General features: G+C 38.9%; 4 protein-coding genes across 6 annotated transcripts in view; 2 read left to right on the forward strand and 2 right to left on the reverse strand.

The window, feature by feature from the left end:
* The window catches only part of nsun3 (NOP2/Sun RNA methyltransferase 3), a 6,737-nt gene extending 5,488 nt beyond the window's left edge, over positions 1–1,249 (reverse strand). Inside the window, exon 1 of the mRNA XM_037760406.1 lies at positions 938–1,249. Coding sequence (XP_037616334.1) covers positions 938–1,105 — 168 coding nt within the window. The 5' untranslated portion in view covers positions 1,106–1,249. The remainder of the gene's footprint in view (positions 1–937) is intronic.
* Positions 1,250–4,502: 3,253 nt separating this feature from the next.
* On the reverse strand, positions 4,503–8,794 carry LOC119476727 (ATP synthase F(0) complex subunit C3, mitochondrial-like). Of its 3 annotated transcripts, none has more exons than XM_037750201.1 (5): positions 8,676–8,794; positions 8,288–8,385; positions 6,602–6,673; positions 5,333–5,532; positions 4,503–4,890 (listed from the first exon to the last, which is right to left on the reverse strand). In XM_037750201.1, the coding sequence occupies exons 2-5, from the start codon at positions 8,324–8,326 to the stop codon at positions 4,776–4,778; spliced, it is 426 nt and encodes a 141-aa protein (XP_037606129.1). In that variant the 5' UTR covers positions 8,327–8,385; positions 8,676–8,794; the 3' UTR covers positions 4,503–4,775. The 3 variants fall into 3 exon arrangements, with proteins under 3 accessions (XP_037606129.1, XP_037606138.1, XP_037606146.1); XM_037750210.1 differs by having other exon boundaries at positions 8,643–8,697; XM_037750218.1 differs by lacking the exon at positions 8,676–8,794 and adding an exon at positions 8,486–8,509.
* Positions 8,795–12,892: 4,098 nt separating this feature from the next.
* Positions 12,893–18,044, forward strand: rrad (Ras-related associated with diabetes). Its single transcript, XM_037750187.1, has 5 exons — positions 12,893–13,130; positions 14,280–14,671; positions 16,341–16,414; positions 16,536–16,740; positions 17,069–18,044. The coding sequence occupies exons 1-5, from the start codon at positions 13,033–13,035 to the stop codon at positions 17,344–17,346; spliced, it is 1,047 nt and encodes a 348-aa protein (XP_037606115.1). The 5' UTR covers positions 12,893–13,032; the 3' UTR covers positions 17,347–18,044.
* A 21-nt stretch (positions 18,045–18,065) lies between these two features.
* cdh16 (cadherin 16, KSP-cadherin) lies at positions 18,066–53,191 on the forward strand. Its single transcript, XM_037750172.1, has 18 exons — positions 18,066–18,328; positions 18,877–18,927; positions 19,019–19,117; positions 22,211–22,345; positions 22,688–22,817; positions 24,466–24,624; positions 25,764–25,960; positions 32,133–32,258; positions 33,685–33,835; positions 34,592–34,804; positions 36,339–36,415; positions 40,724–40,915; positions 45,563–45,804; positions 45,887–46,017; positions 46,667–46,906; positions 49,903–50,019; positions 50,659–50,775; positions 52,163–53,191. The coding sequence occupies exons 1-18, from the start codon at positions 18,083–18,085 to the stop codon at positions 52,261–52,263; spliced, it is 2,724 nt and encodes a 907-aa protein (XP_037606100.1). The 5' UTR covers positions 18,066–18,082; the 3' UTR covers positions 52,264–53,191.
* Positions 53,192–60,948: the final 7,757 nt, after the last annotated feature.

The raw sequence follows: 60,948 nt of genomic DNA on the forward strand, positions 1-60,948 counted from the left end.
TTTTCTTAACTTTAGCTGAGAGAGTAATACAGTATAGAGCTGCTGAAGAGAGGAGGACTAGAGGAGGACTAGTGGAGGACTAGAGGAGGACTAGAGGAGGACTAGAGGAGGACTAGTGGAGGACTAGTGGAGGACTAGTGGAGGACTAGAGGAGGACTAGAGGAGGACTAGTGGAGGACTAGAGGAGGACTAGTGGAGGACTAGAGGAGGACTAGAGGAGGACTAGTGGAGGACTAGAGGAGGACTAGTGGAGGACTAGAGGAGGACTAGTGGAGGACTAGTGGAGGACTAGAGGAGGACTAGTGGAGGACTAGTGGAGGACTAGAGGAGGACTAGAGGAGGACTAGTGGAGGACTAGTGGAGGACTAGTGGAGGACTAGAGGAGGACTAGTGGAGGACTAGAGGAGGACTAGTGGAGGACTAGTGGAGGACTAGAGGAGGACTAGTGGAGGACTAGAGGAGGACTAGTGGAGGACTAGTGGAGGACTAGTGGAGGACTAGAGGAGGACTAGAGGAGGACTAGAGGAGGACTAGTGGAGGACTAGAGGAGGACTAGAGGAGGACTAGTGGAGGACTAGAGAAGGACTAGAGGAGGACTAGTGGAGGACTAGTGGAGGACTAGAGGAGGACTAGAGGAGGACTAGTGGAGGACTAGAGGAGGACTAGTGGAGGACTAGTGGAGGACTAGAGGAGAACTAGAGGAGGACTAGAGGAGGACTAGTGGAGGACTAGTGGAGGACTAGAGGAGGACTAGAGGAGGACTAGTGGAGGACTAGTAGAGGACTAGTGGAGGACTAGAGGAGGACTAGTGGAGGACTAGAGTGCAGTTTTACAGGAGCTGTGACAGAACATGGCTGAGATAATAAAGCTAACAGCTAAGACAGGAGACAATATAACCACACTACTTCAGTCATAATCCCTCCCCCTGCTTGTTTACCTGGTTGTTGTGGTCTCCTTGTTGCTGGTTCAGCTGTAGAACAACATGTGGACCGGTGTGACAGTTCACCGACCTGCACCTCCTCACAGGAGTCGCTGTTATCCTCTGAGTCTTTGAGCAGCTTCTCCTCCATGAAGACAGATGTACTGAACACGTGTGTCTAGACATGAGGTCATCTATTTGTCCTGCTATATATATATATATCAGAGGACATCTTCATAACTGTTGTGTGCTGTTGTTTTCTTCTTTATCAGACAGTTCAACATACAGTACGTGCGTCTTTCAATTGCGTCCTCCCTCAACTCTGCCTGTCTTTCTTTAGTTCCGGATGATTTTTCTTCCGTTGCAGCGTCAGTATTTATTATTTAGGTAGTGCTTAGTGGTTAGTGGTTAGGTCAGGGGTCTCTCAGAAACCTGCGTCTCTTCAGCTCCCTGTGGATTTATAAACATGGAAATGAATAACTGTTCTTTTGTTCACATTTTCATTTTTATGTATCATTGTTGTAGGTCTATGGTAGGACGCAGTATTAGGGCCACACTGAGGGAAAATAAATACATCTGAGATTTCAAGAATAAAGTAATAATATTATAAAGTAGTAATTGTACGTGTTATTTTCTTTTTTTTCTCGTAAAGGTATGACTTTATTTTGGTAATTTTATGAATTTTATTCTCGTAAAGTTATGACTATTCTCGTAATATTACGACTCTTTTTCTCGTAAACCTATGACTTTATCCTCGTAATATTACGACTTTTTTTCTTGTAAACCTATGACTTTATCCTCGTAATATTACGACTCTTTTTCTCGTAAACCTATGACTTTATTCTCGTAATATTACGACTTTTTTTCTCGTAAACCTATGACTTTATTCTCGATATATTATGACTTTTTTCTCGTAAACCTATGACTTTATCCTCGTAATATTACGACTTTTTTTCTTGTAAACCTATGACTTTATCCTCGTAATATTACGACTCTTTTTCTCGTAACGTTATGACTTTATTCTCGTAATATTACGACATTTTTCTCGTAAAGTTATGACTTCATTCTCGTAATATTACCACTTTTTTTCTCGTAACGTTATGACTTTATTCTCGTAATATTACGACTTTTTTCTCGTAAACCTATGACTTTATTCTCGTAAAGTTTCGATTTTTTTTCTCGTAAAGTCATGACTTTATCCTGTAATATTACGACTTTTTTTCTCGTAACGTTATGACTTTATTCTCGTAATATTTTTTTCTAGTAAAGTTATGACTTTATTCTCAATATAATATGACTTTTTTCTCGTAAACCTATGACTTTAACCTATGACTTTATCCTCGTTTATTTCTCGTTCACACCACTGACAGTTAAGAGGTGCTCACTGGAAAAAAAACAAAAACGTAAAGTCACTTTGTGATAGAAATGTTTTTCGCAATTTGTGACCTCCTTACTCGGTTTGGATTCCCCAAACGTTAATCTCTCACCCGATATTCAGCATCTTCAACCCAAAGGTTTTATTTCAGACATGGAGACAATTTGTGTCTGACCTCTGTGTCCTTCCATTTTTCTAGTTTTTGCCCCACCACTCTCCATTATAATCATGTATTTCTTTGCCTAAATTGCATTTTTGTCCCAATAAAGATGCAATTTCCTGCCAGTTGCCTCAGCCATGGCCCCACACCCAGAACCAGAACCAGAACCAGACTCAGCTTGGAGCACCAGTTAGGCGGCTGGAGGCTCCACCTGTCATGCTTCCAGGTGTAACGGTACGTAGCTACAGCTTGTTAATGACTTAACAACCTTTGCTGTATGTTATATAAAGTTACATGAATGTCATTCGTTGGACCTAATTTGCGAAATCAAGTAAGTGCTTCTATTCTGACTGACAAAAGAAGAAGAAGACAGAATTACACTAATTATGTGGCAAGCTAGCATGCTAACGAACATGCTAATCATAAGCTAGCATCTGGCTTGTCTTCATTTAGCCAAAGAGGATGTTTAAAGACATTTCACTCACTAAACATGTTTAATTTAGCACTAAATTTAAGATATGAATATACACTTGCGATGTGGTATGTTATAGTGTGTGGTTATGTGCATAACCTGCTGGGAATGCTATAATGTGACTGACTTGTGTAACTTAAAGGCCCCATGTCATGCTCATTTTCAGGTTTATACTTGTATTTTGTGTTTCTACTAGAACATGTTTACATGCTGTAATGTTAAAAAAAAAACTTTATTTTCCTCATACTGTCTGCCTGAATATACCTGTATTTACCCTCTGTCTGAAATGCTCCGTTTTAGTGCATTTCAACGGAATTGCGTTGCTAGGCAACGGCTTGGGTCAATGTTTATTTCCTGTCAGTTGATGTTATTTACATACACTGCAACCAGGAAATAAACTTGGACACATTTAGAAGGTTTACGTTTAAAACCGTGTAATGACCTATATATATATATATATATTGTATATTTGTGACATCACAAATGGACAGAAATCCTAACGGCTTGTTTCAAACGCGCAATTTCTGAATACGGGCTGCGTGTATTTATCCGTATATTGAGTGTGTTGATACTTTCACAGTATTTATAAAGCACTTAAACCTGCTTTATAATGTAAAAGACATGAAAATCTCACTTTTTACAATATGGGACCTTTAACATAATGTGCTCAGTGCTGAGGTCACAGAAGGGGCTAGTTAATTTAGCTAACTGGCTAGCTAGCTGGGAGTTTGAAATAGTTAGATTAACTCAATTTTTGACCATGATGTTGGGTCTACTTGAGCTTTAAACAGTAATAGAGACAGACCACAGATGATCTTAAAACTTCAGCTATGAAGTAAATTAACTGGGACTGTTGGAGGGACACATATTCTGTAAAGCTGCATTACAGCTGAGAAACTATGAGGGTTTGATCTATTCCACATTTAGTATAACTGTTAGCCTAAACATTAATTTATGAGAAACACAATGCCCCTGTCACTTTGAATCTAAATCAACTTACAGAAATAACCCCACTACTATTTACCAGTGGTGGAAGAAGTACTCACATATTTTACTTAAGTAAAAGTAGTAAAACCACAGTGTAGAAATACTATTACAAGTAAAAGTCCTGCAATCAAAATGTTACTGGAGTAAAAGTACAAAAGTATTAGCATCAAAATAGTAAAGGACTCATTATGCAGAATGATCCATTCCAGAATAATATATTTTATATTACTGGATTATATTTATTTATACATTAATGTGTTCCTCACTTTAATGTTGCAGCTGGTAAAGGTGGAGCTGATTTCAACAAATGTATACACTTCCGGGTAGCTTAATCTATAATAATACATCATAATTAATTTGTCAATTCTATTTTGTATTGCTAACCTGAATCTGCAAAGTAACTAATAACTAAAGCTATCAGATAAATGTAGTGGAGTAAAAAGTACAATATTTACCTCTGAGATGTAGTGGAGTAGAAATATGAAGTAGCATAGAATAGAAATACTCAAGTGAAGTACAACTACCGCAAAATTGTACTTAAGTACTTTTGTTACTTTCCAGCACATTTAAAAGTGCACAAACACACACATGATGAATGAAACATTTTTAATTCTGTTATTGATTCCATGTTTAACAAAAACATTTGACTAAATATACAATATAATGACGAAACCATCATTCAAAATGATTTGGGTTTGCCGGAGTTTCTTACACCAGTGGGTCCACAATCTTTTAAGAAACACCAATGAACATGAATGAGCAACATGATGAGTTGACGACATTGTTCCATTCAAGGGCATCTCAAACTGCTAATTCTCATTAACATTGTGTTGTATACCTTTACAGCAAATGCCTAACTGGTTTACATGGCAAACAGAATGAGGAATGCAACCATCAGACAGAAAAGACCCATAGCTTCAGACAGAGCGAAGCCCAAGATGGCGTACGAGAACAGCTGCTGCTTCAGAGAGGGGTTCCTGTTGAGAAAGAGAGAGAGAGGGGCAGCTCAGACAAACTGGAGGTAAAAATACAACTGCCATGACATTTCAGTGAGCAGACAACCCCAGTGTTTACCAAGGCTAATTCCATCAATAACCCTTGACAATGTTGGATAATTTATTTTTACACTCAAATACAACTTTCTTTTCACTTAAAACTTTAATTAAATTCATTTCTTGACCATTTAAACATTCGGAATCAAGTATGCCTCAGTTATTATATTATATATTATTACTATTAAAAGAAACAACCATCTAATGGTAGAAATCACAGATGTGAATAATTACTAAAAGCTAATTATCTGTCCAACTAAAGAAATAGAAAGGAACTGATAGGTTTTTACGACAGTGCTGTTAGACGCATGCAACATTCCCCCACTGGTGGAGGTGTCCTAAAATGACAGATGATGTGTTAATTTACCTGGCGTATCCGATAATAAGGCTACCGAACACTGTTCCAATTCCAGCTCCAGATCCAGCCACTCCCACCGTGGCAGCTCCGGCTCCGATGAACTTTGCAGCGGTGTCGATGTCACGGCTCACAGCGCTAGTCTGGAACGCCCGCACTGCCACCTGCAGCTGGGAGGCTGCAATGCTCTGTGGTGCCAGGAGAGAAGCAGTCTGAAATACAAAAGATACGTGAGGTTAGTACAAAACAAAAACAGTACAAGATCATGAAGCGACACTAAACACTTTTCTGCTTTATGTAGAAAGATCACTGATATTTTCCTGGCTCCTCTTTGCACTAAATAACCATAAATTATCAGCAGGGGTTTGCAAGTGTTGCTGCTCACTGTCAGTCACTTTTGTTACCTCATTGCTGCTAAGGTTTTACCATCAAACATTCAGGTCGGATCCACTCATCCGCATTTATCCGGAATACTTAACATACCTAAAGTTCATGATACAGCCAAACTCGTCTGTCAATCTGTCTCTACTATGTATAAACGAACTACATCACAGTCGCATGAGCCCAGAGTATACACAACGAGACTGTAAAGGCGGACAAGTTGGCGTGATGATGTCTTGTAGTCTCATTTAGTCACTTGTTAGCAACCGCCTTTTTTAAGACACGTAAAAGCTTCAAAATTCACAAGTGGGATATTTATGGAAGTATTTTATATCATAGAACAAAACATTAAAATCTCTTCAGCTTGTGTTAACCACAGACCTTATTTCAGGCATCTAACTAAAAACCCATTCAAAAAAAACCATTGACTTCCAGACGAGGGAACCACAAGTGCTAAAATGCTAACTCATTTACGGGTTTTAGGACTCATTCCAGCACCACTCTATCGCTTTTGCTGACAACAAACATATTCAAAGGCACTCCTGAATAGGAAACTGTGCATGCTACATTTAGCTTCTAATCCTATCACCTTACCAGTCTGTTGTTGTACTTGTTGGAGACATGAAAACCTGCCTGGGTAAAAGTTAGCTACATTAAACAATGTTATAATATGCAGCATTGGGCCTTGCATTTTAAGTACTGTATTATCTATGGGTAAGTTAAAAAAAAAATAGGTGTTTTTTTTTTTTTTTTTTTCTTGTCACTCTTTGTATGTGAGAAACAAGGTAATGGAAATAGCAAAGCAGATTAATGGAGCTGTGATAGCTGAGATCGCCCCCCCACTGTGAACACTCACAGTCAATAAATCAGTTATAATTCCCAGTACAGAGAGCTGCCTACCTCTGCTTTCCTGGCATCTGAGACTACTGCTGCTGACAGTGGTCTGTACAGCACCCGAGATCCAGCACGGACCTATATCAAGAAAAAAGAAAAAAAGAGACACCTTTAGTTCAGACAGTCATGCTCTGATAAGATGCTCTACCAGCATGTTATATTTACAAGGTGGAAGAAGTATGCAAATCATTTACTTTAGTAATATTAGCAATACCACAGTATAAAAATACTCCATTACAAGTAAAAGCCCTGTATTCAACCCAGAACGCAGAGTGGCTACTGTATACCATTATATTATTGAATCATTATTATTGATGTATTAATATGTAAGCAGTACATTCATGGAGAGCTTTCTGATTATTTGATTAGTTGTCAACTTTTAAAATAACCGCCAACTATTTTGATAATTGATTTATCGGTTTGAGTCATCTCTTTAAAAAAAAAAAAATTCTCTGATTCCAGCTTCTTAAATGTGAATATTTTCTGGTTTCTTTACTCCTCTATGACAGTAAACTGAATGTCTTTGAGTTGTGGACAAATCAAGACATTTGAGGACGTCATCTTGGGCTATGGGAAACACTGATCCACATTTTTCACCATTTTCTGACATTTTATAGACCAAACAACTAATTGATTAATCAAGGAAATAATTGATAGATTAATCGACAATGAAAATAATCGTCTGTTGTATCCCTACTTTAATGTTGTTGTTGCTCGAGGTGGAGTTCATCTTAACTACTTTATTTTGGTAGTTTAATCTGCAATAATGGATGATATTTTGTAAACTGATAATATATTTTGTATGTAAAATCTTGAATTTGAAAAGTAACTACAGCTCTTAAGTACAATATTTCTCTCTGAAATATAGTGAAGTAGAAGAAAAAAGTAGTCTAAATCTGCCGCCCCCTCCCTCTGGAACTCACTCCCAAAATACATCAGAGACTTCACCAACCTGTCCACATTCAAATCACAAATCAAAACTCACCTTTTTAAAACTGCTTTTAATGTGTAATGAATATTGTGTGTTTTATATTTTTATGATGTCCTTGTTTTATGATCTTTTTATCTGTGTAAAGTGTCTTTGAGTTTTTAGAAAAGCGCTATATAAATAAAACATATTATTATGATTGTTATCATAATTATTATTATTAAATGGCAATAATCAAGAAAAGTGCAAGTACCTCAAAATTGTATTTTAATACAGTACTTGAGTAATAGTACTTAGTTACTTTCCACCACTGAAAAATATAGTAAATTATAGCTGAGATCCAGAATAGACAAGGCCAACAGTGACCCATTATAGTGCTGCTTTGGATTAATTCTGCTCAAACAGCTCAGTTTTCAACAAGACTATGGCTGCTTCTCATTTAACTACATAATACTAGTGTTACTTTACTGATTCATATAGCTTCAAGAGGTGTAAAGCTGTTTCACACAGAGATACAATGACTACCATCAGGCTGAGCTTTGCCTTGATGTCTAAAACAAGGACGTCCTTGCAGGTGTGTGAACACCAGCTGACTTTAGCAGAGGGTCAAACACGGCTACATAGCTGCAGTGCTAGTGTTAGCAAGCTAAAATAAAACTGTTTGTGCTGAACACAGACTGACAGCTTTTTTGCACACTGTCACGATGAAGCACACTTACATGTATGTGTTATATATGTCCATTCATTGAAGCAGACTGACTCACCAGAGAGGGCGTGGAGACGAACTTAGCACAGGCATACATGACGACTGGACGTGTAGTGGTGGTCAGGTCAACCAAAGGAGCTGGTGTTGATTCACTGTCTGCAGAAAACAATACACACAAAACAAGCAGCAATGAATAGATTCAGTCGGTTGACTCTGTTACTAGTTTGCTAAGAAAGTACAAAGTGTGCAAACACACAGGTAAGGTCAAGATTAGCTGCAAACCCGAGCAATGTCGCTAATAAAACAGGCTATAGTTGTTAAAAACAGAGGAGCTGAGCAGAGCTGTGGTTTAACAGAGCTACAACAAGTAATGAGTTACAAAGAAGCGTCACAATATAATGTTAAAGTCTCACACAGATCGTGACAGAGGAGGTTATAGCTCTCACCGGTTTGTAGTAGTAGAGGTCGAAGACACGAGAGACTTGCACATGCGCAGTGTCGCGTTAAAGGGTTGGCTTCCGGTGTTACACTCAAATCTGTGACCGCAGAGGAGCCAGCAATTTATGACGTCACCATTTCTGAAAGTGACCCCACTGTACCTATATTTTGCTTTTATTTTTTAGAGTTTTGTGGATATATCTTTAAAGTAGAAATATGGAAAAACAAATAGCCCTCCTGCAGCTGTCAGACTCCACAACCAGCACTGCTCCCAGTAGACCAGTTACACTTACACACCAAAAACTGACAATAACCTGATATTTTCAGGTGGAATTTCATTTCATTTTCCACTTGTGCACTTTTCTTAATAGTCTGTTTATTGTCAATACTGTACACTGCTCTTATTTTTATACTTCCTTCTATGCCCATATATGGTTCATATTTTGTTACACTTTGTTTAGCTCTTTTTTATTGTGTTAGCTTATGCATCTCGTTTTTTGCACTATCCCCTTTGCTGCTGTACACTGCAAATTCCCCCACTGTGGGACTAATAAAGGAATATCTTATCTTATCTTAAAAGACTAAAAATGTAATTTTGTGGTCACGTATGACGGCTGTCATACGTGACCACAAAATTAAATTTTTTTACACATGTAACAGTGGGGTCACATTGTCTGACGACAGCCGTCAGAAATGGTGACCTCATATGTTGCTGGCTCCTCTGTGGTCACATATTTTGATGGTAACAGATTTCGGTGTAACACCTGTTTCATGACCAGGAGCTACTATCCAGTCCTTGGTGGGTGTATTATGGTCCAGATGGACCATTAAGCCAGTACAGTCCCTTTAAATGTCTTTTCAATAAAGTTAACCGGGACAGTCCACAGTATACAGACATCAACATTGACTGGCATTCCCTGCAAAGAGAATGTAGCCTTTTATTCACCTGCAGATGTTACTTGTTATTTACTACCCACTAGAGACCATTTGAACAAGTGATTATAATGTATATGCATATAATTGAATCCAGTACAACACAACTAGAAATTACAGCCTCCAAAATTACTCAAATGTTGAATCAACATGTTTGGTAAAGTCCCAACAGAAAATGTGTATACGCTTAACAGTTGCTTTACATTTGTCATGCAGAAAGGCTCATAAGTACTTTGGAATGTTTAATTATGAATATAGGCTATACTGAAAATGACCAAATGTAAAGAACTTTTATCTCAGTCTAAGCATGTTCAATCATCAATATTAGAGGCTGATACCTGTATATCAGCCAATATTAACCTGTCGCAGATATATCGGTGTATATGTTGGCCGATAAGTAACAATAAATGACAGTACAGAAATGCCAAACTAGGTTTGAGGTAATTTAAAAACACTGTCACCTTTAGATACTTTTTTTTCTATCAGAGAACACTGTTGATTTTCAACTGTAAAAAAAAACTTCCCACATAACAATACAAGTATCTACCTCAAATATCCAGTAATGGTTGGCTTGTAATGTATATTAATTTCATTGTATTTATCATGACCATTAGGTGGTGACATAATTTCCTTTTTAAGAATAATTTATAGCAGCAGAGGCAGTCTTATATACTCAAGCTGAATGTGAATATGATTAGCTGTAATAGGTCTTAGCTGTCACATCCAAGATATTTCAAATAAGATGGATGTGCTGGATATATGTACCACTCACATGTTTTATTTTATTGTACAAATGAAACACTAAAGATGATAATGGCAACACAGATTTTGTGGTGGATTTAGGGGGAAAATGTTTCCACCTCCTCTGACGTTGCGTGACAGCTCACATCGAAGGATGCTCACATTAGCAGCGGTCAGTTGACTGCAACCACACTGGCTTTCTTCATGTCGTCACATGTTACCTTCCTTTAATACAACCATTTATGATCTGTGGGGAAATTAAGTGATGTTTTACCTGATGTTTGCCTGGAAGTGTGTGGTCACAATCGTCACATACTGTGTGTAATATTTACAAAAGCATCTCTACAAGCTGTCAGCTCGAATATTTTAAGAAATCAGAGACAATCCATAAATTTGCTTTTTTATGTGGATACAGATTTGAATCAATATGTGGACCTCAGGAAGAACAGTAGGTGGAAGCAATCCACATACAGAACAGTCAGAGATAATCATGGGATACATGTGTTTTACTTTGCTTTAATTCAATGAAGTCAAAGACATTATATAGCAAAAATGCCTCATTTCTAAAAGCTGAGAAATTTGCACTTGATTTGCAACAAAAACTAGAGCAAGGGAAATAGTAAGTGAACTGTGTGAGGCTGATTTGGGTGGGAAGAAAGTAAGAGCTTCCGAGACAAATATTAACAGATAGATAGATAGATAGATAGATAGATAGATAGATAGATAGATGGATAACTTTATTGATCCCCAAAGGGAATTTGAGGTGCAGCAGCAATTTACATAGATCACAAAAAATGTGCATCACTCAAGCAAAAGACATGAGGTAGGTACGAAAAACACTGTATTTACAAATCTCCATATAAATGTACATACCAACTACTTTACGCTAGATAGAGGAATAATAAAATACAATAAAATAGAGTTAAAGATATATCTCTGCTGTGCAAATTGAATGTAAAATATATGTTGTGCTGAAGTAGAAAAGTGATAAGTAGAAAAAATGCAATAGCATGAATGCCTATATATCAGGATTATCTGTTTGTTTGTTTATTGTTTTATTATTTACCTATCACATTTCTCACAAGGACAAAGCAGGAAATACATAATAATGTTGAATACACCCACGCAATGAGTTTAAAAGGTCCAACTGTAATGTAAGACTTGAAGCCACAAGGGGGCCCCAACACACCATGCAGAGTCTGATAGGAACTGGAAAATTATCATTCATCGTGTGCGAGAAAATGTAGGAAAAAGATGCTGGATGCAAAACACATGCAGAGGTAGAACTGACCTGAAGTCATTGGAGCTTAATGTGTTACACAGCCTTGACATTTTAAATTGGAAGGGTTTTGAATTATTCAGCTATGGATCAGCAAAACCAAACATTATTGGTATAGGTCAGGCCTGTCAGCTGTGAAGAATTACTAATGCAAATGTAAGGAATTATGGTTTTGTGGCTGCAGGTGGTGGTGGGTAGAGAAAGATAAGGATGAATGATACATGCATGCCACTGTGTAAAATGTGTATGTGTTTATTGCATTTTTATTGCCAAATAAGTAATATTTTTTCTGCAAATATGCACAAAAAATTATTCAAATATGATTTTAGCCTTTTTGTCATTTTTGGGAAACCCACTACAGTAATCTCTGAGTAGCCAGTAGTAGTATCTTCTTTTTCCTTTTTTTAAATGTATTTTATTTATTTATTCATTATTATCATTATTATTTTTATTATTATTTTGTTTTTTTTCTTCTATTTTTATGCATATGTATGTGTGTACGTGTATATATGTGTATGTCTGTGTGTATGTCGGTATATATATATATATATATATATATATATTTTAAATGTTTTTTATTTTTTATTTTTCTCTTCTTCTTATTATTATTTCATGACTTATTTGTTGATACTCTCTCTGTGTTGCACTCTACAATTTTTATTTTATGCATCCATGATTGAGAATCAGTTAGGTCCTTTGTGGCCAGCTGTGGCTGTTTGTGTGTATGTTGTTGTCGGGTATGATTGATGACGTGTTGTGTTCAGAAAAACAAAAATTATCTTTCCTTGTATAGTGATTGTTCTATTGATTATTGACAATTAATAAAAAGACCTTTAAAAGAAAGAGAAATATGATGTTAGCCTATAGGGCTGCCACGGACTAAGGAATCAATAGCAAATATTTCACATGTTATGCATTTATAATGTGTGCAACTCCCTCACATGATATAATTGTGGCATTGTCCTCCACCTTTGCAGCGACCACGAAGCTCTGAAACTGACTATCAATTTTAAGCAAGATCATATTTCCATAAAAGCCCTCTCCATCTGGTCTATATGCATTGCACCCTAATACACATTAATATATTTCATCATCTCCTTCCAGCGTCTCTAAATATATATCTCCTAAATGAACATTAAATATTCACATCCCTCTGGCTTTAAGTGGGCTTTCCCTCTTCGAGGATTCATCTTCATGGCCGCCCACTCAGAGGTATAAGCTCTCCATTTGGAGATGCGGAAGGGAGATTCCTCAGCTCTTCCAGTCATACACCCCCTCCTCTCCTCTCCTCTCCTCTCTGTGTGATGGCACCGTTACGCACCACTAGAATAAACGGAGACGTGATTATTCTAGGGCGAATCCCTGCTGACGTCACTCCTGGTCCTGTATAAATATACTGGAGCAGCGACTCTATGATCAGACTCAAACACAAAGCGCGTTTTCAGCTACAACAACTCTTCAAACCAAGGATTATTGGATCTCCTTCGTTGGATTTAATCTCCAGCACCGAGTAAGTGTCTTTTTAATACTGGTGATGCATTTTTAAGCTTTACTTTTTAGGCTGTTTTATGTTGAGTAGAGTTGAATAAACATGTGGTAAAGTCAGTATTTTGCTTAATTATACTGCAGCCTATGATAGATGTTCTTATACAATGTTGAAGACAGTGGGCTTTGCATTAAATCTAATTAAATATTGAAAGATCACTATTATAATTATAGGATTTTAGACCTTTCCAACAGTTATTGATGCTTGTTTGCCATCGAGGCTTAGAGTTCAACCTGCATCTTAAATGACTATATTCATGAATATGACATACAGTAAGAGAATAAAAACACAGATTTTTTTTGTATATGTATATGCTCTAATCCCCATAGTTATATTTGGAAAAAAAAGGTTAAGATTGTAAGATGAAGGAATTTATAAGCTTTACACATCTCTTATTAGACTAGATGAGTGCAAGAGGAAATCTTTTGGTGAATTCAAGTAAATTGAAATGCCTTACCTTGGCCAGATACCATGGGGAAAATGCCATCGTAGTTTTCAGTTCAGGGACACCAATTTCATTTCACTTGACTTACAATGATAAACATGGTGGTAGTCTATTATCATTCACTACATCTCTCTCTCTCTATATATATATGTATTAGGCTGTTTTATGTTGAGTAGAGTTGAGTAAACGTGGTAAAGTCAGTATTTGCTTTATTATACTCAGCCTATAATAGATGTTTTAATTTTGCAATTTGACTTACAATGATAAACATGTCTATTATCATTCACTACATCTCTATATATAGACCTTTGCACGTCTCCTTTAGGGCTATCTAAATGTAGTTAAACATATTTATTTATTTATTTTATTATTTTATTTAAAAGGGACCATGTACAGTTTAAAACATAAATGTCACCATTTGATGCACCAGATTACCAGATTATAGCTTTAAACTAATTCACATATGTAGACCCTTGGCAGGTCAAAAACAAAGAAACATACTTCAGTCATACAAGAAAGATATACATACAAAATGCACAATACACAGCTACACACAATGGCACATCACAAAGTATGCTTGTCAAGTAAAACCAAGTCATGAAGGCAATAGAATAAAGATCAGTGAGTACATAAGAGTGTGTATTTACGCATGTCCCATCTATCCACAGATCCTCGGTACAAGCAACAATGACTCTGAACAAGGGTGACAAATTGCGGAACATGGACAAGAGGAGAGGAAGCATGCCGTTCCCCATGAACCTCCCAAACCTCCACCGGAGGAGCATGCCCGTGGACGACCGGGACCTGCGCGCCACGATGCCACAGACTGGTCAAACCGATGAGTTGTCCAACCTGCTGCGCTGCACCTCCTACTCACCGAGCGAGCAGCACCGAGGCAGCTGCGCGTCCGACTCCTCCGACTCTGTGATCTCCTCCGGCAGCGACACGGAGTCCCAGCTCTACAAGGTGGTCCTCCTCGGAGAGCACGGTGTCGGAAAGTCCAGCCTGGCGCGTGTCTTTGGAGGGGTCGAGGATGTCGGTCACGACTGCGATGAAGCAGGTAAATGATGGTGATGATGAGAATGAGTCATCAACCCTATAGCAACCCACATCAACCCTATATCAACCAACCCTATAGCAACCCACATCAACCCTATAGCAACCAACCCTATAGCAACCCACATCAACCCTATAGCAACCAACCCTATAGCAACCCACATCAACCCTATAACAACCCACATCAACCCTATAGCAACCCATAGCAACCCACATCAACCCTATAGCAACCCACATACATATAGACACTCCAGATGTATATTGTCTATGAAGATACATGTGATAATTAGAGGAGTGTCAAAGGTTCATTTAGTCTACTGAACAATACCCAGTGCAATTACCAATTCTGGGATACGATACGATACGATACGATACGATACGGTACAACTTTATAGTCAGTTTGCATTGAAATTCATTTTGCATCCATAGGCAGCTCAGTTTGAGAAAAAGTACACATACGATAGACATACTGTTACCATAGACAGACAGACAAGTAAGACCCATCAGACAAAAAAACAAAACACATCACAATTATTCATACATAACCCATTACAAAATTACCATCTGTCCTGATATTAAGCATCACATCTCTGGAGGACACTTTCAGTTTAAATCTTAATCTTTCAGCTTAACTCTTAAATTTAATTTAATTCAGAATGATGTATGAGGACAGTCATAACGTTAAGATGATGGATTAGTCATCAACCCTAGAGCAACCCACACATATATCCTCCTGGGAACCGAGTTAAAAAAAGTGTCTTCCAATTACTTTTTTTGTGATTTCCTTCCTATTTAGGGTTAAAAGAAAATCTTAACAATTTAGGCTTGTTAAACTTTATTTTTATTGTCCACTGTATAGTGGACTACAGGACTATTTCAGTGTGAAAAGACAAAAAAAGATGAACAGATTATGGCTGTAGAGTGATATTAAACCAAGAATACATTCAAATTGATTAAAAAAACAACCCATGGAAAGCCCAGGATGTCCCAGGATGTCCTCTTTACAATACACCAGGGGTTGATAGAGTAGGTCAAAAGAGTAAGAGGATATGCATGTGGACAAAATGTCCACTAAAGAGGACACATGTCAATGGGCTGGGTCTCAGGAGGATATAGACACTCCAGATGTCTATTGTCTATGAAGATACATGTGATAATTAAAGAGTGTCAAAGGTTAATTTAGTCTACTGAACAATACCCAGTGCAATTACCAATTCTGGGATATTAAGCATTAAAATCTCTGGAGGACACTTTCAGTTTTTAAATCTTAATCTTTCAGCTTAAATCTTAAATATAATTTGAATTCAGAATGATGTATGAGGACAGTCATAGAGTTAAGATGATGGATTAGGAAAAAAAATCTGATCTTATTTTCTGCATGCTAGAGTGTACATGCATTGATTATTGCTATTTCCATCTCCAGCGAGGCACCAGCCCTGCACTCAGTAGTGCAGGTGTCAGAAACACATCCAATAGCATAACGTGAAGGGAAAATATAAAAGGCCAGTGATGGCTGGATCACAGGCTGCGATCAACTTTTTGATCACAAAAGAAAAAAACATGCTAAAATCAGTGTTAAGAAAAGCAGCAACAAACACAACTATTCATATCAGAGATGCTTTGCTCCCCTCTGTCAGTGTGTAACATATTATTTCTTTTTTTTTCTTCCTCAGGAAACACTTATGACAGATCTATCTTGGTGGATGAAGAAGAGTCCTCCATCGTGTTGTATGACATCTGGGAACAGGTGAGTTATATATTATTGATGCAATATGTTTGCTCCGTTTATATATTGCTTCATGGATATCACATTAGGAAATCAGCTATGTGAGATGCAGCTAAATTTGGTATCTGTTTCTCTCCTGAAGGATAACAGCCAGTGGCTAAAGGAGCAGTGCATGAAGATGGGAGACGCCTACATCATTGTGTATTCGGTGACAGACAAATCAAGCTTTGAGAAGGCGTCGGAGCTGCGTATTCAGCTGCGCCGGGCCAGGCAGTCGGAGAACATTCCCATAATCCTTGTGGGCAACAAGAGCGACCTGGTGCGGTCCAGAGAGGTGTCTGTAGATGGTAAGTCAGTGTGATTAACTCACTTTTGAGTCTAAAACTTGCCACAGATGTTAAGATAATTTAAGTTTTAAACTCAGTTATGAACTTTGGTTCTAATATTTATCATTTGAAGCTGCTTAAAAGCTATTCATGATCAGATCTGACAGTACTGGTCGGGCTTGACCGGCTTTGGTGGGGTCAGGCCACAAGTCGCACTTGACTGCTCAGGTTCAGGCCTACATTCAAATACCACTGCAAACTAAAGCCAATGTCTGAAAACTACCATTTTCATTATTCAGCTGTTCAAAGTACTAATTTTCCCTTCTCTATATGTTTTTTTTTATCGCAGAGGGAAGCGCCTGTGCAGTGGTATTCGACTGCAAGTTCATCGAGACGTCTGCGTCCCTCCACCACAATGTGCATGACCTATTTGAGGGCATCATCAGACAGATCCGCTTGAGGAAAGACAGCAAAGAGGAGAACGCACGGCGCATGGCCAACTGCCGGCGTAGAGAGAGCATCGGCAAAAAGGCCAAGAGGTTCCTGGGCCGCATGGTCGCACGCAAGAACAAGAAAATGGCTTTCAGGCAGAAGTCAAAGTCCTGTCATGACCTTACAGTTCTCTGAGAAACAGACGGGACAGACGGACATTTTTTTCTTTGGCCTCTGAAGACCAGACGCTGTGTGTGTTTTAACACTAACCCTGAAGGACTAATAGAGCTGTACAGAAATATATTTTTATTTTTTAGACACCAAGCAAAAGCAAAGAGAGGACTTCATTAATAAAAGTGACACTTATTCAAGTCATATCATGATAATGGTGATAACCTGCATGAAGCTTTGTAAACATTTATTTTATTTTATTATTATTTTTGTCTGCCTTAAACATGTCGCTGTCATAATATGATCAGTATGTGTGAAAAATCCACAAAGGCTTGTTATGTCTAATGAGTTGCAAAGATTGCCTTCCTGTTTTGTTATTGTTGTGCTCCTTTATTGGAGGGGATCGATGTATATACTATGAACATGAATGAGTGCAACATACATCTCATTATCCTAAGAGACACGGTAAAGGATCACAATACTTGGTCATCTGGAGTCATATTTACTTGAAACGTGGTACGCAGGTTCGTGCCTCGGCCAAGTTACTGGGGATTCAAGATATGAGGAAACGTCTGTTTTTCTATGTTGTTCCATGACATTGAATTAAAGGTTGTGAATGTATGAGTAAAGCAATAAGTTATATTAGTCTTGTGAACCTCAACATTATTTTGGAATTCTTTGTTTACGTTGATTTCCTTTTTCAATAAAATGTAAAATCAAAACATAAAATCTTCTCAGTCATTATTCAGTGTTCAGCAGAATGCAACAGAAAAAAAGGAGATGTAGTTTGGGTGATTTAAATCCTCATGAATATTCATCTGATGGTATCAGTGGAATGGAACCTCACTGGCCATTGGTTTTACAGGAAGGAAACAAGGTAGTTAAGCATGTTTATCTGAAGGCGTTAACCATTAAGCCACAGAAGGAGTACAAGTACGCAATTTTTCCACCCAATTTAAACTCCTCTCACACCTCTCAGAGGGAACACACACACCATTTGGAGAAGGTAAGATACAAAACCGTTTGTTTAAAATGGGAGGAAATGTTAATACAATTTCCTAATTAACTCATTGTTTGCCACCTTTATCATTTTCATCACTTGCTGTTGTTGAGCTACAGTATATCCAGAGTTTGTTGTTCTTCTTTAGAGGCTTGATTAATGGAGTATACAGGGAATTACTATTACTGGTACACTGCACCGCAGACTGTGATTTGGTATTGCTAAACTAAGCAGCTCTATCTAAGAGATATTTGACAGACATTAAGGCTCCAGTGAAATGACATAATCTTTTCAGCCAACTTGATTTTAACAGACTTCCAAATCAAATGTGGCTTTATCGGTTTTTCTGTGCTTGTAACTTGTATTTGTAACTTGATGTTGCTTTAAATGGCCTTGTAGGTGGTTATGTATTTAAATGCAGGCGTGTAAAAACTGTGAAATCTGTGTGTATGAAAGATAACCACGGTGGTGAATCAGTAACAAGACAGAAATTGTGTTGATTGTTGGGCTGAGGCCATGTGGTTTGAAACGCTGTGAATATGCCACATTTACAGGGACTCATGGCTGACAGAGGAGCTACGACAATGCTCATCATAGCTCTCATAGTAAGATGTTATTGCTCATACTTTGTTCATTTACAAGTGCAAATTACTGCATGAAAAATGTCACTAAGACACTTAATATCTTGTTTCGCAGTTGGTGATACTTTACACGTTTGCACCATGCTCTGGAGCAAATGTTAAAATCGGTGTCCCTGAAAACTACGATGGCATTTTCCCATGGTATCTGGCCAAGGTAAGGCATTTCAGTTTACTTGAATTCACCAAAAGAAGATTTCCTCTTGCACTCATAGTCTGTTAAGAGACGTGTAAAGCTTATACATTCCTTCATCTTACAATCTTAACCTTTTTTTTTCCAAATATAACTATGGGGATTATAGTATATATACATATACTAAACAAATCAGTGTTTTTATTCTCATACTGTGTGTCATAGTCATGAATATAGTCATTTAAGATGCAGGTTGAACTCTAAGCCTCGATGGCAAACAAGCATCAATAACTGTTGGAAAGGTTTAAAATCCTATAATTATAAAAGTGATCTTTCAATATGTAATTAGATTTAATGCAAAGCCCATTGTCTCTAACATTGTATTAGTAAATGTCTTGAAGATAACAGTAGGTTAATGAAGCCGTTTGAGCCTGTTCGTCTTTTAGTGGTGAGGAATATGGTGAGAAGACCATAATTGATCTGTAGGCAGAAAATGAAGGTAGAGTAAGGCAGAATTGCGTCAGTCTCTTTTGTTCTCTCTTATCTACACTTAAAGTTGAAGATGTATGAACATGCTGCCGTCATCACCAGACTATAATTGAAGCGTTCACAAAGCTGTGATGGCATCAGCCTCTGAATTCAGTCCAGCTGCGCGTCAAGCGGGGTGTTTTGTTCGTGCATGTCACTCAGACAGTCCTCCGGATTGTGCAGCAGCAGCAGCATGAGTGGCACATTGATTGGTTGTATTGTGACGTCAGCGCGTCTCGTATGAAACAGTCATAATTTCAGTCTTTGTGTCGGACTGAGTGTCGTTAGCACTCTTCAAAAAGCATGTCAAATGGCCAGAATGGAGGAGTTGGATAATAAGCCCACTTTGTGTTATAAATGGAAAGGACATACTAATTGCTGCAGATTAGTTCAAGGTAAAAGCTCTTCATGATAGTTTATTCATCAGAGAGGACTACACTTGTCATTTCTCCGATTTGAACTGCTTGAATAAACATCAATTAAGCAAACCTTATAAAGGACAAAAGCACCGCGTTAATCATCTTGTCCGTGACCGTGAATGAGCAGCGCCAACACACTTCTGGCTGTAAATGTAGACATTTGGATCCAGACATATTTTTGCTTCATTTAGGGAATTCAAAACATCTGAACTTTATGCCTACGTATCTAGCCTGAGCCTCCAAAGTATTACAACGCTGTAGTCATCAGACAAGTTTAATGGCAGGATGCTGGCAAAAAGAAAATGTGAAGAATAAAGTTTGCAATACTCTATATTTGTTGTATTGTGAACAAATCCCTTAAAAAGATTAAAACCAACAATGTGTTGGTCCATCTCTTAATACTTTGCAGCTTCCCTACCCATATACTACTGAATTATACTACTATAGTTTAATTCATGAACAGCTCAGTAATTCCCTTAAACAGCTGGACACTGTAGTTCTTAGTAAATGTTATTCAAACAGCAGTAAATAGTGTATTTGTTGGGGGCTATTATCAGCAGCAGATTAATACACATTTACTGTGCTATAGAGTATCAGGATGGTGTATGTGGAACTGACTCAAAATAAACTATGGTGGCCATGTTCATGGTAATTAGAAAACATGTCACCCAACGCAATGGTGCGGCTCCTTAATGTGTTTTTATTACACAGCTTTGTTGAATACTCGATTCTGATCGGTTAATCACGGTGTTGCAGTCTGTTATTTCTTTATAGCAGACCATTGCTATGTATAACAGACTGTTGCTATGGACGCAGTTCTGATGTCAGACGCAGATTGTTTTTGTGTCAAATTATGGATTTCTTAAGTAAGTAGCTATGTAATAAGCGGGATAATGTACAGCTAGCGGGTCATTGTTGTGAAATAACACCCTTCGCGTCGGGGTGCTGCATCGCCCTGTCAGGGTTTATTTCACAACAATGACTGGCTTGCTGTACATTATCCCTTTCTAAATAGTTTTTAGATAACAATGGTGGTCTATGGCCTAGAGAAACAAGCTAGTTGGATCCATTCATTCTTGGTTTTTGGTCTTTTCACAAGCGTTATTAACAGTAGGAAATACATAAATTATCACCAGACTTGTTATGACATATTACATGTGGGACAGTTGGAGATCAGCTGTAGCTATTATGGTGTTGTATAGAGTGGTGCAGGAATAAGTCCTAAAACCCAGATGTGATTTAGCGTTTTAGCACTTCTGGTTCCCTAACCTCAAAGTCAATGTTTTGTTTTTTAATGGGGTTTTAGTTAGAAGCCTGAAATAAATTCTGTGTTTAACACAAGCTTAAGAGATTTTAATGTTTTCTTCCAAACAACATAAAATACATCAGTAAATACCCCACTCGTAAATTTTGAAGCTCTTTAAAAGGCGGTTGTTAACAAGTGGCTAAATGAGACTACTAAACGCCATCTGGCCGAACACTAATCCGCCTTTAGCTGAGTAATGGTGAGGTGAAGTCATGCGACCGTGGTGTAGTTTGTTTGTAGCCTAAAGTTAGCTTTTTACTTCTGGCGATTGCATTTATGCTTCAAAAACCATGGTGTTTATTTGTGAAGATTATCTTATGGAACAAAACATGTAAGTATCATAAACGTTTGTTTGCCACAAAGCTTATTTTCTGCAAAATTCCAGAATCCGATGGAAAAATCCCGTTGGCATTTTGTCGAGGTAACCAGTGTGATGCTAATTTCCAGGTTGGCCTACAAAAATACGTCATCCCTGCAGCACTCTGTTATTGTGTCTCTTAGTCAACATTTCACCACACAGAGTAATAAGAATTTCATCTTAACTGAGCTGTGACTTCTCACCAGGAAACCACAGAATAGGTATCACTAAAGCAAAATGTAAAACGATAGTTTGTGTGCAAATGTTACCAATGTGTTTCTCACCTCCCCTTCATGTTATGTTTTAATCATGCTTTATGCACTGTAAGTATATTTAGTTAATGTTTTACATTTTCTTTCTCATTTGGACGAATACAGGTTAAAATGAAATCACTGATGTCTGCAGTAACTATCCTGCTTTTCCTCCTCCTACGCTTTGTTGTTTGTGCATATGGCTTGCTTTTAAACAGGAACACAAACTGATGTTATTTGTTCTGTTCTGTACAGCTCCACAGCCTGCCAGTTAATTACAGCGACCTGGTGGTAACAGGGGATGATGAAGGGATATTCGGAGTCGACGCTCAGTTTTTGTACGCTCTAAAACCACTGGACAGAGAGAAACAGCCATCTTACTCTCTGCAGGTAGCATATTGTGTTATATCATATCATAGTAGTGATAACAATTCACCATACATGTCTCCTTTGTAAAGAATAGTTGTTAAAAAATGTATTAATTCCAAATGCATCAAATTCACATATCGAACATAATTAGTTTTCTATATTCTTACATCATGTGAGGTTTGTGCTCAATAATGTATGAAGAATGAATCACTCTTTAGATCATTAGATTCTCGTGCATGTCGAAACCAGAGTGTTATTCAAAGATACCTACAGACTGTGTGTGTGTGTGTGTGTGTGTGTGTGTGTGTGTGCGTGTGTGTGTGTGTGTGTGTGTATTTGTATGTGTGTGTTTGTGTAATGCAGGTGTCCTTCAGAGCATCAGAGCACCGTCAGAGCTTCACTGTTGAAGTGTGTGTCATCGACAAGAACGACAATGTGCCCACTTTCATAGAAGAGAGCATGAGAGGCAGCGTGCAACTCGGGCTTCTCAAAGGTACGAGAACCTTGTGAGCTCCTTGAGCACCGTGTTGCACAATCGTATTTAGTCTGCATCACATTTGTCAGTCATGCTACATGGAATACAAAGATTCAATGGAAAACATGCCCAATGTATCCCTGGAAACCGCAATTTACCCTGAACCTCTATATGAAATAGAATCAATGGCGTGGCATACTTGATCAGTTACATTTGGGTTTCACTAAAAAATACTTTTTTGCAAACTGTCACAAGGCGTCACATCGGCTCAGATACAACACCCCAAATGTATTTTATCTGAATTCATTCATTTCTTCTGTTGCAGATAAGTCCATAATAGTAATCTACTGTACGGCTAGCTCGTTGAAGCTGATCATGCTTTCATGTGCTACTTATCACTTAAAAAAAATAGGGTACATGCACCAGACATGGATGTATAAAGAGAACTGGATACAGCGTTGGAGAGGGGGCCCCCGTTCATTCCTATTGAAGTTGCTAAGTGGCGCATGAAGCAAAAAAGTTGAAATCCGAGTATAAAAGTACCCGTATTTTCTGGCGATCTTCCGTATTCATTGGGCCCTTGGAGCAGGCGCAGTAGCGTTTCCTTTAACCCCGCCTCCCAGCCGCTTGGCCTCGGGCTCATTTCGGCTTGTTCACATGAACAGCAGTACGAAAATAACTTCGGATTCGGCTATTAGTGCATTTTACAAATTTTAGGACCTAATGATTTAAAGAAGGACTATTTAAATGGACTGTTTGTAACTTCTTACACATATAAATCATTGTGTCAAAAGTTATATCTAGTGAAGCCCGTCTTGCAAAACAGTGTTGGCCGCGGTCAGAGGACGCGGAGGAGACCGTAGCTTTGGTCTCCAGGGCCGGAGTCTCTGCTGTACTCTGCTCCTCTGCCTTCCTGCCTGCCTTCACTCACACACCGGATCAGCATTGATTCATGGAGTGACCTTTGTCTGGTCAGCTAACATTACTGCCAAGCAGGTGAAATATAAAGTCATATTGTGGTTTTAGCTGATGTGTGTCGCCTCACTGTTTTGAGCGATGCTCGTTCATGCCTATGTAGAGCGAGCACAAGCGCGAACAACAGGACGCTGACTTTCGTTGACTTAACGGCCACAGGTGTCACTGTTAACAAGCAATTTCTGATTCTTACAAACAGTCCCTTTAAGTGTTCATACTGGGAAGTTGATTCACCTAAAAAAAAAAAAAATCCATGGGAAAAAGTATTTTTGGGCCCAATGGCATCACGTGACGGACCCAGAAGTTGTAATTCCACCGTTTGGCCACTATGACAATTTGCTTCAAAGCCCGGCGCTCTTCCTGGGGGCTTAGCACCTACAGGGTCACTTCCTGAAACCAACTTCATACCATTAAGTATCGGCTTAAGATATTATTGGATCATGTGCAAATATGATCATGTGCAAATCAGGCATTTTGTTGCTGTATTATCTTTTAACTTGGGTACCAATTTACTTTTACCTATATATATCAAACCAAGCACATACTTCAAATGCTTGTATATCTTTGTTTTATGTCTCCATGTTCTATCATTTTCTGTATAAATTGAGACTGTGCTTTGAGTTTGTGGTGGAGAGAGACGTCTGTAATACAGGAGGTAATATTTTGACCCTGCACCACCTGTGTCTCTCAGGGATCCCATTCATGCAGGTGGAGGCGCTGGATCGTGATGACCGCAACACCGCCCACGCTGATCTTCGGTTCAGCCTCATGGAACAGACACCCAGGATTCCCTCCAGCCAAATGTTCTTCATCGACTCCACCACTGGAGAAGTTTCCCTCACGGAGGAAGGTCAGTCCCGACTAGTGACTGTGGGGAAAGTATCAAGTTAGAGTGACACATTGTTTGTCCCCAAAGTGAAGATGGAGCTCACAATGCTCCAGTTTAGGGTTAACTCGCTGCAACTACAGACGCCTTTTCTTTCCATACACTCAAGAATGCTTTTTATTGCATGTTAGCGATGTTTGAACAAGCCATTTAGTTATGGAACCATTAGTCTCGTTTTCATTTTCCATTAGTTCTCACCAACATTGCCACAAATAATAAACACAGTCTAATAACAATTTGCCAATAAGTAACAAGAAATTGCAGTACAGAAATGTTCAAGATATGTTTGTGGAAGTTTAGAATTACATAGTTTGTCTACCAGAGAGCACTGACAAGCTTATTTTTCAAATGTAAAGTAACCTGCTCGGTATCAGTGTTGGTCACATTTCTTAAAAAAACAAAAAAACAATAAGGGATTATAATAAAAAGTTTGGTTTGTTGATGTGCTTATGTAAAATAAAAGTGAATATCAGCCGATATATCGTTATCGATATCTGCTTCTACATGCAGTAAAGTCCTGCATGCTGGTGCTATTTCTGTAGCTCTGGTATTGCCCTTTGTTACGGCTTGGCAGGAGCTGGATGACTTTCACGCTTGCCGGTCCCTTTCCGGCCCACAGTGCTGCTGCTGCTGCTGCTGGTTTCCACTGAGCTTCAGCAGTGAAAATGGAAAATTACATCCTTGATTTTCTACTTTATTTTCAGGCTAGCCGTAACTGATGGTTATGATTGCCTTCACAGTGGGTTGTTTTTGGTATTTCATTTCCATTTTAGCAGGAAATCAAGTGGTAAATAGAGCACTCAGGGAAATGTTAAATTTAGCCGGAGACATTGTTTGTAATGTCTCAGTAATACAGAGAAAATATAGTCTGTTATAGTTTTTATGTGTTTCATAAACCATCACATAATTAAATGGTGTTTGTACGCATTTTTCCTATTTTGTGTCTCTTTAAATGTTTTTTTCATTTGGTTCCTCATATATTTTGCACACATCATGACATTAAACACTTCACAATATCTTTGTAAAAGTGGTTAATTCAGAAATGAAACTGAAATGCTCTTTTTGAATAAATAAGGTATTCTTGTATCTACTGTGACCACCAGGATCCTCTACTCTGGACCCGGAAATGTGCGGCCGGTACAAGCTCTCAGTGATGGTGAAGGACATGGCTGGGAAATCGAATGCTTTCTTCACCACCCGCACCGTTACCGTGGAGGTGACCGGTAACACCTGGGCATCCCCCGACCCGGTGCGACTCCAGGAGAACCTCCCAGGCCCCTACCCGATCCGCATCTCACAGGTGAGGCAGATCAACATGTGTTCACTCTGAAACACTAATCCACCACTTTGGCATGTACGTGTTTTTACCCATCTGCATTAAAACCACTTTTACTTATTTGATCTTCACCATAAATCATGCAAACAACTCGGAGGTAAGTGCTGGCTTTATTGTTTATGCACTTCCAAGTGTTATATCATATTACAATAAAACAAACTCTGTCAATAGCCTGGACCGAGTAAAGTGGCATCATATTGCCAGTTGCTGTTTTTAGTGGCTCTTGGGTCCTCCTAAGTGACCAAATACTGAATTATTGATGCTGTTCAAATGCCATGGATCCATTCAGGCTACCTCCTGACTGAGTCACTTTAACTCCAATAATCACTCACTCTCCCACCCACCAAACACCAACACGACCACCACCATCACCAGAACCACCACCATTCTGAGGGGTGTCATACAAACCTGACAGCTTAAAGGCAAAATCCATACATACATGTATTTTAATCTTATTGCACAGCTCACTATAAATATTTGAGTAAAAAAAAATCCTTGACCAACTCAATAGACAGTCATTCATTTTTGGCATACATGTCTACTTAATATCTCAACTATTATGTAACTTTGAAGTCTGCTTTGGCAAAGTCATTGATTGATTCATCAACAAAAAATTAATTAGCAGCTACTTTGAGTCATTTTTCAAGCAAAGATGCCAAACACTCTCTGGTTCCAGCCTCTCAGTTGTGAGGATTTGCGCACAACGATTTTTCATTTACATCATTGTAAACTGAATATCTTTGGGTTTTGAACTGTTAATTGGACGAAATAAGACGTATGAAGATGACATATTTGACTGTGGACAGCTGTGATAAGCCTGTTTCACTATTTCATGACATTTTATAGACCAAATGAATAATCGATTAATTGAGAAGATAATTCGCCAGATCAGTTGATGATGAAAGTGATTGTTAGTTGCAGCCCTACATGCCGATAACGTTTGTTGAAATTAAAAATTGGAACTGAATAACGGAACAGCTACAACAGTAACCAAGGTGATTTTAGAGAATATAGACACATATTCAGATGTAAAGCTGGAAATCCTGTGTTCAAATAAAAAGTTGGATGTAGTCCCTCCCTCAAAACAGTCGGTCACTATTTCATTGTGGACCAACTCCAAAAAGTGTCACCTGGTAATATCTGATCATCAATCAATGCTCTGAGTTCCAGTTAAAAGATATTGTTTTAATTTTTATAGACCTTTTCATTGTCATTCTGTTGCTAGGGCAACAGCTTTGCTCCAAGTTCACTTCCTGTCAGCCACTGAATTAACAAAGCATCGTCCAAAATCACATAAAATGCACTACATACCCAATAGGTGTTTGTTCGTTCAACATACTTTTGTGTGAATAAACAGTAGTATGTATCTTTTCGGACGCACTGAGCAGTAATTTACGTCGTCACTTTCTGAGAGCCTCCTTGCTGGTTGGAGATGTGTAACCATGGTAACCCGTACCAGCCACATGTGACCCAAATGACAGATTGTGACAATCAAAGTCTGATTTAATTTAAAATATACTGTATATAACGCCTAGCAAAGTAATATATTATACTTACACTTGAATTGAAGCGTCATTGACGTTACAGAGCTGTCTATCAACGTCTGTTATTAACATTGTCATTACAACCGCATTGCATTGTGGGATATTTATGCCAACATAGTGTCCAGCATTGCATACCGTAATATTTCACTGGAAATAGTATGCAATTCACGTACATACGCGACAAACTAAATAAATCTCACACACTATTTTAACGTACTAAATAAAATGCTAATATGGAATTTTGGACGCAACCAGAGGCACATTTTCAGATCTAAAGCTGGGAATCCTCTGCTGAAATCAAATTTAAAAAAAAACTCAAAACCTCAAAAAAGTCTATAAGCCCAACTCCAAAAAGTCACCTGATAATATCTGATCATCAATTAATGCTCTGAGTTCCAATTAAAAGAGATAGTTTTAATGTTTGTAGGAGTTAACACTATTGTTCTACAATTCTGCAGTACTGTAATGTAAATTTAGTTTAAAGGTTCCCCTCAGGTTCTGCTAACATATCACTGCGTCCGTCCCTGGTCTTGTCTGACCTATTGGTTGTTATAATATTAGCCATATCAGTTACATGTCTATAAATAACTCAAAAGCCTCGAGAGGTTTTGTAACACAAAATCAGCTGGCAGAAATTTTACAAATGTACCCTTCCCCTGTACTGGGAAATAAAATAAACAACTGTGGAAACAAAGAGGCTTGTAGAGCTGATCTGATGCTGAATTAAATGCATTGTGCGGGTTCTGAGAATCGCTGTGGCGAGTAGGTACATCACACTACCTCCCCCTCCTCCTGTTTTCTCCCACCTCCCCCACACTCGCCCTCAGCCTCTCATCTCTCCTGTTCTAACAGCCCCTTCCACCCACTGAAAACGTGTGGATTCACAAGTGTAGGCACATTTGATTTGATTTTTTTCATAGTTTTCAAAGCATAGTTCAAATCTACAATAAAATCTTTTTGTCTTGTCGGTTTAAAGCCTAATAGCCAACGCTATAGCACACAGCTTGGTGACTTTGAAAGGATAAGTCATTGTCATTATTGTAATATCAGCAAATACCTGTGCTTCTTTATGTAAATGAGAAAAATACTCAGTGTATCCTCTTTAATTTCTAATGAAAATTGTCTTAAGAGAGTGAGAAATGACCCCTATACATGAAAACCGTTTAGTTACATCCAGAATCTAAATCACACCAAACTGGATTAGTTTAACATGGATGTTTACATGGGGGAAGCCTCATTTCGCCCACGCGCAGTGATTGTACTGCTCTGCTCAGTAGGCGGTGGGACTAACCGCTGTTATATGACACATACCGAGTTGGATCTCACCTCCCCGACTGTCTCGGATAAATGGAGCAGTCATGTTCACATCCACTTGTCTGTAACAAATGTTGTCTTTTTTCTTGTGCTGATATCGTCCGTGGTGTGACGACAGATGCTGAAATCAATCTGCTGCTTAGCGTACTTTATGCATTTCTGCCATCATCTTTAAACTCAAGTTATAAGTCCAGATTGCTGTTGTGATCAATTTGACTGATTCTGCAATCAGATCAAAATAAGCTCTGGCTGTAATTTTAAATATGAAATCCAGGCATTTGTTATCGGTGCTTTTTGCGTCATTGGGGCTAGGGAGGTTAATTTCAATCTGTTATCTGTTGCATGTTTCTGATTGCCTGCCGAAAACTTTGATTATGTAATGTAATCAGTAGAACTACTTGAACTCAGTAATGCAATCTATTGAGACTTTGGAGAGGAAGAGAAGCTTCAGAGCCTGTGAATGAATGAGTCAAGGCTCTTAACTGCATTGAATTGTCAGTTTTCACAGTCATATGAAATCTGATTATTTGTTACAGAATTAGTTTGAGCCCCACTAGACCTTCGTCATGCCCCATAATCAGTGTTCAATATTACAACTGATGCTTGTGTCAACATTAGTCACCAGAGGTGATCTCATGTTGGTCTGAGTAACACCAACACTGAAGCTGCTGTGACCAACATTTAATGTCACATTTGATCACAATAAATGCTAATGTTTGTCCCTATCTGCTGTTAATAAGCAACTGTTTGCTAAGTTTTTCGCCAGCTCAACTTAATGAGGCGATAAAATGTCAGTGACAGCTTGTTTACGCTGCCCCCAAGTAATCAAAACAATTTTTATTAACCTGTTATTGCAGGTTTCAAACCCCATACAGGACAACTCTCTCTTTATTTCAGCCTCTCTAGTTCTTTTGTTCTACTACACACTGTAGTTATATCTGTCAACCACTAAAGTCAACATCAACTGTTATTGCTAGATGCTTGATACTGGTGATCTTACAAGCAATAAAAATGCCTCTGCTCCCTCCAATATATCCAATAGTAAGCATGTCAGTATCATATGTTCTCTATATACAGTCCGTTTTCATTCCCAGGGCGTCAAATACCGACACCTTGTCACGGCTGTCGGCATTCGATACCGCCGCACAATACAACCTTTATCATCGGTATGAGACACACCAGGCTTTCTATTAACTACAATGTAAACCCATCCGCAGCAACAGTAAACGCTCAGAGAAAGTTCTGTGATGACGTAGTTAAAAGACCAAAAGAGACACACAGGGCGGGCTGGAGGAGAGGTGGATGGGCCCAACAACAAAAGACTTTCATCCAGGAGACCACTGTTCGTGTCCTGTGCGTTAAGTTTCACTTTCACGTTACAATCAGATGTTCGTTCGTGTCGTGTTTGTGACGTGTTCAAGTCACAAGTCACATTTTCATTGTAAAATCTTAATAATTTTAATCCCAACCATGTTGCTTTTTTAAACCTAAGCAAGTGTTTTTGTTTAATTCACAACATATAGCATGTGTTCACTGCGACTGAAAAGTGACTCCAAACGGTCTGACAAAGTGTCAGTATGTCACGAGTTGGGATGAAAACGTGTTGCTATATCTTATTGGGCTAATGATTACTTTCATTATCAATCAATCTACAGATTATTTTCTCACTTAATTTATTAACTGTTATTTTGAATAAAATGCCCATTGTAATTCTTCAAGTCCAAGATGGCATATTTAAATTGCTTGCTTTGTCCAATTTACCGTCCAAAAACAAAAGATATTTAGTTTACTATTTATAAAGAAGACCTATTATGCCTTTGTGTTATTTTCCTTTTCTTTAGTGTGTTATATAGTTTATTGTGCATGTAAAAGGTCTGCAAAGTTACAAAGCCCAAAGTCCACGCCAAAGGTAGTTACTCTCCCCCACAGAAACATTGCTCCTGAAACGCCTTGATTTCTTCTGTAACGTGTTGATGTCACCAAGTAACACATTTGCATAATACCTGCCTAGCGGCTAGTTTGGCACGCCCTCCAACAAAGCTAGTTAGAGCAAAGTCTGAAAAGTTTTGTTCAGTTTACCAATCACAACAGAGAGGGGTAGCTGACCAATCAGAGCAGACTGGGCTGTTCGAGAGGGCGGAGAGCGTTTCAGTCAGAGGGTGAAAAGAGGTGCTGCAGCACAGCCGGTATGAGAAAAGTAAAGCGTTTTTGAACATTAAAGCATGTAAACATGTTCTAGTAGAAACCCAAAATACAAGTATGCACCTGAAAATAAGCATAATAGGTCCTCTTTAATGACAAAGAAAGGCAGCAAATCTTCACATTTGAGAAGCTGTAACCAGCAGCACTTCTGCTTGAAAATGGGCGGAAACGATTATCAAAATAGTTGCGGATTCATTTTCAATTTCAATTAATCAACAAATTGTTCCAGGCGTGATATTTTAGTATTTCCTGATTTTGTGTTTAATGCAGGGCATTGTATTCTTTACAGTAATCCAGCAGCTGATTCCCCTCCAGTCCACAGTGTCTCGGAGAAAAGCACATGTACGCAGACATGAGGCGCTCTTGACGCAGTTCAAACACAAGCTATCGGTGGAGACAGAACGTGCTCTGCACACTCAAACACTGACGGAGGCAAAACAGATGACTTCATAGATGTTTTGTGCAGAACTTTATATAGAGCAGTCAGCGATCATTAATCAGCTCTTGAAACACATCTCTTTAAAGTTCTGAGGTCTAGAAACACACCATAACACTGAGAGGCAGCCAGCTGTGTGAAGCGGCTCTGTGTATACAGAAGCATAGTGTTTGGGCAGCCATCTCCAAAACAAGGGGGGAGTGTGTGACAGTGAGTTGAGGAGATACACATGCCCTGGGTGTGCATCAGCTGTGCTGCGGCCGGGCTCCTCTCCTTCTTGGGTGCTGTTTAATGGCTACTAGGGCCCTTTCAGCCCCACTGCACAGCCCTCCGTCAGGGGCTGTAAAGCAGAGTGGAAAATCCCCTTCAGCCTGCATAGTTAGTTTTGGCTGTGCTCTCTGTTCCACATCAGTGTCAGTGCATTCAGTTGGCTCCTTATCATGTAAACAAATGTAGCTTTGCTTTGTACTTATACATCATGCAGGCCCGGCTGAAGAGCTTTCTGGGTTTATACTGCACGATATAACATTTTTATTGTAAAAACACATTTAAAATGTTTACCACCTTTATATATATTTAAATTTTGTATTTAGAGAACTTTTTGTTGTCTGTGTGTGTGCTTATTTGCGTGTTTATGTAGGTCAAATGGAGTGGAAGTCAGGCTGAGTACAGTCTGGAGGGGGAGTTTCCAGAGATGCTCTTCACCATCAGCAGAGAGGGAGTCATTTATCTCAACGCCCCTCTGGACAGAGAGACACAAGACCAGGTTTGTATAACTGCAAGCTAAACATCTCCAGCACCTAATGATAAATGTCAGTTTACGATTACTGTTTAAAGTGTCAAAACATCAGGGCTGCAGGTTTTACACTGTTCCTGAGAGATCTGATGGCACTAAACCATTTATCATGTTGCTCATTAGAAGAAAACTCTTTATCTTTCCTCATATTACTTAATTAACATGACCCTGGTACACGTTATTGCAACAAAGCTGAACACGGTCTATTTTTAAACCAAAATGAGGTAATTAAGCAAACAACCCAAAACCTGAACATGTTCTGCAAGCTAAAAGCTTCAATTCAAATCGTATTCACTTTAGGTAAGGATCATCATTTGTGGTTAGATTACAAATTTGCTCTTGAGTTTTGCATACAACTTAAGCTCCTGAGAGCTTTGAATGGCTTACTAAACACTATATTCTGGCACAAATGCTCAAGTGACCAAAGAACAACACAGAGAGGCTGAGCTCCATCAGTGGATGCGATTAATGTTCAAACACATGCTTCTCACACATTGCAATCTGTCTTCTGTAGTGACCATTTAATAGAAAGGTTCAGAAGACATTAGCTGTTTGCTGTTTTGGTGATGGAAAGGTTATAGATGCATATACTTACCCTCACTCACAAAAATGATTGATAATCTGTGGACTTGTTAAAGAGCCCCTAAATGCCAAACGTCTCTCGTCTGAATACAGCTCCATCAATCAGTCTATATCCTTCATGAGTGATGGTGCTGATGGAGTTTTTTCACATCGTAAGCTCTGTGCTCCCACCTGCCAGAGGTGAAGAATGATGAACGTAGCGATCGCCCCCCTTGGTGCCCATAAGGTGCCCTTCCAGTAGAGAAAACATTATAAAGTGCCCTCTGGGGTGACCTTCTAGCAGAGAAAATGTGATAAAGTGGGCAGGGGCGCACCAGTTGACCAGATAACCCTCTGATAAAGTGTACTCTAGGATGCCCTTCCAGTAGAGAAAATGTGATAAAGTGCCCTATAGGGTGCCCTTCCAGTAGAGAAAATGTGATAAAGTGCCCTATAGGGTGCCCTTCCAGTAGAGAAAATGTGATAAAGTGCCCTATAGGGTGCCCTTCCAGTAGAGAATATGTGATAAAGTGCCCTCTAGTGTGACTTTCCAGTGGAGGAAGCACAATGAATGCCTTAAAATTGAGAAAACATGATGCAGTGCCATATAGGCTGCCCTACATGCTAGAAAACCGCCACTGCAGGATCCTATCCCATCATGCAAGTAGTACAGGTGTAGTATATATAGCAGTATAAGTGCCATGAATGTGATGCTCTACAGGATCTATAGGTCACAATATAAAGGTACCACACCAGTTGACCAGATAACCTCTAACCACTCTGTTTCTTTGACACTCTGGAAGCAAACATTGTGTTTCTGTTTTTGCCTTGTCAGTTCCAGATCAGCATTGTGGTCGAGCGTCCAGATGGCAGAGAGATTGCCAAGCCTGTGGAGTTGAGGGTGATGGTGGGCGACGCCAATGACAACAGACCCACCTTTCCACAGGCGCAGTACCATACTGTGGTCAAGGAACTGGCTGCTCGAGGTAACTGACGGCTTTTTATGTGTTTTAACAGTCTCAAGTAATATTTGGAAAATATTTTGTAAAAAAAATTGTTCATATGAGTTTCACTTTTGCGACTCCAACTTCTGTTAGAAAATACAGTCCAAAACTCTCCTGATTAATCAGTTTACAGAGGGATATTTATTTATTGCATATAATAAACATGTTATAGCATCAATAGTCACAATGTTTCCTTGTAAAAAAAATACATTGATCAACTGTACTCAAAATACACAACCAAGTTTCAAAACCTTTTTTTAATTTGTAATTACTAGTGAAGAATAATCCTGTGTCACATTTACTCTATAATGGGAATCTTGTTTCACAACAAAGCAGAGGAAACATTGGCTGGAAGAGACGTTGCAGTGATGAAAGAGCTGAGAGTGCCAGATACCTTTTTTGAAAGCAGATTGGGATTTTTGCCAGGACGCAGGGGAAAGCACCCTGGCTCATAAAAAGCACATGGTCTGTTGTGACATATCAAGTCCCGGCATAAAAGCTTTTTTGTTGATGCTTTAATACGCTTGGTTCTGGGAAATGAATTAGACAGGACAATCTGTTAATCTAAATGGAATTACTGAGTGAGGATTAAATGAGAAAGCTATTGTTATATCCTTCCTCCCCCTTATTCCCAGTCAGTGTGCTCTGTGACTGTAAATTAATGCAGAGAGAAAAACACGTCGGGTTCTCTGGCTGTTTTACAGAAACTCTGTTCTTTTCTGGTTTATGTTTCCTCAGGGGCAGAAATCCTGACAGTGCAGGCAGCCGATAACGACGATCCCAAGACGGATAACGTGCGGATCTTCTACCGTTTAGTCGGACAAATTCCAGAGAGTCCTCGTGCCCTCTTCAGAGTGGACCGTGACTCAGGGGTCATCTCCGTCCAAGCAGACAGTATGGAGGGCACAGCGCCTCAATACACCCTCACCATCACTGCTGAGGATGCCAAAGGTGACTTTGGATCGATGATAAATACACCAACATACCTCATGTTGTGATTTTTCCTTTGCAACCTCTCTAAGCCTGACAAAAAAAGGCATGAATGTAATTTTAACTGTGACTTCCTGCTTTAATTTTATGTACTAGTATTTCCTTTTGCTGCAGTGGGTCATTAGTTGGGAGGAATAGAATAATAGACTTTTTTTTTAATATCAAATTACTGGAAGTATTGTTTTTATTGATTTCTAGGAAGTGAAAGTCATTGGACTTTTGATTTAAAATACAAACTATTCAGAAACACACACACACACACTACTTAATAAATATATATAATTAATTAATAATATGTACTTTGTATTCTGGAAAATTAGCAAGTAATGTGATTTTTCTTTATTGTTAGTTTAGTATCTAGTTTACCGTCACACAAATTTGATCTATGACAGATTTTTAAAATGATTCTACCATTTAAAGTATAACAAGCTAATAAGGCAAATGGCAATCTTGCATTATCATTACTATTCATAATACCTAATTGATCTTTGCTATAATCATCTATCTCTGTGGTCCCAACCTGGGGTCTGGACCCCCCTTAACCACAATAACAAAAAAAATCTATTTTGCCTCTAACACTATTATAGTAAATTAATTAAGTCTTTACAAAAAAAAGATAATATTATTCATCTGCATTCTCTTGGTGAATCCATCAAGATGTGATCACTTATGTTGACGAAACTGACGATTTCTATTCATCAAAGAAAGTTGATTTAATAAAAAAAAGGCTAACCCATTTAATACACTGAGTCACTTTACTCAAATTGATGATTTTTTTCGAGGATTTGTAATTTCTTTTAGGGTGATGACGTTGGGGGGCTCAGCTTTTCTTAGATACAAGTAGGGGGGGCTTCAAGGAAAATAAGATGGGAACCACTGATGTAGACAAATATGGACACATATTATAGACAGAAATTATAGCTGCCTGGCTCACTTTTGGGGCTGCCACAAATAATAAAAAAAAATCTAATTTGTGGAAGAAAACTAAATGAATGAATTATTCCAGTATGATAAGAGTACAATACAAAAGTCTTTACAGGGCCAGGTTTTCAATCACCATCCCTGTTATTAACTGGTGATGGCGTAGACTACATGGCCAATCACATTGTCCATTACATGTCAGTTATAATGAAGAATAATAGTCAATCAAGCTACAGTCTGTTGTTAGGACATTACATTAAAGGTGACGATTAAGAGGAGAGAGAGAAAAAAAACCAATTATAGTTAACTGTAGGGAGTCACATAATGTATAGATATGTAAAACCCTGCAGCGTTGTGGTCGTGTGAGTCAGTAGCCTGGTTGACACTATAACATCCAGGGACATGCATGTATGCTCATTGCCTCTGGGGTGACAGATGATGTCTGTGTGACTCATGCATCAGGTTGTGATGGAGGCAAGTCGAGGTACTTGCTGTTCCTTGGGTATGTTTTATTTATTTGCGTGATGGGCTGACCCTGAGTCACTAACAGATGCTGTGATCATGTCCCTGGCAGGTCTAAACAGTTCGTGCACCGTGGTTGTGACGGTGCAGGATGAGAACAACAACCCACCAGTCTTCTCCCAACATGAGGTACGAGAGCACATGTTTAAACAGGCACAGAAACACTGCTGATGAAACGCTCTGCTCAGGACATGATAAACAATACTTTTTGGGAAAAAAGGCAGGCCAAACATCACAGGCCATCATAAGTGGCTATTGGACTGCGGACTGTGAATCCGCTCTGCAGGTCACTGATCTAATTTTCCTGGCAGGGAACTAGATATGCCCTCTAATCTCAGGCTTATAGCGACCGCACCATCATGTTATTGGAGGAGTTTTATTCAGTTCTTTGTACTCAAAGTAGACTGTGTTCTTAGTTTAATCTGATAAAGCTTTCTTTGGAGAGTAGCTTCCACTGATTTATCATGACTACACAATACTACTATTACTCAATGCCATAAACGTGTTAGAAATCGTGTAAGAATCGATGTCGTCGCAGCTATTACGATGTCAGAAATGTTTTCATCAGCTGGTTCTTTATTTCAGAATCTAGACGAGAGAATACTTAACGTGGCTGACATATTTTTATATTAAAGTGTGTAGCATTTCGGGGGATCTATTAGCATAAATGGTATATAATTAACTATGTTTTCATTATTACACAGCTTTGTTGAATACTCGATTCTGATTGGTCAATCAAGGCATTTTACGGTCTGTTATTTCTTTATAACAGATCCTTGCTATGGACACAGTCCTGATCTCGGACTCTAGCTGACTATTTTTGTGTCAAATTATTGATTTCTTAAGTAAGTAGCTGTGTAATAAGCGGGATAATGTACAGCGAGCGGGTTATTGTTGCGAAATAAACGCAAGCCACCGTCTGACTTCCGTTTCTCCTAAAGTAGTGTTATTATGGTAAGGATGGCCTCTGAGTGAGGTGAATGGCGTTACCACGGTTTTGCACTCGGCGGGTACTGCAGTCGTGAAAGGCAGGAGTGAGCGGATGGGTACTCAGTTGGTTGTAATCTGCAACCACGCCACTAGATGCCGCCAAATCCTAAAAACTACCTTTAAACATATATATTCTGATTGAAAGGTGGCTGTAAAAAGGTGAAGAAAGATGAAGAACAACAGCTGTGGTCGTCACAGCATATTCATGTTAATTACAATAGATTGCTGACAAGTTCACGGCGGACAAAGGAAAAAAAACATCAACAGAAGCTTCTCTGTGTGTGGTGATGTTTTCACTGTAGAAAATAAGATATCAAAATTAACATCCACAGAAATTTCTTGAACTACTCACAGCATAATCTACTTCTCCACTTCTCTTTTACAGACACCTTTGAAGCCTATATGAGCTGAGTCTATACTAGGGCTGGGCAATATATTGATATTATATCGATATCGTGACTAGATATTGTCTTAGATTTTGGATATCGTAATATTGTAATATGGTAATGGTAATAAGTGTTCTCCTGGTTTTAAAGGCTGTATTAGAGTAAAGTGATGTAATTCCCTGAACTTACCAGACTGTTCTAGCTGTTCTATTATTTGCCTTTACCCACATAGTCATTATATCCATATTACTGATGATTATTTATCAAAAATCTCATTGTTTAAATATTTTGTGAAAGCACCAATAGTCAAGATAAGCAATAGTGGGGTCCCCCGGTGGCCTAGAGGTTAAGGCACCGACCACAGCCCAACATCCCAACATACCTCATTGACTTCTGGCCGGGGACTTGTGCTACATGTCATTCACCATCTGTCTCTCCCCTCATGTCCTGTTGTCTCTCTACTTTCAGTTGTCTAATAAAGCCTTAACATAGACAAATAATAATAAACAAATACAGCAATTGTGTTAATCCAACAATACGTCCTCATGTATATTTAATTTAAATATTTGCAATAATAAAACATCTTTGGGAACTACCGCCAATATCTCTGCTGCAGTCACAGGCCCAGCATGAAATGTGACAGTGGTTTCCCTCGTTTTGGCGTAGCTGCTGTTATGAATGAAAAATGTTCTAAAGATAGGCAGTTACAGAAAATCCCCTCACTTTTCACCCACGTGTGCCCCGGAATAATAGAAGCGAGAAAAGTCATGGGGTTGGGAGTTATACGTGGGAGGGCTGTCATGCTGTGATAATGGGGAAGCAGTTTCTAGCTGTTCTCTCTGTCAGACCACGGTGACACTTAACGGCTGCAAACACACATTGTGAGCTGTGAGGGAACATTTTATTTTGAGCGGGGAGAGAAGGTACAGCATTTAAATTTAAAAGTGGAAATTGACTGTGGAGCTTTGGCAAGAACATCCAGACCAATTACAGGAGACGGTCTTGTTGGATACAGACTCGATAAAAGATTGTGCAATATATTTTTTATATAACATCTGTCGCCATGGTATTCTTTATGTCCTCGCTCCATCCAATTGATAACTAAATCTTTAAAACATGGCTGTAAGCTCATTTTCAAGCTGTTACAAACAAGTGTACCACCACACACACACACACACACACATGCACACAAACAGAGAGGTGGAAAATACTCTTGAGCAGGTCACGCCTGAGAAGTGCAGCTTTTTCCATGGCGATGTGAAGGCAGCGCTATAGGGGGGTGATGTGGGAGGCGAGTGGTGACAGGGCTGGGTTCAGCAACCCTGTGGATCGGGCAGCCAGATCAGAGGCATGGCTGCTTCACTAGAGGACATCTGTGAGTGGCAGATTAAACGGCTGTCTAAACACACAGAGGTGTGTGAATAAAGGGTAAGCTAACACCTGGTGGGCAAGAAGGGGCAAACGTGCACTCTCAAGTATTCACATGTACTGTAGTCACGACTGCACAGTATATTGAAAAGTGGACAGTCAGTCAGCTGTGACTTTTATTGGCAACTACAACATTGCAACAGCATTCTGGCTAAATTTACATTCGCATGTTATTGATATAAATATTTAATTGTATTATTTAAAGGTACAGTGTGCAACATTTTGGGGGATCTATTAGCAGAAATGGAATATAATATTCATAACTATGTTTTCATTATTGTATAATCACCTGAAACTATGAATCATTGTGTTTTTGTTAGCTTAGAATGAGTCCTTCATATATACATAGGAAGTAGGTCCTCTTCACGGAGTCCGCCATGTTGCTCCGCCATGTTTCTACAGTAGCCCAGAATGGACAAACCAAACACTGGCTCTAGAGAGAGCCTTTCACATTTCTACATTACCTGAAAACCGCCGTAGTTCTCCGACACACTTGTAAAACTGCAGTAACGTGAGGCGCAAAGTGCAAAACTGTGTTACCGCTGTTGCTCCGAGGGGTACTCAGTTGGTTGCAATCTGCAACCACACCATAGATGTAAATCCTACACACTGTACCTTTAATATGTAATGAAGTTGTTAATGCAGAGTCAGTTGAAAATAATATGTATATTGTTCAACTTTAAATCATCCTGCTTCCAGTATATATCTTTGGAACAACTCTTTGATAATTACATTTTGGAGATCTTTGCTTAAAAAAAAATGTGTGCATTTATAGATTAGAAAAGAATATTAGCTGATATTCTCTTATCATCATTTTTCATTCAACATATCAGGATCAATATTGTGCCCAAAATCCGCAGTCGGTCAGTCTCCATAAACAATAAAGTCGTGTTTTATGATAAGAATGAAAAAGGTAGATCAGTGGTTCCCAACCTATTTTCCTTGAAGCCCCCCTACTTGTATCTAAGAAAAGCTTAGATACAAGTAGGGGGGCTTCAAAATTAGATTGTTACTAGACTGCCCTGTTAAGACAGGTGTTGGCCTCCCTTTGTGTGTGACGAGCGGGAGAGCAAATGTTGTTTTTTGACCGGAGTGAAAATTTTGTTTTTGAAAGGCTAAACACCAACGAATATGGATTGCAACAGAATATTTCGTTAGATTTATCTACTACGTAGCAAAAAATGTGTCTTTGAATAGTTTGATATACAGACTTTTGTGTAAGATATCATGTGAAAATCTAATTTTGAAAACCTCAGAGCAGACAAATCCTGACACACCCCCTGTGATCTTTGGTGCCAGACCCCAGGTTGGGAACCACAGAGGTAGATGATTATAGCAAAGATCAATTAGGTATTATAAATAGTAATGATAATTCAAGATTGCTTTATTAGCTTGATAATGAAATGCTCCAATATCTTCCCATTATTTTTTCCTATTATTTCTTCCCTTTTAGGGGGGGCCTCCTGTTAGTGAGGGTTGATGTGAGCTGAAATCCGTAGAAAATTGCTAATTAGATTTAATTTTATTATAATGTATTACTATGCATTTACACTCTTAAGTGCATTTTAACAGTGTCTCAAATGAATGGTTTCTGCTGGGTAATCATCATATATTTCCGTCTCCTTCCTGTCAGTACGGGCCCTTTCACATTCCAGAGGACGCTCCAGTGGGCACCACAGTAACAGCTGTGCTGGCAGGGGATGCAGATGTCCGAGGAGGAGACAGCTGGCAGGTGGACTACCGTTTAGAGTCTGGAAACGAGGAGGAGGTCTTCACATTAGTGACAGACAAGCAGACCAACGAGGTCTCACTCATCCTTTCAAAGGTAAACGACACAAACAACCTCTGTAAACACACTTTTAACCACCTTATTGATTACTTACCACATATACAGAGATCAGCTTAAGACTCCTGCCAAATCCAAATTAAACAGATGTGTTAATTGTTTTATTTATCCTGTTTAGGGTGTGAGGGATCGTCTCCTCTCAGGAGCACAAATATTAATGTCAAGGACAATTTGTGGCATGATGTGTCTGTCCTTGGTGTCCTAAGAGATCATTCAGTAGCTGGCCGTGTCGAAATAGCGGTCACATATAGCTCAAGTCATTTTTTACGAGGACATGTTTTAATATCACAGTGTGTACATGTGAGGCACCGACAGAAAGGTTGGGAAATAATATTCCAATACGTCAATACTGCAGTCTGACATGCCTCAAATAAAAAAGAGTCCAGATGACAACAGAATGTTTTAGCCCAATAATCTCTCCTGTCCCCGAGGCGAATCACCCTTCGCCTGCCCCGTATAATCCAGCAGGACGTTTTAGGGATGCATGAGGGAACGAGTGTGTGTATGTGTGTGTGTGTGTGTGTGTGTGTGTGTGTGTGTGCGTGTGTGTCTGTGTGTGTGTGTGCGTGTATGCGTGTGTGTGTGTGTGTGTGTGTGTGTGTGTGTGTGTGTGTGTGTGTGTGTGTGTGTGCGTGTGTGCGTGTGTGTGTGTGTGTGTGTGTGTGTGTGTGTGCACGCTCTAATGGTCTGCTCTCTGTAAGTGGGCCAGGCAGGAGACAGTCTATTATTTTCAACCTCTCTGTGGGAGTTGACGAATGTGATTGAACTGTGAGCTGCACACACGCTCCGCTGAGATAAAGCAGGAGATGTTTAAAAGCTAAAAATGGATCTCGTATTATTCCAGATTTACACACGAGGACTTCTGTTTTTTAGAAATTATATTACACAGATTCAATTCTCGTCTCGTGTATTGACCTTGTGAGATATCACAACTGACATTAAGGGATACTTTTGTTTATTTATTTTACTTTAGCAAAAAATAAAGCCTAAATCCTCCACAAGTGAGGTCCCAAGTGGATTAAAATGCACTTGAGCAAATCCTTTAATTCATCGTGTTACAGTGTGAGGTCATCGCCAGAAGGCAGACACATTTCATTATAAGAAATTACACACTGTTCACAGCCCAAGTGAATAATTAGATTGTGTGAACAAACACTAATGGCAGTTTACCACACAGACTAGAGGCTGCCGATTGAGGTAAATGTATAATGAACCGGGGGAAGTGAGGGGAATCTAATCAGGATGAAGAGAACGGGAGACGTTAGACATTACATCAAATGTAAAACCACTTGTAAAAAGCTTTGGAGCTTGTTGTAGCAGTTCAATTAATTATGTTAGTGTAATATTTACTATTAACGAATTCATTCAAAGTTATCACCTAAAAATTCTTAAAACATGTCCATCCATTACAGGTGTGAGTCATCGGTCTAAAATTCTTGTAATGCAAGAAAACTGAATCATATGAGAATGACGTTAGCAGGAATAATGGTGTAACTTTAATCTTTTTAATGAATGGGATATTCATTACAAAGATTTGTTTGTTTATTATGTGCTTCATTTTGACCTTTATAATAATGGAATAACTGCATTTATAATGGATGAGCCAGCAGCACAGGACATGTGTTTTGAGAGAAGTCAGGTAAGCAAAGATTCAACAAAAATAATGGTTTCTTGAGTTTGTGAATTTAACTGGGATTAATCACCATGAATCTGCCCACCATAGAGAACAATAGCAAGACTGGACATAGTTCATTTCATTTATTGATGTATCTAGGAATGGGATAAATCAGTCATTGGGAAGCTAAAATCTTTTTTATAGGCAGAAAAGTATATAAGTATATAGAATAATGTATCTCATGTAATGGTAGTATATTTATTTAAAATACTCGTAATTAATATTTTTTTTAAACCTCAAAATCCCCCCGTATAGTACCTGCTCAGACCAAACGCCAAACAGATAACATGTTGGTGAACAGAGAGGAGAATTTAGCTGCTAAAGAGCCAGATATGTCCCTCGGGAGTTGGTGGAGACCAAAACAGAGCGTAAAGAGAGTGAATATTAGTCTCACATTCATCAGGTGTCCAGAAAAATGACTTGAGTTAATGATGCTCTATACCTGCTGGATGTGTAAATAAACTGTTTAATAACAAGTTTACCATATCATATACTTTATGTAAAAGGTGATAATATATCAGTGTTGTGTTCACAGCTTGTTTTCGCTTCCCCCTGCTAGCCCAAAGAAATGTGTAATTGCAGGTTAAAATAAAAAAATTGTAAGAAATAAAAGAACAGTCAGACTAATACTTGTCAGAAATCGTGCAGGTGAGGTGAGTTTGATAATAGCGCGTCACTGATACCTGATTCATATTTCAAGGTAAAGGATGAATGAATCAAAAATAGTATCATGATGCGAAGACTAATATAGTGGTCGAGATGACTATAGCCACAAGAGAGTCCATGTACATGTTCTTGTGCACTGAGTAGATGGATGCGTCACTTCCAGTCAACGGCAGTACTCATGCACCCTCCAAGGTCTGCGTTTCTTCTCCTTGGCAACAGAGACGCACTCTTGCCTCAGCAGCATGATGTCAGGCAGCGCACGTTAATAACGTCTGGTTTCATGGGCAGACAGAACTCATTTACGGGTGAAACCTGACAGCAAATACAAGCTGCAGTATTCAGAAAATTACAGTAAAATAATCAAATACATTAGAGATTAAGATACAAATAATATGTCTGATTCTTTCGCCTCTAAAATCTTTGAAATCTTTAAATGTATAACAAGTATTCAAATCACTGACTGCACTGTAAACACAATCATAGCTGCAGTTCATCGTTCTATTCCTCCACTATGACACTACGTATTTAATCCTTAAAACAAAGTCAACAGGTCACAGTACTATTTCTAATGTCTAGATTACAGTAAAATCTGCTACTCCCAATTTTGCCTCAAAACTTTTGACCCAAATATAGTTGAGAAGTAAAAGTGTTAAAGATTATGGATTGATTTATTTGTTTATATGTGATTTTTAACACTCTTTTACAGTCAAGAATGTATATATTGAATACCCTTCATTATTACACGGCGTTGTTGAATACTCGATTGTGATTGGTTAATCACGGCGTTCTACGGTCTGTTATTTCTTTATAGCAGACAGTTGCTATGTATAACAGACCGTTGCTATGGGCGCAGTTCTCTGGCAAACTGTTTTTGTGTCAAATTATTGATTTCTTAAGTAAGTAGCCGCGTAATAAGCGGGATAATGTACAGCTAGCGGGTCATTGTTGTGAAATAATCCTCTTCAGGACAATGAGAGACCCCTCCAGGTCAGGGTGCGGCATCACCCTGTTGGGGTTTCTTTCACATAAATGACAGGCTTGCTGTACATTATCTCTTACATGTCAATTGTTCATACAAATCTTCCTAACAATCATACAGCTCATACGGCCGTATTTATTGTCACACACAGTAGCAGTTGCTCTCAGTGAATCATCATGGAAAGTGTTTCATTAGTGACACACTGAATCAATTGGCTCATCTCCCTCCCTATGACTAGTGTCTGGCTCATATTGGAAATACAGCAAAACTCTGCCAGTAAATCCAGTTTCCTTGGAAGTGAGATAAGGGGGCTGGACACAAAGGACTGGACTGTGTCATTTTCTTGCAGGCGAAGACAACATGCTGTTTTTCCGTAAATGTGTGGGCGTTTGACTGTCAGAGTTCCTATAAAATGTAATTAAATACAAAGAAATTCTTCCATTAGATTTATTTCAATTGGTGACACATTAATAATATATAAAAAGGTTAAATTCACCCATAGTTTTGCATTTACCCTTGATGGTACCAAAGGCTGCATTTACATCAGATCAGGTGGTGTGGCGAAAACACAAGTCCTCCCATTCATTTTGAATGTGGTTAGTGCGTTTGGGCTGCGGTGGCCACAAGGGGGTGTCGACAAAAACTGCGGCGGAAAAGTAGAAACAGAGTCAACTTTGGAGAAACGCAACCTGACGTCAAGCTGTGGTGGCCAATCACATATCCCACGATCCAGAGCGGTACAACCCAGCCACGAGGGAACAAAAGACGTTATTTGTTGCAGTTAATGGGCCATTAAAGTGACTCTCCCACATCGCCACACAACCCAAATTGCGGCAACACCTGATCTGATGTGAATACAGCGTAACAATGTAAATAGCTTGGTTTTATGCTGTGCAGTGCATTGGTGTTTCAAAAACAATGTCCTGGTTACTGTGGATGTCTGTGAACAGTTTTCATTGGGAAGTATTTTCTACGAAAGATAAAGTATAGTAACTAACCAGAAGATATTCTCTGGAAATGCACACTGCAATTGAGGTTTATTATTGTTGTTTTTTTCTTAAAAAGGCGGCAAAATTGTATCACTTGGTCGGGAAGATTTATTTATTTTATTTTTTTGCAGTTTGGTTGAACTCAACAGTTTATACATTGCACATAATTTACATCTCATCATTTAAAATGAAAAGCTCTGTAAACACTGAAGGATGACACTGTTGGCATGTATTTGTGTATGTGTGTATGTGTGTGTGTGTGTGTGTGTGTGTGTGTCTGTGTGTGTGTGTAATTTCGTGCATGTTTGTGTTTTCAGGTCTTGGACTTTGAGCGTGAGAGCGAGTACATCCTCGTGATCAGTGCTCAGAACCCGGTGGCTCTGGTCCGTGGCCGATACGGACCTGCATCCACGGCAACCGTCTCCATCTACGTCGACGATGTGAACGAAGGTCCAATCCTGTCTCAAAGCCATTACGAGGTGACTGTCAGAGAGGGCGAGGAACCAGGACGGGTTATCGCCACCATTCGAGGTTACGACCCTGATTCACACCCAATCAGGTAAGTGATGAACTGATGAATGCTGTAGGAATAATTATCTTCCTCCATAGTCGTAATTTTACAGTGTTTTTTTTTTGTTCAGATATTCTCTTCAAGGGGACACGAAGAAGTACTTTTCAATAGGGAAGTATTCTGGTGAACTGAAGACGGTGCAGGCCTTGGACAGAGAGGAGAACAGCACGTACACCATGGAGGTCATTGCAGTGGATGGGCGTAAGTTTGTTTTCACCATATTTGATTATATAAAGCTAGGGTTGATTATGCTGAGAAACTATTTTATACTTTATAAACTATTCTTTTTTTTTTGTCAGAGCATTTGATTTATTGATTGCTGTCAGGATGTAAAGAGAATTTCAACAAATATAACAAACATGTTTTTGGACAACACTACCAACCCAACCTCCAGTGAATTATAACCTAAATGTTATTTAATGTTTAAAAAATATCATTAATATAATTTGATTTGTGGATTTCTATAAATATTTTCTTAAATGCAACAAGTCATTAGTATCATTTATTCTTTTTTTCTGTTAAATAATCTTTATGTAACTCCAAATCCAGGTTGCTTTGCATGTCCAGCTAGTTATCGACAGAACACCAAAAAACAACACACACACATTCAAAAGCACACATGCACCTCTACACAGACAGACAGAGAGTCTTCAGAATACAGATGTAGAAGACGAGACAAAGTTGAGAGAGAGCAGTATGAGTGCAAGAGAACAGAAAACAACCCAAACAACCAGCAGAGAAGGTTAGACAAGGTGAAGAATGAACTGAACATTCAGATGAAGGCCGTGAAGCTGCAGCACCTCATCTGTATTTGTTCAGCGGAATATCTTTTCTCTTGCGTTCCTCTCAGGAAACTCTTCCTTATCTGCGTCCACCCTGGTGACGGTCCAAATCCTGGATGTGAACGACAACAGCCCGGTGCTGGTCGGAGACTATTCCTGGAAGTACCTGTGCACGCCTCGCTGGGAGGACCAAGCTCTGGTGCTGGCCTCACGGGACAGTGACGGGCCGCAGCACGGGGGTCGACTCAACTTCTCCCTGCGTAGTGATGCCACAGTCCGACGCAACTGGAAGCTAACGCCTATTAATGGTGAGGTGAACTCGGTCAACACACAGCATACACTGTTAGTGTTATGATTCACGGGGAAAAGTCAAGTTAGGTCACATTGTTTTTTCTACATTGATTTGGTTGGCTAAACAAGCTGAGATTGATCAAAGTGTATACATTTATAATAAAGGTGTTTCAATCAGGTGTTTCAAGTATCAATTGTGCTCAAGCGCGCTGGTCTGATTCTGGGTGCCAACATGGTCTCAATGCCGGCCAGAGTGCTGCTAAATGGAAGTAATTTTCAACCCAAATTCATCACAATTACAACATCAAATCATTTTATTACTTTCATATGGACAACTTTATACATTATCCTGTAGTTTGAGATGGTTTAAGAGGGATATGTGAATGTTTAGTCTTCTAGTTTGGTCCAAGTAAACTGCAAAGTCCACTTTGCTAAGAATCAGCCTGTTTTTGAATAATGTAGAGACAAAGGAAGTTAATTTATTGGAGAAGACAGGTTGATGTCACAAGGCCGTGCAGTGTGTGACACTACTGATAAATGGGTTTTTAAATACAGCCAGTGGACACTGAGTTTGCCACAGTGTGCTAAATGCTTTGACTTGGTTTGACTTTTATGAACTGAACCAGGCGATCCATGAGGACAGATAGAAACAGAGTGATCTGGCCCTGAAGATGTGCAAATTGCCTTGTTCTATTTTCTCCCTGCATAATTTCGTCAGTCCTATCTGGGAAGAGAGGTATAATGTAATTATGCTCTTTTTGCCGTTGTAAACTGCTGGCGTTGGGCTCATTTAATGCAAACTATTTACTGCAATGACGTCTGTCATTAAGTCATTCAAACAGCTCAACCACTTCCCTCTCAGGTTTTTTTTTTTTTTATCTCCCTCTTTCACTCCCCTGTTCCTGTTGGTATTGATTGAGCCGAGCTGTAATTATATCTTCTGTGTAATTTCTTTGGCGTCACCGCTGGGTTCCTGCCAGCTAATGGAGGCTAAAAGAGGAATCTCCCAGAATGCTTTGCACCTGGTCGCAGCCAGTAATGGTCGTACCAATAAAATGTGCACTTGTGCCGGTATAATGTCTGCTGTAGAGTTGCACAGTTCACGTGTCACAAAAAAGACTGTGTGTGTGTGTGTGTGTGTGTGTCATGGCCATTCATCTCAAGTCTTTCAGAGACTCTCAAATGTACCATGTTTGAATAATTGGCAGTTCTTTTCAATGCAGAAATTCAGTTAATGAGGCAGCACACTCTTATTCGTCTTCGGCGTCCACTCTTAATGGCTGTTCACAGCAGTAAGGGGAGACATGTGACACATCCAGTCTTTATGTAACACAGTTAATAGCATTGTTATGTAAAAGAAAATACTTTTTGGTTATTCTCAATCATCCAAAATAATTATGGATAGGTAGTTGGTCACATATCCAACCTGCGAAAATGTCCCATCAGAGGTGAAACAGTGCAGATAGAGGATGAATTAACAGCCTCACTGACAAATGGAACATGAAGGGGAGTGATGGCGAGGTGCGAGCGTAGAGTTTAAGACCCTCAGATAAGGGTTCAAACAGCTTGATAAAACATGTCTTTACGGGACAGGGCTTTTACGTCATGCAGCCAGGCGTGTATTTCAGACTGATTTACAGAGATAAGATAAAGAGTCACACACTCCAGACCACTCCGTGCACAGCTCCATCAGTCTCTCTCATTCGCTGTGTTGTGCACTTATGCAGCTGTATGCATGTGTGTTGTTCCTTTGCTAGTAGAAATAGAAAAATATTGTATATGACTGACATGTGTACCAGTTGACGCCTATGGGATGTAACAAAGCAACGTGTCCTCATACAACGGTTTATATGATATCTTCCGAAAAGTTATTCCTCATTTTTTGTCTATTTTCCTAAGAATATCCAGCAACACGTGACGCACGTTACAATTTCTGCTCCAGTCTTTTCAAAATAAAATTCCGTTTAGGCAACAAAACTACTTAGTTAGGTTTAGGAAAAGATCGTGGTTTGGGTTAAGATAACTCCAGAAATGGCGTAACGTAAGTACGGAAGTTACATGACAAAGAAATCAACATTGACTTCTGGTTTCACACCTGGTGACTTCCATCCCTGACCTCCTCCCTACAATTACATAGATTACATACAAATTGATTTCATACTATGGTATATACTGTACAAATTACAGTGCATTACTTTTCATAGGTATAGCTATGAACGGCGTATGAGAACAGCCTGAACAAAGCATTTAGCTTAATTTAACACCTTTTCAGAATTGACTTCTCTGATCTGTGAATCTCTGAGCTGGTACTCATAGTGCTGCACAGGAAGGGATTTTTTATTTTTCTTATGAGCAAAAATTGTGAAAACAATGTGGTTACCATTGTGCATGTGTTTCTCAAGCTAGTGACCAATCAGCAATAACTTAGCGATGTGGCTGAATATCTCAGTGTTTTTCGTGTTCTCATTGTTGTCTGTCCTACCAATCCACCAAATACAAGTATAAGTGCCAGACAGCTTTATAAGAGCAGTATTTGTTAGTCTCTGCAAAGCCATTGTGCTGGATTGCATTTGATTTTTCAAGGCTTCGTGATGCTGTGCCTATTCACTATATTATAGGGACAAATCAGCAATAACATGTTGCTGAATCACCCAGTGTTTTTTTTTTTAAATTCCAGGAACTACTCTGATGGTTGTGTTTGTGAGACTCTCATACCACTCTACCGAATACAAGTACAATTGCCAGGCAGCACACACTTATTTATTTCTCCAACGTCATCAACAGACTGCAGTTGTGAAGTTGGACCTTGTGTTCAGCTTGCTGCCATAAGTTATCATATTAAGCTTTAATGATAAGTAAATGTAATCAAAATGTAATAAAAAAGTATTTGTCTTGCCTTTGTCAACCTTTACCTTGTCATGCATGCAAAATGAGAAAATGTTTTTTGTCTAATGTGTAACTTTAAAACAAAATAGTAATAACAGCACATTTTGATGTTTTATTTGTCCTACAGACACTCACACCAACCTGTCCTTAAACATCCCCTACCTGGCCCCGGAGGTCTACACGGTGCCCTTCACCATCTCTGACAGCAGCTCTCCTCCCAGGAGCACCTACATAAACCTGCCAGGTAATGCCGACTCTCCTGCTGATAAGCTGAAGCGAACACAGGGAGGTTATGGGACGAGAGCGTTGGAACAATCAATAGAGATCAACCCACTGTGTGTGCCAGCTTGTCTATAGCGCTGTTCTTGTTTAATAATGATGCAATGGAGCTTTACAAATGATTTTTCCAGGCTTGTGATTACACAGCTCTCTTAAGACTGTGCTCTGCTGACATCCTACTGTATATATAACACAAAACAACACATAACTCCTCACACACAAGTCAGAATAAACCATATGGTTAAGGGAATAAAGGGTGTAGGTGTGCAGAGTGTTGTCCTTTAGTTTTCCCTGCCTGCGATTTTGCAGTTAAATTCAGTTTGTGTTGTCATCTTCTATGAAATTCAGTTTCAATATATGATACAGTATATAACAAATCTAGTTATATGTTTGTCTAGGTAAACATTTAGTGGCTTTCACTTGTCAACTGTACAGAGTTTGTATGAGTTATAAGCAGTGTTTTTGTTGAAGTAAAAGTGTTTATTACTTCTGGGGCATCAATCCTAAACGTATCACAGATTCTTTCAATGAGTCGTATTTCCTGTTTAGTCAGAACTACTTTGTTGTGTGATGTTTTTGTTTTCCTGTTTTCCCCTCCGGTTAGTGACAGTGTGTCCCTGCAACATCAGAGGGAACTGCAAAATGGCAGCCAAGCAGCTGCAGGGCATGCCAACTATTCAGTCGGCAGTGGGGATTCTGCTTGGCACCTTTGCAGTTATAGGTAAGCAGAGAGAATGACGAAAACAGTTTTACTGCCACTATCACATAAACATGTGTCCAATTGAGAATACATTATAAGTTTATAAAAGTAGTATTTGGTAGTCTCTGCAGGGTCATTGTACGGGATTGCATTACTTTTTTCGAGGCTTCATGATACTGTGCCTAAAGAGTGCTGCAGGTATTTTTTTTAGACCAAGCAGGAAGTTAGCATCGCCCTATAGTCCTTGAGACAAAAAGCCAATGGGATATTACCATTAGTTTTTGGATTATTGCAGAAAATAAGCTCTTTGGCAAACAAACGTTTATGATACTTACACGTTTTGTTCAACAAGATAATCTTCACAAATGAACACCACTTTTATTGATTTTTGAAGTGTAAAAGCAAACGCCAGAAGTAAAAAGCTAACGTTAGGCTATAAATGAACTACACCACGGTCACATGACTTCACGTCACCACCACTAAGCTAAAGGTGGACTAGTGTTTGGTGTGATGACGTTTAATAGTCTCATTTAGCCGCTTGTTTGCAACCGCCTTATTTAAGACACATAAACACTTCAATATTCACCAGTGGGATATTTACCAACATATTTTATGTCGTAGAACAAAACATTAAAATCTCTTGACCTTGTGTTAACCACAGACCTTATTTCAGGCATCTCACTAAAAACTCGACACTTCAAACTAGACTCTGTCAAAACCGAGTGGATGGCTGGACTGTGTTTGGTCAGTCTGTGAATTTGTGGCTAAATTGTTATACAATAGTCAGTGGTCATGTTTATAATGTTAAATCCAGCGGTACACGTCCACCAGGTCCAGCGAGGACACTAGTGGCAAGCTGCTCCACTCAACTGGCCGTTCAAGCGGTGGCGTGGAATGCATCTGATTGGTCCCTGGTTTTCTGCTTTGTTATTTGCTCGCTGTTATTCCGTCTAAACAATCCACCAAAATCTACTTCTGAAAACATTTTAAGAGAAAAATAAGCTATGCCACTGCTGAATCTCATTTCATTTTAGAACTAGATCGCCTAGTTTGACAACTTGGTCCAAGTTTTGTGAGCCGGACTCGTCGCGCTGGACGGGCTCATTTGCATAAAGGACTGCTCCCCGCCTTTTCATTTTGAAAGAGCAACGGCCAATGAGGAAACTCCAACACTCAGCTGACCAATCGTGTAACTTCATCACAGCGTTTGTAGGGCTGGTCCTCTGCGGTCCAACCAAAAAACCATTGACTTTGAGACGAGGGAACCGGAAGTGCAAAAATGCTAATTCATATCCGGTTTTAGGACTCATTCCTGCAGCACTCTATTTGCTATAATTTACAGACAAATACTCAATAACATAGCCATGTTGCTGAATATCTCAGTGTTTTTTTTGTTTTTTAATAACAGGAACTATTCTCACCGTTGTGTTTGTGAGGCTCTCCTACCTGAACCCCAAACAGCCGAGCAAAACTAACCAGGAGAGAGTTCCCCTGAAGATTTCAATCTAATGAGGAACTGTACTGTATTGTCTGTCCTGCTCGTTGCTCGCTGCCTCGGCCAACTCAATGTTGCTTTCAGGGCATTGAATTCATTAAGTGACTGTGAATGTCTAAAAAATAATGTATATTTCAGTTATTGGATCAAAGTTCAGATGTACACTGACCTGAAAGCAAAATTACAAGATATTTTAGATTAGTGAAGATGTGTAATGTATGTTGAGAGCTCAGGCCTGTGCCTGGGACATGATGTTGACTTATGTGTTAAGTTTGTTATTTTTTTGTTTTGCTGTAGACCCTTTAATTTGTTTCAAAATGTTGCCTATTTACAACAGAGTGGTAGGGCCATGGTTTGGAAAAACGAGAATAAAGTCATAATATTAAAAGACAAAAGATGCTATATTTCGAGAATAAATTTGTATTTTTGAAAAGTTTAAATATTTTGAGTTTAAAGGCAGAAAGAGTAGGATTTGTCGATTGCGGTTTACACAACATTCATTATTGGCCCCTCCTCCTGACCCTCTGACCGCGGTTAGGTTTAGGGTGCTCACCAGCCATCCTACTCATTCTGCCTTTAAAGTCATAATATAAAAAAATAAGTCATAAAATTCTAGTTTTATGTTCAAAAGACTACCTTCTTGTAAAATTTTAACTTCTTTTCTTTACATTTTTTCTCTTAATATTTTGACGTTATTCTCAAAATCACTTTTTCTCTAAACTTGGTCCAAATACTCCGTTGTTATTTGCACGGCATGTTATTCATTTATGTTAAACACATCTGGTCATTGAAATACAATGCTGTCACTTTGATCTCTAATTTTGATAAATTGTTACAAAAAGATTATTGTAAATCATAAATCAGAAGAAATATGCCTGTAAATGCTGAGATGTGATTTATTCCAATTTCATTAAGAATTAAAACGTGTTGCAAGCACCGTAACTGCATCATTTCATTTAACTTCACATCTTCATATCTATACTTTTGTTCTACTCTAACTGTATATAAACTGTGCTGTAAATCTGAGCCTTTTCAATCCCGTAGCAATGGATTCACTCATTCACTTCAAATCTTTTCTTTTCTACCTGCTTCCACAATACCAACCAAAACACTTATAATCTAATGAGACAGCCTGAAATTGTCCTGTGTTTGTAATTGCATTAGCAGAGCGTTCCAGCCTGTGTGGTTAAGGCTTTATAAATGCTGACCCAGACGACCTAACAGGTAAGCAGAGCTATATTCAGACCAAAGTGTTGCTATAAATAGGCTCAACAGTTGAAGGTCAACTAAATGACACTCACCTAGCAGCGTCCAACAAACTAATCACCTCTAATTCACAAAAGACAAAGCTTAACAAATTGAATAGATTGTACATACTCATCCATTAAGCTGCTGGGACAAAAGTTTAGTTCATTTTGAATAATTGTTCATACTCCACTGTGGGGAGAAAAAAGATGCAGCCACAAACATGTTCCTCTCACAGACGCCATATTTGAGACTACCAACTAAATTCTGGGATAATCATCTAGACAGATAGATGTAGATAATATAGAATTGAAATTATCATTTAAAGTTCATCAAATCAATATTCTTTGTGAAATGTGTAGGAACTTTAAATTTAGATTTTTTTTTTGTTCTTCAGGTCGTAGTGACGAACCCACTGAGAGTTAAACCCCCCGACTGATCTGATCTATAGTAAAGTGACTGTACACAACATTTACAACATGAGAGGGCAAACAGACAAAGTTAGAAACAAGTAACAGCAGGATAAAGACCCAGATGTTTTCCTCAGGAGTTGATGGAGACCAAACCAGAGCTAAAAGAAAGAAACATGACTCCAATGAGATGATAATGTTGATCCATGCCTGCTGGATGTAATCAAGATGATTACGCAACAGGATTGTCTGTTGCATTTTTCTTCTGTCTTGTAGTGCCCCAAAATCAATCAATGTGGTTTCAAGTGCAATATGACTATGTCAGCCCGTTCTCATTCCCAGGGTGTCGTAGCCAACAAACACAAGCCTTACATCCAGGAGACCGTTGTTCGTGTCCCGTGCATTGTTTTACTTTTACATTACAATCAGCAGTTGGGATGAGATTGTGGTTATGACAACCCTTTAATCGTGACTTTAACATTAAACCCAACTCTGACACTGACTGCTTTTTAAGCCTTAATCCCCCCTAAAAACAAAAAGATTGGCATTTGTCACAGCAGACATTTTGACTGGTCACAGTATGAAAAGCACAGGTGTAGCTAATAACATTAACGCTGGCTCTGTTATATTCAACTGTCCTAATAAGTCATGGCAGTGTGGCAGTGAGTCAGCATGAAGAATACTAAGGACCCTGAAATTGAAGAAGCTAAATCAAACTCAGTAGCTCTGCAACGATTAATCGATTAGTTGTCAACTATTCATTCAACTATTCAATAATTTAATCAGTTTGAGTAATTTTTTAAAGAAAAAAAAATCTGAATTCTCTGATTCCAGCTTCTTCAATGTGAGTATTTTCTGGTTTCTTTACTCCTCTATGACAGTAAACTGAATATCTTTGAGTTGTGGACAAAACAAGACATTTGAGGACGTCGTCTTGAGCTTTGGGAAACACTGATCCACATTTTTCACCATTTTCTGACATTTTATAGACCAAACAACTAATCGATGAATCGAGAAAATAATCGACAGATTAATCGACAATGAAGATAATCCTTAGTTGCAGCCCTAGAGATCAGCCATCATTCATTTAATTATTTACACTCGTGCTTTTCCTGCTGTGACATGCCAACGTGTGTTCCATGAAAAAGGCCTATCAACCCAAAATGAATATCTAGAGACAGCTATATTAATGTTATGAAACTGTCACTATCACCTATAAAAACAAGAATTTTAAGGTACACATTGTACTGGAGTATCAGTACTAGACTAGCCAACATGTGGTCATACAGTATATTCAGGCATTTCTTCGAAAAATAGAGTGAAGAATCACAGATTGGAAATGATGATGACGTACACACTTACACAGGAGCAGGCCTCATCTGTGTGAAGGTTAGCAGCTGTATACATATATATATATATATATATATATATTTATCTCCCAGGTCATTTAGTAGATTGTTGTGGAGTAAACTAGAAAACAACCACATCTTCAGCTGCTCATCACCTCTACTGTTTCAGCAAGCATGCAACGGATGAAAAAATACAGCAACAATGGAGCGGAAATTAGATGTCAAATCTAAAAATAATCACATATTCACATATTACATATTCACTATAACAAATGTGGCTAGATGCTCCCTCAACTGGACACTTTCAATGTGCAGTGACTCACCAAATATACAGACAATGCTGCTGATAGCCTACGCACCCACTGCCCATTTATATTAGGCTATTTATATCTGCGGCTAGCTGTTCCAATCAAAGCAAAATAGCTCCAAGTAAAAGAAAAGTACACTGAGGAGCACCCGAGGGAGATGAGAGAGCAGAAGGGAAGGGATTAGCTTGTGACATGGGGTCAAGCGTTACAGTTGGGAGGTAATGAGCCTCCAACTTTAGCCTTGATGTGTTCCTACAGATCCTCCAAGGACAGAGATGGTTCAGCTGGCTGACTTGGGGTGCAAGGCCACAGAGAGAAATGGGGGGAGAGATTTCCAATCACTTCAAGTAGCTTGGGAAATGAGAGATAATTCACCAGATATGGACGACCGCTCAGGGACAGGAAGAGTGGAGCAGTGGACGGTTTTCCCCAAGTGGCCAGCCGGTTTTCCATTGCTCGGTTACCGGCACTGACGAGTGTTTTTCCTCAACCCTCCTCCCTCTGTCCTGAGTTTCCCCACAGCTCCGGCTATTTTAAGCTTGTTTTAAGATGGGGTAGTTTCACTTTGGCTCTAAACTTGACAGTTTACCATCTGCAGCTGTCAGAGGCTTGTTGTGTATCAGGACTGCTACCAGACATTTCTGATAATCTTCCTTTACTAGAAATGCACAACTAACTCTTCCACAGCTCAAATACTTATAGCTATAATCAATATTTTATATTAACATGGATCACATACCTACTTGTGTGTGAAAGGGGTTGCTCATACTGATGAACCTACTAATAATTATCTTCTGCAGTTCTCTACAGAGATGCATCTTTCAGCTCATTGTTGCTGTTGTTTTTGGCTGCAGCGTGCAGCATTTTACAATGAAAAACTTTAAAACCCACTGTACACTTCCTGCCCAGCACTTAACGATTATTATTATTCTTTAATAATAATAATTATCTTATTTGGTTAATCATTGTTTAATCCTTGTGGTTCTAAGGTGGTTATGTGCTGGACTATTTTTTTTGGCCAGGAGCAGTAACTTCAGTCTCCACTTGCCTGGCAATAGCACTGTGACAATAAAACTCTGTATTTGGATCTTAATGCTAAACTAAGCTAACTAGCTCCCGGCTCCAGGTTCATATTTACTGTACAGTCATGAGATTTGTATCGATCTTTGCATCAAACTCTCGGTAAGAAAGCGAATAAGCATAATTACTAAAAATGTAGAGCTGTTCCTGTAACACCACCAGAAACATACTAAATATTCAAGCCGGTCTCACGAGAAGGCGTATAAATAGCACGACACTGCAACGAAATTCCATGTGTTCCAAGGATGCATTTTAGGCTTTTCACTTGTCATTTGTACGCCACGCAACAAATCTATAGTTACATTCGCAGTCAGGTTTAGGCAACAAAACCAATTACGAATAGGAATCATGATTGGGCTTAAAATTACTACGTAAACTAATCAAAATATGTACAGTAACAACGTAACATAAGTAGGCCTACGGAAAATGTTAATACAAAACACGTGACAGGCGTCACTAATGCGTAACACCGGTCTCAAACAATGGTCTTAAACAACGATCTTGAACAGCGGTCTCTTGGTTGAAAGTCCTGTGTTTGTTGGACCCATCTAACTCCCAACCCGCCCGCCTGTCTGCTCGCCCGCCTGCTTGCCCACCATAAAGTGGTCTTTCTCTCTTTTTATTCTACGTCACCAGCTCTGACCGTAGTATATTTATGTGGATGTGTTTACATTGGACTCAGTACAGACTACATGGCGTGCAAATTAGATGCGAAAAGCGAGAAAAACTTTCTTATTGCACGCTAAATACCTTGCACATTATCGTGGCAATCATACGCCTTTTCCTGCGAAAAGGCTGAAATATTATTCCTAAAATGTCCCTAAAATGGATCACATCGTTTTGTTTTGACTCATTAAAAACACGTATCTCCTGCTGCCAAATCACTGTGAGGAGTAAAAATCTGCCTCTTTGGGAAGGACTTCACTGCCATGATCACTACCCAGAATCACCTACTACTTCAAAGTGACAGTTTAATTTAACTACCTTTAGGCTACTGTATATCAATGTAATAAGGCTGCAACAGCCCAACCCCTCTGTTTTTTTTCCTATGTTCATCAGGCAGAGGTCAACTGAGGGTTAAATAACAAGAAAAGAGTGCCTGCATCTCTTCTCCAGCAATAGAAACTGTCCTGATCTCATGTATCTATAATCAGGTTGAGCAACTCTATCTCTTGTGAGTTTGAGAGAGTTTAGGCACGAAATCCAATTTGTAGTTGTTGTGATACAGATCTACTCAGAGGAAGACGTCTCTGTGAGACACCACTTCATTGTTTGTCATTTGAGCGATTTCTCGTATCTCCATACTTAGGTACAGATTCATATACAGTGCTCATTTGCATTTTGATTGCAATATCTATGATCAATTTTCATCTGGAGACACACACCGTTTTATCATGTTATTTAGTACCACTGATTGCATTCAGAGCATACAGGCTTCCATTTGAATATCTGTGGAATAAAAACTCCCACCAGCGATGGTAGAGGAGCACGTTGGACATCTGCTTCCTGTTAACGTCACACTTAAATCTTAAAAGGTTAAAATCATGAACATTCTTCGTTTGAAATGGCCTCAAGAAATGCTGTGATAAATGACCCACAGAGTGTGGGAATAAACTTGCTCTTAGTTGTTTCAGCATCTCCTGCTCTTCCAGTAAATTATGTTTGACTAATATAAATTGCCTGCAATTACTGGCCGTTGAGAAAGGTCAGGGGGCTGTTAGGGTTTTCCATTTGCACGATAAATTGATTCACTGACAGGAATGGTGTTGCATAACAGCAACGCAAGTCAGCGGTGCGTTAATGTTGCATCATTGTCACAGATGTGCTCCAGCTGTCCAGCACTTTTACGGTAACAATACTTCAACAGTCGATCTGGCAGAAACTTTGAGATTCACTAGACAAACGGTGCTCGTCATTGCAAAAGGGAATCATGAATGAAAATAATGAAAAATAAACTATCTGTATGATACAGCCTTCCTTCAACTTTAAAAAGAGGTTGAGTTAAGATGACCTGTGATTGTAGGAGGCTGCAAGGCTCCACATAACTGTCACTGACATCATGAGAAGCTGTTGATCCTGTTTGCTAAAGCAGTGGTGGAATGTAAATTAGTACTTTTACTTAAGTACTGTGCTTCAGTACTAATTTGAGGTACTTGTAGCCCCTTTACTTGTGTATTTTCCTTTCATTTATACTTCTACTCCACTACAATTCAGAGGGAAATATTGTACTTTTTACTCCACTACATTTATATGACAGTTAGTTACTACAGTAGTTATTTTACAAATTAAGAGTTTTCATACTGAGTTCATAAAATATGATGCATGGTTTATTGTTTTTGTAGATTAAACTACCCAACAGTATATGCAATAGTTACTTGCTACTTACACATGCAATCAGTAATAATAATAATAATCCAATAATATGATATATAATGTTCACACTCACAGCAGGAGTGAGGACTTTTAATATTGATACTTGAAGTACATTTAACTAATAATACTAATATACTTTAATTTCTGGGGATCTATGGGCAGAAATGGAATATTTATAAGTATGTTTTGTTAAGTATAATCACCTGAAAATAAGAAGCATTGTGGGTTTGTTTTACTATAGATTGAGCTGTGAGTCCTCTCTTCAAGGAGCTGGCTGCTGTGTTTCTACAGTTTCACATTTTCACGATGGCCACCGTAGTTCTCCTACATGCTTGGTACACGGAAGAAGTTTCAGTCGGTTGCAATCTGCAACCTCACTGCTAGATGCCGCCAGATCCCACATACTGTACCTTTAAGTTATATTTGTATTACATGACTTTCACTTGTGACTTAGTATTTCTATTTTGCAGTATTGCTGTATTTTACTTGCTGCTTTACTGCAGTAAAGGATCTGAATATATTCTTTAAACAAAAGCAGATTTTTAAGTAATTTGCATTGTCATAACATGTTAAACATGCTCTATTGAAATCGTGTCACTTGTAAGATAGCATATTAAAAAGCATATTAATGATGTTTACTGCATGACATACACAGATAAAGAAGGGTTTTGTGTGCAGCAGAATTGCTTGTTGAAACACATGAGAATTGAAATGTTTCGAGATAAAGCCCTAAAAGAGAAAGGATCACAGTTCTGTCTTCTATTTTCTATTATGCCTTCAATACAGTAATTTGATATCCTGGACAGGAAAACAGTTTAAACTGTCACATGAAATGGACATTTGACAGAGTATGTGCGTCACTCCTGCTATTTATGGCATTTCAGAGACTGTAATCACTCGTACATTTCAGGCCATCAAGGCAGGAAGCTGGAAATCAACAATTTGATTCAAGAAGCAGCTGGAATACACGCAGATGAAAGCAAACCAGACTCTACCACTGTGAAAAATGCTGCCCTCGCCCTCTAATATGTGGGGTTTGAAAAGTGTTCAGTGGTAGATCAGCAGCATAATCATTACAGATTGCAGAATTGTTATTCATGCATTGCTTCATTACATTTCTTCATATTCCTCAGAAATTCACACAAACATCAGTTTGCAAATTATTTATTTTGTTAAGATATGTTCTTTCATTTAGATTCATTTGATTTGTTCCCCTTAAAGTGTGTAGGATCTAGTGGTGTCTTTCCAAGACTGCAGTAACGTGAACCGCAGAGTGCAAAACTGTGGCGGAGCAACATGGCAGACCCCGTGAAGAGGACCTGCTCCCTATGTAGATATGAAGGGCTCATTCTAAGCTAATGAAAACACAATAATTCTTAGTTTCAGGTGATTATACACTAATGAAAACATAGTTATGAATGTAATATTCCATTTCTGCTAATAGATCCCCCAAAAATTGTAAAAAGGAGTAAAAAGCACACTATTTTCAGCTCCGGATTTGATGCTAGTGAGTATTTACAGCAGCTGGACGGTGTAAGTGGGATTGACCCAAAATAAACTCTAGGGCCCATGGTCATAGTAATAAAGAAACATGTCACCCAGTGCACCAAGTGTGTGGCTAACTGGACGACAATCATAGATTTTATATAAGAAGTGGACGTAGTCACGGTGGCGTCGTCCATTGGATAGCGAACTGCTGTTTTGAAGCCTTGAGTTCGGCATTTTGGCTGTCGCCTTCTTGTTTTTTTGCAATCAGAAGTGACACGAGGGGTTGGAGTTAAGTACAACCAAACGTTGAATAAGATATTTTTAGGCAAACAAAAAGGTTATAATTAACTTTCATGAACTAAAAACACACTGTGAAAGGGTTAAAGTTGTAAGACAAAAACAAGGACAACTCCCAGACCGGACAACGCCGTGGTAGCAACCTGTCA

Source organism: Sebastes umbrosus, chromosome 2 (genome assembly GCF_015220745.1).
Source record: "Sebastes umbrosus isolate fSebUmb1 chromosome 2, fSebUmb1.pri, whole genome shotgun sequence".
Taxonomy (NCBI): domain Eukaryota; kingdom Metazoa; phylum Chordata; class Actinopteri; order Perciformes; family Sebastidae; genus Sebastes; species Sebastes umbrosus.

What these genes read in the sequence shown, in the direction of transcription:
- LOC119476727 (XM_037750201.1), bottom strand. Translation starts at nt 8,326, where the DNA reads ATGTATGCCTGTGCTAAGTTCGTCTCCACGCCCTCTCTG. An exon ending in CAGATGCCAGGAAAGCAGAG is followed by an intron (nt 5,533 to 6,601) that starts GTAGGCAGCTCT and finishes TTTGTATTTCAG; the next exon opens with ACTGCTTCTCTCCTGGCACC. An exon ending in CTTATTATCGGATACGCCAG is followed by an intron (nt 4,891 to 5,332) that starts GTAAATTAACAC and finishes CTTTCTCAACAG; the next exon opens with GAACCCCTCTCTGAAGCAGC.
- rrad (XM_037750187.1), top strand. Translation starts at nt 13,033, where the DNA reads ATGATCAGACTCAAACACAAAGCGCGTTTTCAGCTACAACAACTCTTC. An exon ending in TGTATGACATCTGGGAACAG is followed by an intron (nt 16,415 to 16,535) that starts GTGAGTTATATA and finishes TCTCTCCTGAAG; the next exon opens with GATAACAGCCAGTGGCTAAA. An exon ending in CAGAGAGGTGTCTGTAGATG is followed by an intron (nt 16,741 to 17,068) that starts GTAAGTCAGTGT and finishes TTTTTATCGCAG; the next exon opens with AGGGAAGCGCCTGTGCAGTG.
- cdh16 (XM_037750172.1), top strand. Translation starts at nt 18,083, where the DNA reads ATGCAACAGAAAAAAAGGAGATGTAGTTTGGGTGATTTAAATCCTCAT. An exon ending in TGCTCATCATAGCTCTCATA is followed by an intron (nt 18,928 to 19,018) that starts GTAAGATGTTAT and finishes CTTGTTTCGCAG; the next exon opens with TTGGTGATACTTTACACGTT. An exon ending in ACAGAGAGACACAAGACCAG is followed by an intron (nt 32,259 to 33,684) that starts GTTTGTATAACT and finishes TTGCCTTGTCAG; the next exon opens with TTCCAGATCAGCATTGTGGT.